The sequence below is a fragment of the Oryctolagus cuniculus genome, chromosome 2 (genome assembly GCF_964237555.1).
Source record: "Oryctolagus cuniculus chromosome 2, mOryCun1.1, whole genome shotgun sequence".
Lineage (NCBI taxonomy): Eukaryota > Metazoa > Chordata > Mammalia > Lagomorpha > Leporidae > Oryctolagus > Oryctolagus cuniculus.
This window is the reverse complement of record NC_091433.1, coordinates 111078221-111148957: the sequence shown is the minus strand read 5'-3', so window position 1 is coordinate 111148957 and position 70737 is coordinate 111078221. Positions and strand designations below refer to the sequence as shown.

The 70737-nt window shown below is 48.6% G+C and overlaps 1 protein-coding gene across 12 annotated transcripts; it reads right to left on the bottom strand.

Annotated features, from left to right (window-relative positions):
* Positions 1 to 21920: 21920 nt before the first annotated feature.
* Positions 21921 to 67825, bottom strand: KANSL3 (KAT8 regulatory NSL complex subunit 3). Of its 12 annotated transcripts, none has more exons than XM_070068779.1 (22): positions 67736 to 67825; positions 66443 to 66708; positions 62112 to 62282; positions 50377 to 50481; positions 50075 to 50260; positions 43796 to 43927; positions 43435 to 43551; positions 43119 to 43220; positions 42942 to 43013; positions 41767 to 41841; positions 41436 to 41593; positions 36428 to 36491; positions 35854 to 36054; positions 35484 to 35640; positions 33389 to 33466; positions 31942 to 32115; positions 31438 to 31522; positions 30953 to 31083; positions 29976 to 30085; positions 29330 to 29552; positions 28858 to 28991; positions 21921 to 24272 (listed from the first exon to the last, which is right to left on the bottom strand). In XM_070068779.1, exons 5-22 carry the CDS (start codon positions 50117 to 50119, stop codon positions 24252 to 24254), a joined length of 2079 nt encoding a protein of 692 aa, XP_069924880.1. In that variant the 5' UTR covers positions 50120 to 50260; positions 50377 to 50481; positions 62112 to 62282; positions 66443 to 66708; positions 67736 to 67825; the 3' UTR covers positions 21921 to 24251. The 12 variants fall into 12 exon arrangements, 9 of the variants coding, with proteins under 9 accessions (XP_069924880.1, XP_008251982.1, XP_008251967.1 ...); XM_008253760.4 differs by having other exon boundaries at positions 50377 to 50467; XM_008253745.4 differs by lacking the exon at positions 67736 to 67825 and adding an exon at positions 66805 to 67601 and having other exon boundaries at positions 50377 to 50467.
* Positions 67826 to 70737: the final 2912 nt, after the last annotated feature.

Here is a 70737-nt window from a genome sequence, read left to right as displayed (position 1 = left end):
GATCCCCTCTAAGGGGGCATGGGGGTGAGAGCTACCTGTTGTGTGCTAGATCTTGCCTCAGGTGGAGCAGGGTAGCTGGGGTCCCTGCATCTGCAAAGTAAAGGTGGCCCGATGGCAGGAGCTGGACACAGGTGGCTCAGCGCTGGTGGTGGCGCCCTCTGGAGGCCTGGCTTAGGAAACACCTCGCGTTGGGCTGCAAGTCCTGCACGCGGTTCCTGGAAAGCTGTTGGCGCTGGGGCCTGCAGCTCCAGTGCGCTGGTGACCCTACCCGATTCTTCCCACTCGCCCCTCACCTCCCCGGGGGACAGGTGCCCTGCCCAAGTACAAATGAGGACACAGGTGGGTGAGGTGCCATCGCTCCAAGATCATGACCAGGATGGCCTGGCTGTCCAGGTGCTAGTGCGCATCTTGCAGGCTTCCGGCTCCCTGCTTCCTCACACAGGCAGTCTTGCTTCTCATATCCTTCCTTTAGGGGCGCCTGCCCACCCCTGACACGCTGCACTGGGCACCTACGCTTGGGGCATGAGCTGTGATTCAGGGCCGTCTGTGGGACCCCTTGTGGCCTTGGAGCTGCTGGCGGCAGTGGGAAGGGGCGACCACGCTGCTCTGCGTGCTCCCGGTGCCTTGTCTTGGTGACAGCTTCAAGGAGGCCATGCCCCAGGCGGCCGCCAAGTGCGTGTCCAGCAAGGACTCATGGACAATGGAATGAAAAGAGGTTTTTTTTTGGCGCAAGGAATTTGGAAATCCCCACTTGGTTTTTGAGAAGACGCGTCTTCCAGGGAATTCTAAGCGCTCTCATATCCTATGCCCCGGGCGCCCCAGCTGCTGTTTTAGGAAGTGAGCTGGATACAGCTGTGAACAGAGGCTCGAGAGCTTGCCCTCCTGGAGCTGGTCCTTGGGCCCCTGTACCCATGTGGGAGAATGGATGAAGCTCCTGGCTCCAGATTGACCATTGTGGGCATTTGGGGGGTGAACCAGTGTTGGAGGTCAACATGTGTTTGCATTTTAAAATTTTATTTGCAAGACAGAGAGATCTCCCTCCTGTCTGCTGGTTTATTTCCCAAATGCCAGCAACAGCTGGGGCTGGGCCAGGCCAAAACTAAGAGTTGGGAGCTTTATCTGGGTCTTCCAGGTGGGTAGCAGGGACCCAACCACTTGAGCCATCCTGTGCTGCCTCCCAGGATGGACATCAGCAGCAGGCTGAGTCTGGACTTGAACCCAGCCATCCTGATACGGGACATGGGCGATCCAAGCAGCATCAGACTCCTGTTTAACCATCTCCAAGCATACAATTCAGTGGCATTCAATGCATATTCACAATGTTAGGCAACCTCCCCACGACCCTTTTCCAGGTGCACGGTTTATTTATTTATTTATTTATTTATTTTTTTTGACAGCCAGAGTGGACAATGAGAAAGACAGAGAGAAAGGTCTTCCTTTGCCGTTGGTTCACCCTCCAATGGCCGCCGTGGCTGGTGCACCGCACTGCCAATGGCAGGAGCCAGGTACTTATCCTGGTCTCCCATGGGGTGCAGGGCCCAAGCACTTGGGCCATCCTCCACTGCACTCCCTGGCCACAGCAGAGGGCTGGCCTGGAAGAGGGGCAACCGGGACAGAATCCGGCGCCCCGACCAGGACTAGAACCCGGTGTGCCGGCGCCGCAAGGCAGAGGATTAGCCTGGTGAGCCGTGGCGCCGGCCAAAGGTGCATGGTTTAAAACAGAGTGGTCGGCAAGGCCCCCTGGAAGGTGGCGTTGAGCCGTGGCTGGGGGGAAGGCAGAGAGAACAGTGAGGATGGAGACCCAAGGTGGCCACCAGCAACCAGGCCCAGGGAACTGAAAGACTGGGAGGATGGTGGACAGAGGCGGCTCGGGCACGGTGGAATGAGATGTTCCCGGGAACTGGGGCAGCAGGCAGCTCATAGGTGGAGACAGAGGGACGGCAGTGTAGTCCGGGCGCAGGTCTGGCATGGATGGGCTGTGGAAGTCTCTGGCCCATGCTGCTTTTTTTGGTGCTCAGAGAGGGAGGTGGGGACTGGGGGGGGGGGGCTTGAGGAGGGAGCAGGGGGGAGCAGTGATGTCAGTGGAATGTGGCCACACACAGACGGTGCCCTGGGGTGTGCCAGCAGGTGCCACTTGAGGTTGGTGGCACGTGTTTCGGCGAGACCAGACCACCAGCTGGTGCAGAGCTGGAATAGGGGACAGCTGGATTCAGCCGGGGGAGTCTGATGAGGCAGAGAGCAGGGGCTGGGGGGCCCCGAAGTCACCACAAACAAGGACAGCAGCGGTGTTGGGCAAGCACAGGGGGCCAGGGCTGGGGTCTGCAGCAGGGACCCCCTCGGGGAAGTGTAGCCTCCAAGTGGCCCACGCTGGAGGGGGCTGCAGGGGCCCGATGTGGCAGGAACAGCTGGCAGAGAAGGTACTAGAAGGGCAGCTGAGAGCCCAGGAGGTAAGTAAGACCGTTCCACCGTTTCAGCAAGGGCAGAGGCTACCAATGATGATAGGCTTAAATATTTTTAATTTAGCTTCCCGCGTTTAAGAATTGGGTTACATATTAAAATTGGGACAGGGGAATTTTCTTTAAAAACTGGAATTTCTGGTACAGGGATCACTTCCTGGAGCTGAGCAATGGCTGCTGCCCCTGGGACAAGGTGCTTGTCTATTCCCCAAGGTCCTACGTGCCCTCTGGGCCCCAGGCCTGAGGGACCCGCCCTCTGCCTTGCCCGGGGCGCCACGGCGTCGCCCGGGTCCTGCCGGTACTCGGACGCTAGGCGGCGCTGCGGCTCTTTGCTATCGCCAGCTCGGCCCAGGCCGTCGCCTAAAGCGAAGGGCTCCGTGAACGTGGCAGCTGCAACAGGATGCAGTAGGGTCACTGCGAGGTGGGCTGTGCGCGGCACTGGGGCAGGCCCCTCGACAGTGCACTTGCGAAACGAGCGCGGTCACTTCCAGCGTCCGCGACTCAGAGAGAGCCGCCAGGTGTGACGCTGGCGAAGGGCAGGTGTTCCCCGAACACACCCCCAGTCCCGCCAGGCCCTGGAAGGCCGACTTCACCTGCCCGCAGGAGAAAAGGAGTTGCGGTGCTGGAGGGACAGCAGGGAGAACTGAACAGCCAGGCAGGGCAGGGACACCGCCCCCCACTCCGGCCCTCTCCTCACTCGGGCTCTGCCAGCCAGGCATCCTCTCTTGCCTTCTCTGCTTCCAACTGACACCATCCTGGTGGCTTGCACCAGCCCACCCCCCAGAGTCAGCAAGTGGCACTCTCAGGACCCCTCCCTAGTCGCTGTCCCTAAGGCCAGCACAGACATCCTGCAGCAGGCCATGGCCAGAGGACTTGGCTCTGTGAGAGAGAGTGTGTGTGTCTGGGTGCAACCAGGCACATCCAGGCCCTCAGCTGTTCTCTGGAAGTGAGTCATTGCGACCTAAAGCCCTGTGGGCATTTAGTGAAAGTGCTTTGTAAACTGAAGTTCCACCGAAGGTGAGTCATCCCCTTCCTCCCGCCCGCCCGTGGCCCTCCCGTGCCCTGCCTGCTACCTCACCCCCTTTGGCATTCCTGCCTGCCTGTGCTGACCACCACCCTCCTGCCCGGCTTCTGACTCACAGGCTCCCTGACCTCCGCGCATCCTGTCTGTGTCTGGGTCAAGAATTCCCCCCCAGGTACCAGTTCTGACTGTGGTTGTCTGCAGCTTTTGGATGGCTCAGTGTTGAGAGTGATGCAAGCGATTAGTAATGTCTGCCACGGCCACAGGAAGGGGTGTGGAGGCTCACCTGCCACATGGGTGCCCCCTCCATCTGCAGGCAGCGATGAGCTAACCAGCGCGTGATGACAACGGGCTGTCAAGCGCAGGTCCTTGACCTCACAGCCACCCCACAGCCCTCGCCTGTGAACAGGCTGGGGCTGGGCACCACATCTCTCGCCCACGAGCTGCCCAGTGGGATGCCTGAGCAGTAGGCAGGGAAGCAGCCTCTTGGGAGAAGTCCAGTTGGGCTGCTTCCTCCTCTCTCCCTCCCAGCCCCTGGGAAAGAAAGGAAGAGGAGAGGAGCGGGGAGAGGAGAGGAGAGGAAAAGCAGCTTGTACAGAGGCTGGGTGAAGGGGGTCACCTGTGCACTACACCAACAGTGTTGCAGTGAGCGCGGTGCTGCAGAGGCGGGGCTGGGGGCCGAGGGTGAGGATGAGCAGAAGACAAACCGGAAGAATCATGCCAGGGTTGGCCCACCCCCTGCATAAACCTAGCCCACGGCTCCCCACTGTCCTCACCTTAACAGCCCAATGTCTCCGCCTGGAAGCTTCTCACAGATTCCTGGCTCACCACTGCCCCCTGCCTCCTGTGGCCTCTGTCTGAGCAGAGCCCCGAGGCATCCTGGAAAACATTCTCTCCACTCTTCCTTCCAGCCGCACCCAGAGGGCTCTTCCTCCAGGAAGCCTTCGTGGCCTGGGTGCCCACCCCACGTGCTCCCACAGCACCCAGCACCATCTGAGACTCGCTCCTCCCACTGAAAGAGTGACAGAAAGAGGGAGCGAGCGAGCGAGAGCTTCCATGTGCTGGTTCACTCACCCCATCCAGGTCTCCCATGTGCATACAGGGGCCCAACCACCCGCGGCCCCATCGGCTGCCTTCCCAGGCGCATTAGCAGGATGCTGGATTGGAAGCGGCATAGCCAAGACTCAAACCAGCACTTGGATGTGGAACGCGGGAGCCCCAAGCAGCAGTTTACCTGCTGTGTCACAGCTCCCGTCCTGGCCTTCCCATTTTTTTTTTTTTTTTAATCCAAATTATCATGGTGCACGTGCCCCTTAGCCAAGAGTCAGAACACTCCCATGCATCCCCTGCGCCTGAGCAGTCCCTGGGGACTCCTGTGTGCTCAGGAGGTGTCCTGGGCTCCCTCCCACCCCGTGGACCTGGGTGCAGGTGGCCTTGGAGAGGAGCAGCCCTTCCTGCAGCTTTACCCACCTGACTGTGAGAAGGGACGGTGCTCACCCACTCTGCATGCACAACACCGCCTGTGCCTCCTGCTGTTTTTTTTTTTTATTTATTTTATTTATTTTTATTATTTATTTATTTGAAAGGCAGAGTTACAGAGAGGAAGAGGCAGAGATCTTCCATCTGCTGGTTCACTCCCTCAAATGGCCACAACGGCCAGGGCTGGGCCAGGCTGAAGCCAGGAGCCAGGAGCTTCTTCCACGTCCCCCAAGTGGGTGCAGGGGTCCAAGGACTTGGGTCATCTTCTGCTGCGTTCCCAGATGCACTAGCAGGGAGCTGGACTGGAAGTAGAGCAGCAGGGACTCCAGCTGGTTGCCCACACGGGATGCCTGCATCACAGGCAGTTTTAGCCAATGTGCCACAATGCTGGCCAGCCCCCAGAGGCTACAACTTCTGAAGCTTACTTCTGCCCAGAGCCAGACACCCATCAAAGCGGTTTGACTGACTTGTGTCGCCCCAGGAAAGAGGTGTTGAGGTCCTACCTCTTGAACTTCAGAACGGAGACTTACTGGGACCAGGGTTGTTGCAGGTGTAATTAGCTTAGACGAGGTCATGGTGGAGTAGGGCATCCTTGTAGGACAACCACGTGAGGCCGCAGACCCAGGGGACTGGAGTGACACAGCTACAGGCAAGGGAGTGCTGCGGGTTGCCAGCAAAACACCAGGAGGTAGGACGCAGCCAGGACAGACCCCTGCCAGGAGCATGGGCCCGGTGACATCCCGGTCTGGGCCCAGCCTCCGGGAGCAGGAGAGGATGAGCTCCGTTGTTTGTCTGAAACCACGGAGCTGGAGGTAATGGCGGCTCTGGGAGATGAACACAATGGTGTTCAGGGGACAATGTGTCTGCACGCAAACTATCACTCCCAGCAAACACTGGTTTCCAGGACACAACGGAGTCTCAGCAGGCAGGGCCGTGAGGTCAGCACCCAGCAGTTGCCAGGCACTTTGTTCCAGGTTTGGTTCCATGCAGGCCCCACACTTCCTTTTGGGGAGAGTTCATTCACAAGATGAGGCTAAAGGACAGAATGACTCGCCCGAGGTTGTAGCTGGCAGCTCAGGGAGCAGCTGATCCCTGCCCAGAGCCTGAGGCCCAACCACAAGGCTGTGAGGCTGAGACTGGGGGTCAAGGGCAATGGAGTAAAACAGCAGCCAGGGGGCCGGTGCTGCGGCATAGAGGGTGAGGTCGCCGCCTGCAGTGCCGGCATCCTGTATGGGCACCGGTTCGAGTCCCGGCTGCTCCACTTCTGATCCAGCTCTCTGCTATGGCCTGGGAAAGCAGTAGAAGATGGCCCAAGTCCTTGGGCCCTACACCCACATGGGAGACCCAGAGGAAGCTCCTGGCTCCTAGCTTTGGATCGGCCCAGCTCCGGCTATTGTGGCCATCTGTGGAGTGAACCAGAGGATGGAAGACCTCTCTCTCTTCTCTGCCTCTCTGTAACTTTGCTTTCAAAGAAATAAAATAACTCTTAAAATATAAATAAATAAGCAAGCAGCAGCCAGACAGGGATTTTGAGGACAATGCTGCCTCAGCGGAAGCCTTTTGTTTTCCTTCATTTTATTATTACTTTTTTTTTTTTTTTTTTTTTTATTTTTGACAGGCAGAGTGGACAGTGAGAGAGAGAGACAGAGAGAGAAAGGTCTTCCTTTGCCGTTGGTTCACCCTCCAATGGCCGCCGCTGCAGCCGGCGCACCGTGCTGATCCGATGGCAGGAGCCAGGATCCAGGTGCTTTTTCCTGGTCTCCCATGGGGTGCAGGGCCCAAGCACCTGGGCCATCCTCCACTGCACTCCCTGGCCATAGCAGAGAGCTGGCCTGGAAGAGGGGCAACCGGGACAGAATCCGGCGCCCCAACCGGGACTAGAACCCGGTGTGCCGGCGCCGCAAGGTGGAGGATTAGCCTATTGAGCCACGGCGCCGGCCCATTTTATTATTACTTTTAAACATCAGAGTAACATGGGGCAGGCGCATAGGTTAATTCCCTGCTTGCGGCGCAGGCATCCTATATGGGCGCCAGTTCTAGTCCCGGCCACTCCACTCCAGTCCAGCTCTCTCCCTCTCACTGTCTGTAACTTGACCTCTCAAATAAAATAAATAAAATCTTTATATATAAAAAAGTCAGAGTTACAGAGGCAGAGATCTTCCATCTGCTGGTCCACTCCCCAGGTGGCTGCATAACCAGTGCTGAGCCAGGCTGAAGCCAGGAGCTTCTTGGGAGTCTCCCACCTGGGCGGCAGGGACCCAAATATCTAGGCTACTCTCCGCTGCTTTTCCTGGAAGGGAGTGGGACTGGAAGTGGAGCAGCTGGGACAAGAACCGGTGCCCACATGGGATGCCAGCACAGCAGACAGAGGCTTTACCCACTATGCCATGGTGCCAGTCTCTCTCTTCCACTTTAAATCTGCTGAAGGGACTGCTTGCCGTGGGGGGTGTCCAGCTTCCTTGATTCTACTCCTACAGGGGGAGTCCACAGTCCCCTGGGAAGGAAACTGCTGGTGTGTGCAAGGGCATGCACACACGTGTGTGTGAGCATGTGTAAAACATGCAGCTCTAACAGCAAATACAAGATAACTTACTTGCCCTCTTCCTTCTCACGACGTCCCTGTATTTCCACATCAGAACTTGGGGGATGTGACTTCAGGGGAATTTTTTTTTTTAAGATTTCTTTATTTATGGGAAGAGGCAGAGAGACACACAGACAGAGGCAGACAGAGAGAGATCTTCCACCTGCTGGTTTCCCCTCCAGATGGCCACCACTGGGACTAGGCCAGGCTGACGCCAGGAGCTGAGAACTCAATCCAGGTCTTGCACCTGGGGGGTAGGAATTCAAAAACTTGAGCCATCCCCTGCTGTCTCCCAGGGTGTGCAAATGCAAAAAAACTGGAAATAGGAGGTGGAGCCAGGCCTCAATCCCAGGCAGTTCAATTTGGGATGCAGGCATCCTTAGCAGCCAAAGGCCCGCCCTCCTGCCTGCTTTGCAGGGGAAGGAAGGAGCCACAAGCCAAGGCGTGCAGGTGGCCGTTAGAAGCAGGAAGAGGGAAGCAAGCAGCCTGGCTAGAACCTCCGGAAGGAACACAGTCTTGCTGACACAGGTTCTAGTCCCCACGAGACTCACTCCATACTGGCCTCCTGAAATGCAGCACAACAGTCTGTGTGTTTAAGCCACTGAATCGGGGGGTGACTTATCATAGTGGCAATAGACTGACAGCACCAGTACAGGGAGGAATGCAAAGAATTTGTGTCCAGCGGGCAGTTTTCAAATCGTGGAACCCAATTCCCCTCCCAGGAATGTAGGCTGGAATTAATGACTCACCTAATGAATAAAATAACAAAAAAGGGCAGAAGTGATGGTATGTGGCCTTGTGTTTTTTTTTTTTTTAATATCTTGTCTATGCCAAGTACCTTTTTTTTTTTTTTTTTTTTTTAATTTGACAGAGTTAGCAGTGAGAGAGAGACAGAGAGAAAGGTCTTCCTTCCGTTGGTTCACCCCCCAAAATGGCCACTATGGCTGGTGTGCTGCGCCAATCCGAAGCCAGGAGCCAGGTGCTTCCTCCTGGTCTCCCATGGGGTGCAGGGCCCAAGCACTTGGGCCATCCTCCACTGCCTTCCCGGGCCACAGCAGAGAGCTGGCCTGGAAGAGGAGCAACCAGGAGATGCTGGCACTGCACGTGGAGGATTAGCCAAGTGAGTCATGGCACCGGCCCCAAAGTACTTTTTTTCTTTTTAAAGATGTTATTGCTTTTTATTTTATTTTTTTTTAAGATTTATTTGTTTGAAAGGCAGAGTTATGGAGAGCAGAAGTAGAGAGAGAGAAAAAGAAAGAGAGAGAGAGAGAGAGAGGTCTCCCACCCCGGTTCACTCCCCAAATGGCCACAACGGCTGGAGCTGTGCCAATCTAAAGCCATGAGCCAGGAGATTCTTCCAAGTCTCCCACGTGGGTGCAGGGGCCCAAGGACTTGGGACATCATGCATTGCCTTCCCAGGCCATAGCAGAGAGCTGGAATGGAAGTGGAGCAGCTGGGACTTGAACAGGTGCCATATATGATGCTGGCACTGCAGGCAGTGGCTTTATCCGCTACACCACAGCGCTGGCCCCTGTGACCTTTTTGATATATAGAAAACTTCTGATTTTTGTTTTTTAAAAAAATTATTTTCGGGGCCACAGCCTGCAGTGCTGGCATTCCTATGGGTGCTGGTTTGAGTCCTGGCTGCTCTTCTTCTGATCCAGCTCTCTGCTATGACCTGGGAGCAGTAGAAGACGGCCCAAGTGCTTGGGCCCCTGCACCTGAGTGGCAGACCTAGAGGAAGCTCCTGGCTTCGGATCTGTCCAGCTCTGGCTGTTGTGGTCATTTGGGGAGTGAACCAGTGGATGGCAGACCTCTCTCTCTAACTTTGCCTTTCACTCCTCAAATGCTTACAAAAGGTAAGGTTGGGCCAGGCAAAAGTCAAGGACCAAAAACTCGAACCAGGTCTTCTATGTGGGTGGCAGGAACCCAAGCACTTGAGCTGCCTCCCAGGGTATACACAGCAGGAAGCTGGAATCAGAGCCGGGACTCAAACCCAGGGGTTCTGATAAGGGATGCGAGTCTCCCAAAAGGAGTCTGAAGCGCTGCACCAAACAGCGGCCCTGGTGTGTAGCTTCTGACACCAGGTCTGGCGCCGAAGGGGACACAGTGACAGAGAGCAAGCCACGTCAGACAGAGAGCACACCACAGATGATGTGGGAATGGTTAGAGTGAGCTGATGAACGGTTTGTTTCACAACCTATATCACTTAGTAAGCATTTATAACTTTATTTTCTAAAAAGATTTATTTATTTGAAAGACAGAGTTACAGAGAGGTAGAGACAGAGAAAGAGGTCCTCCATCCACTGGCCCACTCTCCAGATGGCTGCAATGGCCAGAGCTGTGCTGATCCAAAGCCAGGAGCCAGGAGCTTCTTCCAGGTCTCCCACGTGGGTGCAGGGGCCCAACGACTCGGGCCATCCTCCACCGCTATCCCAGGCTACAGCAGAGAGACGGATCGCAAGAGGAGCAGCGGGGACTAGAACCAGCACCCATATAGGATGCCGGTGCCTCAGGCCAGGGCTTTAATCTGCTGCGCCACAGCGCCGCCCCCCACCCCCCGTATTTATAACATTTTTCTTTTGAGTAAAAAAACAAAAACAAAACAAAAAACCTTTTATCTTCCTTAGATGATTGCACCAGTAATTAAGTTCTTGGCTGTCACTCCTGTGTCAGCATTTCCGCCTTCCCAAGCCCCTTGCTGCCTCCTCTCCCTCACCTTTTAATCCCTGGGTGTCTCTGCAGACAGCACCTGGCCCACATTGGGCAACGCCAGTTGCTTCTCGGTGCTCGCTGCGGAGACAGCACAGAGGCACCCCGAGAGCCCTGATTTCTGACAACTGGGGGTGCAGAATGGTGTCCCACTCCCTCTGATGCAGGCCCACACAGCCCCAGACCGTAAGCCTAGGACAGAGTTCCTGCCTGTGGTTCCCGGGGCACGGCTGCTGGCCTCAGCGTTCCGGGAGCTGAAGTCCTGAACCAGCCACGGGTGTTGTGTGAGTTGGCCTCAAGCTGGTTGCAGAGTGCTGGACGTGTTTCCTTCTCTGCAGATGTCTGAGCCTGTGACGTGGCCACCAAGTGCTCCTTTGACAGCTGATACAGCAACAGACGGCCCAAGGCCATCCTCAGCCTGGTCCAGCGCTACCCCCGGCCAGGGCAGGGCACTGCCTAACTGGACGTCATGGGGCGCCTGGCTATGCTCCAGGAAGGCCTTGTGTGTCTCGGAGTCTCCCAAATCTTCCTGGGAGACAGGAGCAATTCCCAGAATCCTCCAGATCCCTTTCTGGTCTAGGCCAGCCAGATGCAGTTTCTGCTACTGGCCAAAGACCAGCAGCTCTTTAGGGGTCCCTGGTGGCAAATGTTTAGGTGCAGGGCCAGCCGGGGGCACATCCATGGAGACAGGCTGAGCCCTGTCCCTCTGCCAAGTCAGCAGTGGCCAGAACCACTCCCTCATTCTGAGCTCATCCACCTGAGGCCAACAGAACAACACTGATCTTTGCTGGCCAGAATCTCCCCTCCACCACTTTTTTTGTTTTTAAGCATTTATTTATTTATTTATTTGAAAGGCAGAATTAGAGAGGCAGAGGCAGAGAGAGGGAAGTCTTCCATCCGGTGGTTCACTCCCCAAATGGCCACAACGGCCGGAGCTGCGCTGATTTGAAGCGAGGAGCCAGGAGCTTCTTCCTGCCTCCCACACGGGTGCAGAGGCCCAAGGATTTGGGCCATCCTCCAGTGCTTTCCCAGGCCAAGGAGAGAGCTGGATTGGAAGAGGAGCAGCCAGGACACAAACTGGCACCCATAAGGGATGCCGGCACCACAGGTGGAGGCTTAGCTCGCTATGCCACAGCGCCGGTCCCAGCTTCTGAGACTTTTAAGTAACTTAAAACCTTGTACTGATTCTAAATTGAGGGTACTCACACAGTTCATGGAAAAATGGAACTTCATTTTCAAATCAGTTCTAAGCAAATACTGAAACATTAATTATGGGCGTGATTTTATGTAGCTTTGCCATTTACATGATACTGAATGGCTAAAGAAAAAATGTAAAACAAGTTAAATTTAGTAATTTAATTGAATAAAGAATGATTCCAGAATTGGGCAGCCCTTAGAACCAGAACAGGAGGTGAGTGTTTGGTGTAGTGGTTAAGGTGCTGCCTGGGACATTGCACCCCATATGGGAGTGTCTGGTTCCAGGCCCAGATCCTCTGCTTCTGAATAAACTTCCTGCTATGCACATCTTGGGAGGCAGCAGCGGATGGCTCAAGCACTTGGGTCCCTGCCACCCACGTGGGATGCCTGGATGGAGTTCTAGGCTCCTCGCCCAGTCCTGGCTGTTGCAGGCACTTGGGGAGTGAAACCAGCATATAGGTGCTATGTTTGTTACCCTTTCAAATTAAATAAAGAAATAAAGAATCTCATTTAATGAGACCAGCTTTGTATTTGTTATCAAGAATAACTTCTCAGGGAAAAAGAAAAAGTATCGAAACAGACAACAGCCAGTATTGTGGTACAGCAGGTTAAGCCGCTGACTGTGACTCCAGCATCCCAGCTGCTCCACTTCCAATCCATCTCCCTGCTAATGTGCCTGGAAAAGTAGCAGAAGATGGTCTAAGTGTTTGGGCCCTACAACCATGTGGGAGACCTGGATGGTGTTCCGGGATTCTGGCTTTAGCCCAGTCTAGCCTAGCCTTTGTAGCCATTTTTTTTAAAGGTTTATTTATTTATTTGAAAGGCAGAGTGAGTGAGAGAGAGAGAGAGAGAGAGAGAGAGAGAGAGAGAGAGAGAGAATCATCTGCTGGTTCACTCCCCAAATGGTTGCAATGGCCAGGGCTGGCCCATACCAAAGCCAGGAGCCAGGAGCCTCTTCTGGGTCTCCCACGTGGATGCAGGGCCCAAGCACTTGGGCCATCCTCTGCTGCTTTCCCAAGACAGCAGCAGGGAGCTGGATGGGAAGTGGAGCAGCTGGGACTTGAACTGGCACACGGGATGCTGGTGCTGCAGGCGGAGGCTTAACCTGCTGTGCCACAGCACCAGCCCCAGTCATCCGTCTCTTAAGGCGGCTGATCCCAGGACTCCATCTTTGCAGGGCTCTCAACAGATTCAACAGATTTTCCTTGAGACACCATTTCCTAGACCCTGCAAGTTTGCCCCCGACAAGTTTCTGATCACCTCTGGGTGTTCAGTGATGAATGACACTCCCGTTAAACAAAAGCGGGACTGACAATGGCGAGCTCTGAGTCCCACACTCCCTGCCATGGTAATGGTTCAGAATTCCCCCCACCCTTTTGTGTTCCAGGAAACAGCTCACAGTCAAAGACTGCCCTGCCCTGGCACAGACCAAGATAAGACCAGTCTGTCTCCATCCTTTCACACAGCTCCGCAGCCTGAGCGCCTCCGTAAAACCTCGTGTCTCCTTCCTTTGCTTTGAGACATTCTCATTAATGAATATTTTCCCCACTAACCGAGGGCTTCTCCCTAATTATCCAGGGCATCGTCTTCCTGCCAGCCTTCTACATGTTCTGTGTTTTATACACTTTTCTTACACACTTTTCTAGGCTACGGGGAGACAAAAAACAAAAAACAAACAAACAAAAAAAGCCTAGACTTTTCTGGGCTATGGGGAGACAGGAAAGAGGCAAATGGTAGAGAAGCAGAGGTAAGAGGAGAAAATGGAATGATCTATGTATTCAACAAAACGCTGGACACACGCCAGCTACCCAGAAACATTTACAATTATTTATCTTCCTTAAGGGCCTACAGCCAAGGGAATCAGTGGGATATGGACATAAATAATTACAATACACATCATAGGACACGTTTGAGTGTTCTGTTAGCTACAGTATCATCTTCCAGCATGAAAGAGAACTGCTATGGAATTTCACTGTGGGTGAGGGAGGCCACACAGGGAACGGGAAAGGGAAATAGATAAAAGGCTGGTACAAGGGGCCGGCGCTGTGGCGTAGCGGGTAAAGCTGCCACCCACAATGCCGGCATCCCATATGGGCGCTGGTTCGAGTCCCAGCTGCTCCACTTCCGATCCAGCTTCCTGCTAATAGCCTGGAAAAAGGAGCGGAAGATGGCCCAAGTGTTTGGGACTCTGCCACCCACGTGGGAGACCTGGAAGAAGCTCTTGGCTCCTGGCTTCAGTCTAACTCAGCCCTGGCCATGATGGCCATCTGGGGAGTGAACCAGTGGATTTAAGATCTCTCTATCTCTCCCTCTCTCTGTAACTCTGCCTTTCCAATCATTCAATCTTTAAAAAAAGGCTGGTCCAGAAGAAAATTTCAGGAGGTAAGAAGTGGGCAAGGAGGCAGAAAGCCACGGGTTCCATAAAGGAAAGAATTAGCAGAAAAGCCTAGTGGGGAATTAGGGTAGCATTCAGGGTTCAGATCCAATTACAGAAGGCCAAGCCTACACCTGACCGAGTAAGCACTGGTGGAAAGGCGAAGGCCAGGAAAGCCTCTGGGGCAGATGACACACAACAGCACCACCCCACCAACTACAGGCGGAGGGGAGATTAGCGCAGGGCGTAGCAGTACTAAGGATGTGGGGAATGAGGCCCTGAATCAGGGAGACGCAGAGGGAGGGTGCTGCCTGGCAGAGATCTGTGCAGTGCTGAATGCAGCCGGGGTGGACTCGGTCTCCTCTTTAGGATCAGCGAGTCCAGGGACCAGAAAGGGAGGTGGTCACGGCCAGGGGGCAGTTCCAGGAAGACGATGGAAATAGCTCTGGAGAGCGCAACACGGTCAGGACAGGGACAGCCGCTTTATCTGTGGGGGTCTTTGAGGTCAGAAATCGTCTTTGGTGCCTTTGTTTCTGCCACGGGAGCTGGCACGGCGCCCAGCATTTGTTGAGGATGAAGTCCTGGAAGTGCAAGAGGCGGTCACGGAGGAGATAAAGGCCGGGGAGGAGGAGGAGGAGAACAAGTGCCCGCAGGCTGAAGGTGGCCACGGGGGAAGGGCTGAGCGGGGAACAGAAGTCCAGGAGTGTGCCAGTCACTGGCACTGAGGACAAGGAGAATCTCAACTCGGGGGAGCTCTCGGTGTCGCCCGTGCACGGGCCCAGAGGACCCCAGCGAGGGCAGAGCCAGGAAACCTTCTATTCTGGGCTCTTGCAGGCCAGCCATGCTGTCCAAAAGACATCTAGATTTCCTCCCATGCTTATCACTTGTTGGTCTAATGCAGCAGAGTTGACAAAACAAAAAAATAGTTTTTGATAGAGGAACAAGGAGAAAAGGTGCCAGTTATTCAGCTACTGTATTTCTCTCTCTCTCTCTCTCTCTCTCTCTCTCTCTCTCTCTCTCTCTCTTTCTCCTATATAGCTATCTCTGCTCCAAAGCTATCCCCCTATTCCTTTCATGATGCTGGGCCTGCAGCCCTGCAAATCTTTCGGCTCTGCCTGAGGCTTCCCCAGTAGGCTCTGCTAATAAGAGGGCACTGGAAGGTTCAAAGCTGGAGGAAAGGGACTTGCCTCTTCTACTCCACTTCTTGTTGGCTTCTGCTTCCTGCTGCCATGTTTCCTACGAACTGCAGCCCAATTTTGAATGACAGGGGGCCCAGGACAGCTATACTCCATCCCTGTGGTTGCAACCCTCATTTCTGAAGGCTTAACTAGAACAAACTTGGCAACTTCCTGAATCTGGAAGCTTCTGAGTAGCAATACTGCACCCAGAGGGAGATGGCAGAAAAGAGTACCCATGTACGAAGTGAAAGAGGTAGGGCTGGCAATGCCTGCCACGCCTCCGTTTAACTCACTGTCTAGGCTGTGAAGACTGTGCTGGATCATGGGCGATGCCTGGATTATCACAAACTCTGGCAGAGGGTGACTCCAACTCCAACTGCTGTTGCAGATGTGGAATTGGGGGCAGGCGTTATGGCCCTGTGGGTTAAAGCTGCTGCCTGCGATGCTGGCACATCATACTGGGGTGTTGCTTCAACTCCTGACTACTTCACTTATGATCCAGCTTCCTGCCAATGCATCGGGGAGGTGGCAGATGATGGCCCACTTATTTGGGTCCCAGCCACCCATGTGGGAGAACAAGATGGGAGTTTTGGCCCTCGGATTTGGCCTGGATGAGCCCTGGCTGTTGCAGGCATTTGGGGAGTGAAACAGTAAATAGATCTTTTTTGAATAAATCTTAAAAATAATAATAAGAAAAAGATGACTAACAAGGCACTCCCCATCCCACTCTACTCTTTCTAAGCAGGCTGGCTCCAGCAGAGGCCCAGTGGGAAACCAAAATTCACACTTCTATCCAGGGGTAAAGAGTTGTCCCTGTCCCCTGCCCGTACCAACGAGAGCCAAGTGGGGATCCAGACTTCCACCCTACCCGGCAACAAAGCAGTTCCCTTTCTACCCTGCAACATGTGTGAGACGAGGCCTGCTGAAACACAAGGCTTAAATAGGATACAAATTCTCACAGGAAACACCAAAAATGTTCAGTTTTCAGTCAAAAGCACTCAGAGAACATTTGTAGAACTAAGAAAATCTCAACTTGGAACTGTATAAATACGTGAAATTTGTTCCCTTTATATACATTTTAAAAAATTTTTAAAAAGAAAAGATTATTGACGGATACTAACACTGAGATGACCAATATTAGAGCTGTCTGAGAGGGGCCATCATCATGGCATAAAACAGGTAAAGCCGCCACCTGCAATGCTGGCATCCTGTGTGAGTTCTGGCTGCTCCACTTCCCATCCAGCTCCCTGCTAAGGTGCCTGGGAAAGCAGTGGAAGATGGCCCCAGGCCTTGGGCCCTTGCACCCTTGCGGGGAACCTGGATGAAGCTCCTGGCTCTGGCCTGGCTGTTGAAGCCATTTGGGGAGTGAACCAGTGGATAGAAGTGCTCTTTCTCCCCTCACTGAACTCTATAACTCTTTTAAATAAATCTTTTAAAAAATTATCTGACAAGGACTTTCAAATAGCCATAAAAAATGTTCCAATGAGTAATTACAAACACACCTGAGAGAAATGAAAAGAAACAAAAATCCTCAGGAAAGAAATAACAAGATAGAAAGAACAAATTTTAGAACTGAAAAATAGCTTAAATGAAAAACTCAATAGATGGGCTTACTAGAACAGAGGGGACGGATGGAAGGACTGGTGAACTTGAAGATGGAACAAAAGAATGGTGAACCCAGACTTTTGTATTTAACAAAAATATCCTTCAAGGGGCTAGCACTGAACAGATTAAGCTGCCACAACACTGGAATCCCATAAAAGCGCCAGCTGGTGTCTTGGCTGCTCCACTTCCGATCCAGTTCCCTGCTAATACACCTGGGAGAGCGGGGAAGATGGCCCGAGTACTTGCGATATGGTGTAACTAGGTAAAGTTCAGGTGAGCTGCAATTCTTGTACCCCTGCAAAGCAAGGCTGTCTTTAACTTGATACGCCCGCCTTCCCAAGATGCACCTGTGGCACCTGGGACCACGGCATCTGCTGAGAACCCGTCCTGCCTGCATGGCCAGCTGGGGAGCCACCCGCTTCCTTACAAAACGAGGTGGAAGGTGGAAGTGCGCTGCAGGCTGCACTTGGACTTAAATCACTCCCGTTTTTGCTTGGAGGTACCATACTTGCTTCCTCTCATTTGTGGGCAACCCTACAGTCCACTCATGATGGCTGTTTCTGTGTGTGGTGGTTCACACTCGCATGTGAATGTATGTTTACTCCCTCACTGTTAAATAAATTCTGCCCCAATTTGTGCACAATTCTAGTCTCTCCTTTGGTATTTATATTTCTGTGGAAAATTAGAAATCAATATATTTTCTGTAGCTCTGATTTTCAAATAAATAAGTAAATAAATTTTTTAATGGGGGCTACCACTGTGTCATAGCAGGTAAAGCCACCGTCTGCCAACGGGAGCATCTCATGTGGGCACTGGTTCATGTCCCAGTTGCTCTATTTCTGATCCTGCTCTCTGCTTAACAGCCTGAGAAAAGCAGTGGAAGATGGTACAGGTGTTTGGGCCCCTACCACCCAATGGGAGACCCAGATGAAGCTCCTGGCATCTGACCGGCCCAGCCCTAGCTATTGTGACTATCTGGGGGCATAAACCAATGGATGGAAGATATCTCTGCCTCTGTCTCCCGCCCCCCACCTCTGTAACTCTGCTTTAAAATAAATAAATCTTAAAAAAAAAAAAAAAGGAATTAAAGGAGGTGGGAGAAAGGGGAAAGAAAATATCATTATGTTCTTAGAAATGTATCTATAAGCCATATCTAATCTGTCAAAAATTAATTAAAAATTTAAAAATAAAACTTTTTTAAAAAAGAAATTAGTATGTTCATTGCCCACATCATCTGGCCCGGTCACTCATGTGGGAGACCTGGATGGAGTTCCTATCTCCTGACTGTGGCCATTTGGGGAGTGAACCAGTGGATAGAGATCTTTCTCTCTCCCCTCTCCTCTGTCACTCTGCCTTTCTAGTAATTAAATGCATTTACAAATGTCCTTCAGCAATGAAGTGGAAATTATGACATTCTCAGACAAAGAGAAATTAAGCGAATTTATTGCCAGCTGAACTTCACTGGAAGAAGGGCTAAAGGAAGTTCTCTGAACAGAAAGGAGATGACAGAAGGAATCTTGAAGCATAAGGAAGGAAGAATATGAGGGGCAAAAACGTGGGTAACTTCGACAGACGTTCTTTCTCATGAGTTTTCTAAGTCGTTTGAGGCAAAACTTGTGATGCCGTCAAACACGGTTCTTAGGGAACTTGGCCAATCATTTCCAAAGTGGGAGAGTCAAGGGGCACACAGGGAGGGAAGGCCTCCCCACTTCACTCAGGATACCAGGAGACCGTCTTGAGTTACGTACATACAATGCGGGGTGGGGCGGAGCGAGCCGGGGGACCTTTTTTCCCCCCAAGGGCCATCTAGATATTTAGAACATCACTTGTGAACCATACAAAATTATCAACTCAAAAATCAACCTGCTATAAATTTATTAAGCTTCAAGTCCTGCCTACAGTGGCCTTGGCAGGGCCAGATCACGCGATCTTGAGGGCATTATATGGCCCATGGGCTAGGTGTTTCCTTCCCCTGTAATGTAACAACCTAGAGCAACCACTCAAATAACCTATACAAAAGCCATTCAAGAACACTATGGAAAAATCAAAACGGTATTTTTAAAAACTGCTCAAGTAATCCACTTGAAGGCAGGAGACAGAAAATACAGAAACAGAAAACAAAAAATAAAATGGCAGACTTAAGCCCCAAAATATCTGTAATTATATGTAACGGAAACAGTCTAAAAACACTAATTAAAACACAAAGGTCAGCAGCGGGAAACCACACTACCTGCAACCTGTCTACAAGACACTTAGAATATAATGATATAGGAAGGCTGAAAGCAAGAGAAAAATATACAAATGTTAATCATAAGAAAGCAGGAGTGGCTATGTTAACATTAGATGAAATAGACAAAGACAATGAGCCGGAACACAGAGAGACATCATATAATGAAATCCACCTAGAAACACAGCAATCCTGAGTGCACACAAAGTAACAGAACAGTTATCCTGTGAGGCAAAAACTGACAGGAGACACAGACGATTCTACAATGACAGGGATTTCAACAGCACCTTCTCAACAACTGTGATAGAATGACTAGAGAGAAAATTAATAATACAGGAACTCAACTATACCATCGCCCAACAGATTTTTAACCATATTCACAGAACATGTCATCAAACAACAGCTGAATAGACTGTTTTTCAATCACTCATGAACACATGCCAAGACACATCATCATATTCTGACCATCAACCAATCTCAACAAATTTCAGAGACCATACATAATGAGATACCACTACAAACCTCCTAGGAGAGCCAAGATAAAAAATCAGAGACAACATCAAACCCTGCAAGGATGTGGAGAAACTAGATCTCCCTTACTGTTGTCGGTACAGTCACGGTTAGGCAGATTCTTAAAAATCAAAAATTTACCACGTGACTCACTCCTGGAGGTTTATCCCAGGGGGATGAAGACGAACATTGACACAGAAAGCTACACACAACTGCTCAGAGCAGCTTTACGTGTCACAGCCCCAAACTGTAAAAAACAAAATGTCCCTCGGCACCATCCAGGAACACACACACACACACACACACACACAAAATCTCTCGGTAGGTAAATGGTTACATAAGCTGCTGTATATCCATACCACAGAATCAACTTGGATGGGCACTAGGGGACTCAACACTGAATGGAGAAAAGATGTCTTAAAAACCTTACACACTGCAGGGCTCTACTTACATATCATTCACTTAGAGACAGAAGAGAACAGTGCTTTCTATGGGTTGGGAAAGCTGGCGGGGAATGAGGATGCTGGGACTCTCACAACAGAGGTCCCCGTGCTGATGGAAGTCCTGTATTTTGACTGTGCTTAGAGATACAATGACATAGAATTATACACACTCATTGTACCCATGCAGTTTCCTGGATTTGATATCATCCTAGTTATCTGAGACACACGCTGTGGGGGAAACTTGAAGGGTGCACAGACCTCTCTACAGCACCCCTGAGTTAAAAACACACACATACCTTAACAGTCCAACATGTGTTAACTTACCTTTTTACCCTACTCTTACTAGGAAGGCAGTAATATGACTAGTACTGCACTGGGTGGGAAGAGACAAAAGCAAACCCAGAAGTGGGCTGAGCCGGTCAAGCTTATATTGTCAGAATCTGAACTAGATACACAAACCAGCCACCCACGAAGGACTCCGTGGTTGAAAACTCCTGTGACCACAGTCAGAACTACAGAATCAGGAAGTCCAAGTCAGTTGAGGCCATGAAACAGCAGCAAACGCTGTGCGGCTATCTGTAAGAACACTCACTGGGAAGATCTGCTTTCACAGGGGCTGGCGCCGTGGCGCAGGTTAATCTTCCGCCTGTGGTGCCAGCATCCCAACGGGCGCCGGTTCTAGTCCCGATTGCTCCTTTTCCAATCCAGCTCTCTGCTATGGCCTGGGAAAGCAGTAGAAGATGGCCCGAGTGCTTGGGCCCCTGCACCCACGTGGGAAGACTGGGAAGAAGCTCCTGGCTCCTGGCTTCAGATCAGCACAGCTCCAGCTGTTGCGGTATTTTTGCTGAGTGTCCAATGGAGGGAAGACCTTTCTCTCTGCCTCTCCCTCTGTAACTCTCTCAAATAAATAAATAAAATCTTTTAAAAAAAAATCTGCTTTCACAGTTGTTGCTGCTTGCAACTGAACTAAACTAAACTAAACTAAAACTTACGTTTCGAAAAGATGAGGAGCCGGCGCTGTGGTGTAGTGGGTAAAGCCGCTGTCTGCAGTGCCGCCATCCCATATGGGCGCCAGTTCTAGTCCCAGCTGCTCCACTTCTGTCCCAGCTCTCTGCTATGGCTTGGGAAGGCCTGTAGAAGATGGCCCAAGTCCTTGAGCCCCTGCACGACCACATGGGAGACCTGGAAGTAGCTCCTCCTCCCAGCTTTGGATCGGCACAGCTCCAGCCATTGCGGCCATCTGGGAAGTGAACCAGTGGATTGAAGACCTCTCTCTCTCTCTCTCTCTGCCTCTCTGTAACTGCCTTTCAAATAAATAAATATATATTTTTAAAGGTAGCTGAAAACCTAACAAAAACTTCCTGCATCACCATGCGCTATGATCTTCTCCCTTCTAAGGTTTAAAGCAGCTGTCATTTAAACTCCAATCTTTCTTCATCTGACTCACAGGAATGACTAGAGAGCTGGAAAGAGCCTGTCAGGTCTCTACTAGGGATGGTTATGAAACAGTCCCGGCTGCACTGGATGCTCCCAGCCGTCCACCAGAACATGGGCTCCACCACAGGGCTCTCATGCCAAGTGTAGGGACCTGGAATTTAAGGACAGGATAGGTCCTCTGGATACAAGTTCACAAATAACCTGAATGTTGGAAGTCATTGCTCTCTTTATTTACTTATCGAGGGAGAGGGACTAGGGTGTGTAAAGGGACACTAAACTCTCAGGACCAAAGGCAAAGGACTGTACCCACGAACACAGGCCCAGCCAAGGGACCAACCAGAGCAGCCTCACTCACTCACTCTTAGCCTGGCAGAAAACAAGTTAAAAAGTCACATGTAGACCAAGTCAACATCTCATCTCCTGGGCTGATCTCCACTTCCTGTCTTCCAGCACAGTGCACAATAGAACAGACACTGGGTTCCAGCCCTGCTCTTCTACTTCCTGCTATGAGCTTTCTTATGTTTCAGTTTCCTAACGTGTATAAAAGGAATTACAGTACCCACCTCAAAGCCCCCGGCATCAGAGATGATCACCGCCATTACCACACCATTGCTGCATTTTCTGTGCCCATTTCATTGAGTGCGGGTTACCAGAATAAATGTGAGACGTCAATGGAAAATACATGGAAGCAATGCAAAGATTCAGTTTTCAAATTTTTATTTTTACTAACGTTAAGAACCACCATTACAGGAGCTCAGCTCTATAACCCATCCAGCCCAAGACCGTTCTAGTGGTGGGACCAAGAATGAACAGAAGGTCTTCCTCTCAAGAGATCTCAAGGACATCTTCCATGGGGCACCAACATGCTTTCTTGTCCAAAAATTTAAAGCCTGCTTGATCCTTCTACGTTTTCCACCAACAGCATTACCTTCTGAGGTTGGACTCCAGGTCTGCTATGATAGGTAAAGGCTCCTTTCACTGTCAAGTGTGTGGCTGAGAAGGGAACTGGGTAATGTGACTCTGACAACAGCTTGTGCCCCCATGGTAAAGAGTGGCCATTGCTCTTACAGCTCCCTTTCTCCAGTTTCAGAAGTCTCCAAGGTGTGCATCCCAAGTCACCCACGGGAAGCATGCTAGCATTTGCCACAAAGCAGCATAACATGTTTGTTTTCCTTTGGACCCAGCATTTCTCCAGAGCAGCCCCTCCAACACTGTCTGGGCTGCTCTCATAATCCCGACTGGGTTGTTCTGGGCCCTCTGTGATTTCTAAAAGCTTCAGCTAGCCTCACAGGCCTACTCTCACCTGCCTATAAAGCTATCAAACCCTTGAGCCCTGGATGTCTCTTTCAGATTTCATATCTTCCTCAAATTCACTAAATGCCTCCTGAATTTCAGAAAGCAGTTACTTACCAGCTAATTCAAAAATGCAGCCTAATTCTGTGTGAATCACTGCAGAGACCAGCTCTAAAGGTCAGGAAGGGAAGGTGTGGTGTACCAGTGCCCCTCCATCCCATCACACAGATCCCCAACCTGGCCCTCACACCCTGACCTGCCTGCGACTCCTCTGCTCATTCCTTCTTCCTAGCTGCCACTCAGACCACAGGTGAGGCCCCTGGGCTGCACACAGGTAGCCTGAAGTAGATACATACTGCACTGTGGGTCAGAACCCTGGACTGCAATTTGAGCCATACTGTGGGCCTGCATCATGTAGAAAACAGAGCCACACCGGGGCTGCTTTACCTATCACCTTGACTGGAAACACTCTGAGTATGGAAGGAAAGAGGCTGTGCTCAAGGGGACAGGCTCAAAGCAAACCTAAAACTACCTTTGTGTACAGTGTTGTGAATAGGTAAGGGGGCGGGGCCAGGGTTCCTCAGTGACCCCTCTTCCAGGCACCGTAACTTACAGGGCTTAGGCTGGTACCAAGAGCCCTACACAGTAGAGTCATTGCCAACAATCTTCCCACTTTGAAAGAGGAAGAGAAAAAGTTACACAGAATACAAACAGAAACATCCAAGTGTAGCCTCTGTCCGGATGCCCTCAGCTTCCTGAGCCAGCCAGGACGTTAGCTCAGCCGTCTGTCCCTGCTCTACCTCCAGGCCCTGGAGACGGGACTTGAGGGTTGGAGTTTCTTCCCTTTGACTTGGAAAACTCTACTTCTCATTTCCAGCTTCACCAGTTCCTCAGGTGCAACAATCAAAGTCCCACGCCCCAGCTGTTCCCAGCAAGGGCTCCCTGGCACAATCTGCCAGCAACTGCCTCTGCTCTCGCACTCCTCCTCTTCAGCCCTTCCGGACCTGCAGGCTCTCTGGGCACAGGCACTGCCCACAGCATGGTGAAAAACAGAAAAGGGTTCACTTTCACCTCCTGGTGACCACTGCTTGCCACATCTACAGTGCCCAAAGGGCTGAAGGATGACAGTCCAGTTCTCCTTGCCTTCGTTACAAAACTGCCAGAGACAGAGAGCTCCCAGGGCGCAGCAGGCCACTCAGCATCTGACGTGGTTTCTAAGAGGGAGTTTCCCATGGCTGCCAGTGAAGGGGACGATGATGTTCAAAACCCAGCAGCTGCTGGGCCCGGACGATCCCGGTTCTCAATTGTAACTACTCCTGTGGCCCAGACCACGTGGCTCTCTCCTCCCAACAGGGTGCAGCAGCAGGACAGCATTCCAAAAGGACACTCCATTATCAGGTGCAGCCCAACAGTGACACTTGGGTCAAATCACAGCTGATGGAGGGAAGATGTGCATGTGACCCACACACAGCCAGATCTACTGAGGACGCTGGAGACTGAAGGAACCAGACTTGCAGATCCTGGAGGGTGGCGTTCCCCTGACTGGCGCGACATCTCTCAGCCCGACGTTCCACAAGACCCAGAGGCCCAGCCTGAAGACAGTTGGCAGAAAGCAAAAATGACTGTCTTAAAGAGGTCTTCAGACACCTGGACAGCTCAGCAGGACCACATATGTGTCCAGGGCCCACCATGAGGCCGCCATCACCAACCGGTAAGGAGGACATATCACACAGCATCTTCAGGGTGCTGGAGGCAGGCGCTGTGGCGGAAGAGGCAGTGAACAAGGTCAAAGCTTTGCCAGGTCACATCCAGCCCCTCTGACCCATCATCCCACTACTAAGAATTTATTCCAAAGAAGTCACTCGTAACAGGAAAGAAGCTGGATGCACAAGGACACGTGTGTCCTTGCAGTCAAGTGGTTAACAGAACGTGGACTGTGGGCTCAGACACCTAACCACTTCTTAGAGCAAGTAGCTCAGACTCTCAGCCTTCTCCCTCACCTGTGTGATGCAGACACATCTGCTTCCCAGGGCCGTTGTGAAGATTAAATGACATGTCCCAGACAGAGCACCTGGAGTGCAGAGTGCACTCAACCACAAGGTCGGCACGCACGAGACGGGAAGGAGATGCAGAGAACAAGGAACAGATGAGCTGAAAGGGTGACAGACTGAGAAGGATGTTCTGACAACTTAAGCTCTAAGGTCCTGGATGTTTTGTAGGTGTGTGGAGGATGCCAAGAGCTGCTGACTACTGCAGCTTAGGAAGAAAGATGCAAGTCAGAGAGGGGTGGCATCTTCCCAGCAGTGCTCTCCCCAGCTGTCTAGGTTTCATCCTCTGCGAATGCAGACGGAGCAATGAAGAAGGGCTGTGCACAGACGGCCCTCGAGCCTCAGTCCACTGTCCTAGGGCAGCTGCAGGGCTGCAGCCAGACCCCTGCCTGCCTGCCTGCCAGTCTGACAAGGTCACAGTGTGGCCAGCAGGACAGGAAGGCCAGAGAGCTGTGACACGGGCAGGGAGTCCACTCTTAGGACTCTTGTGCAGGGCAGAACATGGGCTGTGTCACTCCCCTTCCTGCGGCAGTTTTTCTCTTGTAGGAAAACACAAAGTACTAATCGGTGCCAGAAACAACACAGACAGACACTTCTGTGCTTTCATAGGCTTTAGGAAGTCTGGTTGATGTTTATAACAATTTTTTTAAAAAATTCACCTCATTCATAAATATTATACCATGTACTCCAAAATAAAAAAGGAGTATTTTTTAAACGTAAATACTATTATCACACACAAAAAGTGAACAATTCCTTAATACTAAAAACTATGTAGTCAGTGTTCAAATTTCCAACTGTCTCACAAATATCAAAAATGGTGGTTTCTCCACATTTAAAAATTCATGTTCCTAAAGCCTGCTGATATGGATCCTTTGCCACCACAAACACCAACTCACAACTTCCTCAACAGACTTGAGGGAACCAAAGCCCAGAGGCGCCAGGTGCTTTGGCCAGGACTGCACAGCTCGCTGAAGAGAGCCCAGTCCAGTCACCGTTCTTTCCTCAGCCGCACACTGTCTGAACCCTGAGGTAACCATCAGCAGCTTTCGAGCTAGCAAGCCTCACCTAGTAACACCTGTCAGCAGCAGTCACTCCTCGATCCCTCCTTGTAACCACAGACCCACTTTTCCAAGATGAAAACAAGTCTCTGGTGTGAACGCCATCAGGCAGAAGGCTAGGCCTCTCTATTCTGTGCTTCGATTTTGTCATGGAAAAGGAGGATTCTGGATGGCCTCTGTCCTCCTCTCAGCTCCCTCCCACCCTGGCACCCCTTCGCCACAGCGAGCTGAGGAGGACCACCCACTTCAGGGGCCAGGCTGGTCTGAGTTCTGGTCGTCACAGCACGGCCCAGCAAAGGTGAGGATTACCTAAAACAGGCCCATCAACCCACCAATGAAGCCATCATTTCTGCACTACAGAGCATGAGGAAAAATAAACTCCTTCCCATCCCATTCTGCAAGGACTGAACTACCATTTTACACAACTGAACAAGGAAGGTGCAAGCACGTGTGCATACACACACACACACACACACAAGGAATGGAGGGGAGGAAAACCAGACCAACGTTCCTAATAAAACACAAAGGCCAAAACCATGAATAAAATTAAAGCAAATTTTAAAAAGGCATGTTTCTCCTCCAAAACACTTAGTTTCCTTCTTTTTCAAACTAAAAATAAATCAATAATTTATTTACTAGAGAAGCAGAGACACAGAGCATGCTCCTGTTTGCTGGGTCATTCCCCAAATGCCTGCGACAGCAGGGGGCTGTGCTTAGGCCAGAGCCAGGAACTGGGGACTGAATCCAGGTCTCCCACGTGGGTGGCAGGGACCTAACTACTCTCTGCTCCCTTCCAGGGTGTACATTAGCAGAAAGACAGAGCCAGGAGCAGATCCAGGACTAGAACCCAGACACTCCAATAAAGTCTGTGACTGTCTCACCTGGTATCTTTACTCCTGGGCCAAACACCTGCCCCTTGCTCTCTTTTGAAAGCTCTTGCTTCCTTTGCTTGCAAAATACAAATAAATCAGGTAATGTACAAAAAGAAAACAGAAAATACTGAACAAGTCCCTTCACCTAGAATTCAGTTTGATATCAGAAAATCTACAAAGCAATTCACCTTTGTAACTGAACCAAAGGAAACATTAATGCTTACTCAATTCATTTGATTATAAAACGTCAATGGACCAAACTCAAAAAACATTATTTATCGAGAGAAAGGAAAATAACAAAGATGATCTTGGCAAGCCAGAAACAGAATTGACATTTCCTTAACATGAGCATTATCAAACAACAGAAAGCTAGTGTGGGAAGAGACAGTTCAATTTTACTGGAATTTCAGTGGAGGAAGGACTCACCCTTACCTCACTTAGCACACAAAAATAAACTCCAAGAGGACTAAGGAACTAAAGGAAACAAACAAAAGCTTTCTAAGAAAACATAAAGAGCAGTCTCAGTGTGAGACGACGGGGAAGCTCTGGAGACGGATGGTGACGATGGCTGCACTGTGATGTGAACGCACTTAATGCTACTGAGCTGTTTGCCCGAGCATCAGCAAAACAGTGTATTCTATGCTAATGTTCTACCACAACGAAAATCAGAAAAAGAAAAAAACCGGTTTATATTCTTGTGATAGGACCAGCTTTCTTAGGACACAAAACCTTGGAGCCATAAAGAGAAGTAGTTGAAGATTTCATTATATAAAATATTTAAATTTTCTGATGACAAAAAGATTCAAAAGTAAAAGTTAAAAGACAAACACTAAATACTTCAACAGAAAAAAAAAGAAAGAAAAAAGATAACCTACTGACCGGAACAGAGTATATGTAACTTGTATAACACATAAAGGATTAACATCTAAATATATAAAGCAGCTACAAATCAAATAAACAAACAACATGACAGGCAACTCTGTAAGACATACAGCTTCCTAAGTAATCAGGAAAATATACATTGAAACACTATTTCATTTTTTACCCATCAAATTAACAAAATTAAAAATACTGATGTTTCACAATTGACAAAGGTATAGGAAAACAGGCATTCTCATCACTGTGGCAAGAACTGTACATAACAACTTTTTTTGAAGAGCAATCAGCAGGCACATTCACCTTCCACTGCTTAGTCTCTGGCCCAGAGGGACACAGAATCATAAACGAGGTGTTCACCACAGCATCACATATAGTATCAAAACCACAACATGTCCCAGCTCTGCAGGCTTCCACACACCCACAGCAGCTTCTGAGAGGAGAGACAGGTCCCTATGCAACCAACAGGGAAACACATCATGGCGTGATTTATAAAAAAGTCTAGCTACGAAAGAGTCTGTGATCCTACTTTTGTCCAAAATAAAAAATATACTCTTATAGGAAGAAGAATCTGGGAGAATTCATAGCAAGCTACTAACCAAATCATTTCAAGGAGTAGCATCACTTTCTATCTAAAGTCTGTTATTTCTGTAATGTGAGAATAATTTAAAATAAGCAAATAGTCTTCCTGCCCTCTGCAAAACGGGGTATTTACGATCCTAATGAATGTCTGTGCAGTATTTTCCCCTAAAGGGGAAGAGAACATCTGGAAGGGCTCAGGAACTGTCACCTGGCAGGAGAGCCAATCCCACCCCAGGAGAGGTGGGACAGCAAGGTCTTCAGTCATACAGGCTGCACGGCACTTGCCACACATGACAAGGCTTGGCTGAAACAGTGGGTACTGAAGAAGTAAACAACGTTGGACTCAAAGTACTTGTTTTATTTAATCTCCATCTCTGGGTGGCTTCTCAGATCACTGTTTTAAGATTACATTTTAACCAAAAGGTCACAATGGAAACCAGAGAAGCTAAGAGGACCTGATGGTGACTTTCTGGGTGGTGATGAGTATAAAAAAACCAAGTTGTGCTATAAAGACAGCAAAGACCTGGGAAGGCACGGTGCTGGCGAACCGTTAAGTAACAGAAAGAGTATTAGCCACGAGCTTCACTTATGACTTATGAGTGATGAAACAGAGAAAGGAAAGAGAAAGGAATGGAGAGGGAAAAACTATCACATACCAGGTGCCGCTCCACACGGGAACGTATTCACACATGCACTTACAACTTTAATCCTCACAACATCCAGGGAGTGTTACACAAGAGGAGACTCAAAGAGGCCCAGGGCTTGTTCAGGGTCACAAAGCTACAAACCCCAGAGTCTGGATTTGAACCAAGTCCAGTGCAGCAGCAGCTCCTTCTGTCAGCTGGCTGGCTGGCCCCAAACTTCCCAATCCTGGAGCCCATGTCCTCAGTCTTTCCAGGCAGACTCACCTGGGAGCTGCAGGGCGGCACCTGGGAGGTGGGCTCCTCAGACAGGGCTGCTCCTGAGCCCATAGGGCTCAGCGTGGTGATTCTACTCGGCTGGCCACGCAGGGTCAGAGTGATGGTGGTGGGGACCTTCAAGCCTGAGGGAGACAGACAAGCAAGGTTCTCTGGTCTCAGCCTCTCCTCTCTGCTGAGGCTTTCCTTTCCTGGAGACTTTCTTCCCCCACGTAACACACCCGCCTTGGCCTCCTCCCCAGCTGGGTCATCTATACCCTATCAGTTAATCTGAAAGGCAACAGGAAACAGCCTGTGTCCTCTCGACCTCTCTGGGGGACGGGTCTGCACAACTGAATCCAAAAGTCAACGCCAGAACCCTGTGGGGTTGGGTTCAACATCAGACCTTGCCCACATGAGATGGGAAGGTCCTCGGGGAAGATCCCAGATCTGGGAGTCCCCACAGTTCTCATGAGAGACTCACCTGAAGCTTGGTTAGAGATCTGAGCCAGGCCAGGGAGGCTGCTTGCCAACTTAGCGAGGCCCCCATTGGTCAGCAGCTGGTGGATGGCTGTGGGCTTCCCACCAGGAGTGGCACCCAAGGAGGAGAGAGTGGTGGCCACAGGAATGGTACGGACAATGGTGCTGGTGCCCGTGGTGATGGCACCCAGGCTCTGCATGGGGGTGGGCAACTTCACACTGGTGGCCTGTGGGACACACAAGCCCAGGTGATCAGAAGCTGTCTGTCACCCAACAGCAACGTTTGAGTTTGGAGGGCCCAATAGCATATTATTATAATAAGACTAACATGTGTTGACTGCTTATTACATGCAAAGTACTCTTCCAGGCATTTTGCATATATTACCTTAGTAAATGCTCACAATTCTATCAGGGAAATACTATTATCACCTTACTTTACAGACAAGGAAACAAAGAGAGGTCAAGAAACTTGCCCAAGGTCACACAGTAAGTGATGGACCTTATCCTTTGACGGCTCCCTAGCTGTGCAGTTAAGAAGGCTGTTTGCCATGGACCCAATGACTCCAGACCCAGTCTCCCAGCAAAAATCAGCTAAGCTGAGGAGGCCGCCTCCCTACACCTGCCCAGCCCAGTGGAAGGCAGATGTGCACCTGTGGAGCTGGCCCTGGGGAAGGATTTGCAGGGAGACCAGATGTCTTGCTGCTGATATCCTGCAAGCTGAAGCTGAGGCCTTGGAGGAGGCTGCTGGCTGATGTGGCCCCTAGGAGAGGATATAACAAGCTCAATCACTAGCATGTATCCCAAGAGCAGCCATGCTTGTTCATCCTTACCAACTAAAACCCCAATGCTCCTACACACTCGCCTGCTCAGATACCAAGAAGGTCTCCTAGGCACACACACACACTGGTTGCCCTATGAGGAAAGGCACTATGCCAGATACTGCCTTGGGATTGACTCTGCACATCCCAACCTGCTCCAAAGCACCCAGACTACATTTTAGACAGTGTTAGGAAAACCAAAGAGAGCCCAAATCACACTTTTCAAAAACCTAAATTCTCACCTAATTTCTAGGGAAGAGGAAGGACTTTTTAAACGAGAAGAATTCCAATATCTGCTTTCTACTTCACCTTACACACAGTCCAGTGGCCTCAAAGCCAAGAGGAAGGGCCTCTTGCAGAAGGGTATCATCTGTGATGCCAGGCCCAGCTGGGCTCAGGCAATGAGCCTTTCAATGGGGCGTGCTGGGGTGGTGGTGTAGAAAGCAAGACACAAGCACAGGAAGGACAAGGTCTTGCTTTGCTGTCAGTACATCACCATTCTAGTTTTCTTCAGTCAGATGTATTTAAAACACCAAATGGAACACAGCACATACATTCCCCACCAGCTACTGCTTCCCCTCCTTAGAGTACAATATAGAGACCCTGCAGACTGGGGGCATCCACTCACTGCAGTCATCAAGGCCAATGAATCCCCAGCTCAAGCTAATTCCAGATCCAGGTCAGCCTCTATGCTGTCTTGAGGCCCAGAGTTGCATCGTCCAGCTCCAGGGATGTTTGCCCAGGACTATCCCCCAGCAGCAGACTAAAAGAATTTGCTGGGAGAGGGGAGATGCTGGGTTACAAGATACCTGGGAGGGAGCTGCCTGGAGAAGTGGCCACCAAACGGCTCTGGAGTGTGTGCAAGGTGCTGGGTGTGGTACTGTTGGAGACCACCGAAGGGGCTGGGCCGGCTGTGACTCCACCTTCAGAAGCACTGGACCTGAAGACAAAGAAAGGAGCTCCCTCATCCAAAGGCCAGGGGGCCACAGATCCTAGCAACACAGGGAAGGTCCACAGTGGGGCCTGACAAAGCTTTAACTAGATCCAAGCTTTGTCCCACCTCCTGAACCCAGCCTCTAGTCGTCCTCAAAGTCAGGCCTAGAGTAAAGACTTTAGGACGAGAGCCAAGAGAACTCAGAGCTGATCCAAAAGAAAGACAAAAACCACAAAAAGAAAGAAGGTACATTTCCACAAATGACACAATCCAGGAGCTATCATCTTTCCACAGTACCATATAATACAGAGGAGTGAAGCTAAGAAGGGAACAGAGACAGCAACCGAGAAACAAACTCACCTGGTTGTGGTGAGGAGTCCGGTGAGCTCCTTGGTCCCTGCTGAAGACTGCCCCAGTGTCATGGTGATGGGTTTCCCTCCTGAAGCTGCAAAGCAGAAAGCCCTGAGACACTACTCAGACCTATTTGGCCCCTACATTTCCAGGTTCCACAGCCCAGGCTAAATACAAGATATTGTGGACAAAGACTTGAAGATGAAAAAAGAGTAACTTTGTTAGAGGAAGAATTAGGGTAACTTCTCCTATTTTCTAACTTTTTTGGAATATTTTATCTCTATTCAAAACAAATATACATATTTACATGCCATGCTCAGAACGACCCCTCGGCACCCTCGGTCCCTGGAAGTCAATGCCCCCTTGCCATTAATGTGCCATTTTTGCTCCAGGTCTCTCTCACACTGAAGCAGAGGCTGAGCTGCCTGCTCCAAGAAGAGCCACCAGGAAGCAACACTTTGTGTCCTGGGAGAGCCAGGTCCACTCGGGTTTAAACAGGCTCGAGAAACTCACCTTCAGCACCTCCTCCTTGGGAAGGAGTGTCCCCTTGGGAAATAAGGGACACCTTGATCTTTGGTCGCTTGGAGGCCTTACTGCCAGGCAGAGGACTGGAGGGGTGGTGTCGCTTCAGCTGGACTCGGAGATCTTCTTTTTCTGCCTCCTCTGTTGGTTCTGATGAAATAGGAACTAAGAGATGGAGCTCAGGTGAGATTCTGCACAGTCCAAGAAAGCCTGGTGGACACTGTTTGTCAAGGTCAGTACGGGAACACACAGGAAGATCAACCCACCCTTAGGCCACATTTCACAAGAGACGACCCGCGTTTCAGTCCACTTCAATGAGGTCTGCCTGAGCTGAAGCCCACCTTGCCCTTCTCAAAGAATGGCCCCATCCCCATCTCTCACTCTGCCTTTGAAGAAAGGAAGGGAAGAGGCCCAGAGTTGGTAGGAACAAGACAGAAGACATCTGTCTAGCAAAAGCCACAGCAAGAATAAAAATGGAGGACTCACTAAAGTATATCTACACAGTGTGATCACTCTCCTGTCCCAAGCCATCCCCCATGTCATCACTCAGCCAGGAGACAATAAACATTCCATGAAGAACCCACAGAGGAGCACCCAGTCCTTTCTAACAGGGAGTTTTCACAAGACTGTGAGGAGTCCCATTCTGTCCTTAGAGCCCGGGCTGAGGGGTGCTTGCCAAAGGGGGCAAGGAGGACAACCTCCAGGACTTCAGGCTGGGGGAGGGAGGCTCAAAGCCCTGGCAGCCTCACAGCTCCTAAAGGTGGTCCTGGGTCATCTGTACAAGTACAGAGAAAGGCTATCTGTTCACACATCATAATGCCCACAGCCCAGCTTCTTGGACTTGCAAGTTATCCTTCAGGAGTCCTCACAAATGTCCTTGGCTTTCAACCCAGAAGTCGCCCAGCCCTTTTTCGCACAGGCAGCCAGGGGTGGAGGTGGGGAGAAAGGCAGCCACACAAGCATGAGGGGGATCCAGGCATGGGGCCATGACCAGGGCACAGGCAGCTACTGTGGAATGGCACTGTGGAGAGGACAAATGTACTCGCTGAATCAGAGCAGAAAGGAACGGGGAGGGCGAAGGAGCCGCAGGTTTCTTCTGCTGAGTGGTTAGTGTGCCTGCAGCTGGCAGGGTGGAAGCATGGAAACAAGCAGGGAGCGAGCACACAGGGAAACTCAGGCTCTCAGGCAATGGGCCACAGGCACACAAAGGTGAAGGAGCTACAGTGAAGGCAAACAAGGAAAACACACAGAAGCAAACAGAGAGAATGGAGATACAAGACAAAGCATCTGTAGACGGGGAAAAGCTCAGAGAAGCAAACAGGAGGAAATCAAACAGATGAGAGAGGCAGATGAGAAGCAGAGACAGGACAGAATCAAGAGGGGTGGGAATAAAGCAGAGAGCAGACGGCGGAAAGGTGAGAGAGAGAGTAATACTCACCAAAGAGACAGGAGGAGGTGCCAGGAGGAAGAGCTTTCCTCACCAGCATATTTTGTTTCAGAAAAGCAGCAAACTGTGCTGGAATGAATCAGAAAGAATTACAGAATCACAGCCGGCCAGAAAAAGGAGAAAGAGAGACAGAATAAGAAAAAGATGAAAAAGTTCCAGAAACTGGTCGCAGGGGCTCTTTCTGTCCCTGCCCGGGTCTGAAACCTGACTCGCTGAGTAGCTCCAAGGAACCATCCATAAACGGAGGTAGCAACATGTGGCTGCTGTCCAGACTCGACAAGCCATGGCAAGCAAGTCCCAAGAAGAGGGCACAGTGAGTTAAGGGCTCCAGTAAGTTAGCTGCTACTAGCCCTTGCTTGCTGCTTTTCACTGGGACGCTGGGGTCCTGCTTCCAATCCAGCTCATCAGTCAGCCTTTCAGAACTCCTTAGATTCCTGACTGATCCTCCCCCAAGATACACAGCAGGCTCTACCTTTACCAAAAGTCTAAGGGGACACTGCCCACTAAACACTCAAGAAAATCCAGTTCACGGAGCATCCATACAGATGTAGGGCACTGGTCTCCTGTTAGCCTTCATTTGTCTACTTACACTTCTGTTCTTTGTTAGCACCACTGTAATGAGCAGCCTCACAAGAGACCTGGGTTTCAGTTGAACTTGAACTCTAAAAGCAGAAGCTGGCAGATCCGCCTCCTACACCACCTCCATATCTGTTCTACAGCCAGCTCCACCTACTTCCTCCTCCCAGGCACTCCTAAGAACTCCAGCAATACATGTTCTTGAATGTACCATCAGAAACTGATGCCCAGGGCAGGTGCTGTGGCATAGTGGGTAAAGCTGCCACTTGCAGGGCCGGCATTGCATATGGGTGCTGATTCGAGTCCAGGCTGCTCCACTTTCAATCTAGCTCCCTGTTAATGCACCTGGGAAAGCAGCAGAAGATGGCCCAAGTCTTTGGGTCCCTGCACCCTCATGGGAAACCAAGAAGCTCCTGGCTTCGGATAGGCCCAGCTCTGGCTGTTGTGGCCATCTGGGGAGTAAACCAGTGGATGGAGGACCAACCTCTCTCTGTCTCTGGCTCTCTGTAACTCTGCCTTTCAAATAAATAAAAAATAAATATTAAAAAAAAAATGATGTTCAAGAGGCCTTGCCGGAAGGCCATTCAACTGGATGAAAGAAGGGGCAGGCAGAAGTCACTGTTTCTTCATTTTCTTACCTACTGAATTCTACCTTTATTTAGTATGTGCAGCTCTTCAAATGAATTCCAACTATACAGATATTATTGCCCCCTCTAAAACCTATCTGCAGAGAACCACTATAAACTTTGCTGACAGTCCCAGCCCAGGAACCTACTTTCTTTTTTTTTTTTTTTGACAGGCAGAGTTAGACAGTGGGAGAGAGAGACAGAGAGAAAGGTCTTCCTTGCGTTGGTTCACCCCACAAATGGCCACCACGGCCGGTGCACCGATCCAAAGCCAAGAGCCAGGTGCTTCCTCCTGGTCTCCCATGCGGGTGCAGGGCCCAAGCACTTGGGCCATCCTCCACTGCACTCCCGGGCCATAGCAGAGAGCTGGACTGGAAGAGGAGCAACTGGGACATAATCTGGCACCCCAACTGGGACTAGAACCCACGGTGCTGGCGCCGCAGGCAGAGGATTAGCCAAGTGAGCCGCGGCACCAGCCGGGAATCTACTTTCTAAGAGCAAGACAAAGAAAGGGCATGACACCAGTTGAGTTGCCTTGGAATTTGATGGATAAAATCAATCATCCTGTTTCGGAGAGCTCCCTGACTGCAAGAGTGATTGGGAGAAAAAAAGAACATCCCCAATTAGTAGTCAGGCCAATATCCATGTAGGCAGCTCACAAAGCTCAACTTCTCCAGAACAACAAGACAGAAAAGCTATGAACTAGCAAGCACAAAGCACTACTAATGCATTAATTCAACCTAACTTTGTCTGGACAGAAACATGGGGGAAAAGTACTTCTTATCCCCCTGAAAAAGCTGCAGATGCCAATGTATTCCAACTGCTACGTGGCATCAACTGCAGAAGACTGAACCCAAGAGCACCACTGAACCAGGAGCCTTTACCTTGGGCTTGTTTGTGGGTCAGCACAGCTTCTGTCCGCTGGACGTGTCTCTTGAGCAGCTGAGAGCTGCCAATCTGACTGGACTTCTGGACAGAGGTGACTGTGGCCACTTTGGTCTTGGGACTGGAGGTGGGGCTGCTGGACACACTGGAGAGATCCTAAGTAGAGAAAAAAGGTCAAGATACAAGCAGATAGTCATTTGGAGTCACACATCAGTCAGCACGTTCCCCTGGAACTCCCCCGACAGGGACGCACAGGCCTACAGCACTGACACGGTAGACAGGCATCTGCAGAAACTAAGGAACCAAGTCCGCAGCTCAGATTCCCCAGCCAAAGTACTCCCTCCCAGCCTCCTCCCTTGCCCACACTACCTCTGAGCCCGAGGGTGAAGCGGGCAGCTTGGCGGCAGGGGAAGCAGGTCGACTGCCCCGCTCGGAGACTTCAAAGGCCAGGTCTCGACGTGTGGCATCACGAGGCTTCTTCTTCTTCTCAGCGTCCTGATCCCGAGGCTCAGAGCCCACGTGCCCCTCAGCGCGAGTGAGCACTCCAGTCAGGAAGTCCACAATTTCATCCTAGTGTAAACCCAGCCTATTACACCTCGTCTGGAGTACAGGAGCCTCCCTGTTTATTTCAAACTAAAATCAACTCCATTTTGGCTTCGGCACCCAGATGTGCTAGTCCTCACTCACGTGAAGCCAGGCCTGTGCTGGCTTTGGGGCAGCCATGGCACTGGGAGGCACTGGGGCACGGTGCACTCTACCACTCCTCCAACACTCCCTTTCTCCCCAGCGCCTCACTCACACCTCAGCTCACCACTCTTCTCCTTCTCTTCTTTCTGCTTTGCGTAGGATTTCTACCTACCAGAGGGCCCAGTTACCCCTCAGCAAAGCTGCTGCCAACAAGGCTAAATCTAAAACACAAGCCTAGCGGAGAAAAGGTGTTTACCTGAATACATCTGTCCACCATGCTCTGAGTCAAACCTTCTGATTTCTTCTTTGCTTTGCTTATTCTAAGAGACAAAAAGGAGTAAACGGGTTCTGTTTTAAACGATCCATGGTAATCCATGGGATTAAGAATGGACTTCCTTTTTGGGTTGGTTATTTCCTAGGCCCAGGAAGAAATGCTAAGGGGGCCCTCAGGCTAAGCTCTGGATCTGTTTGCACATTTGCAAAATGGGGACGGATTAGTCTCTTCATGGCATGATGAACGACCAGTAACAAATATGAAAATCAAGCATGGCACCCTCAACTATCCACCCCAGAAGGCCCATACCTATGGCTTCACTGACAAACAGTACCTGTATCACTGAGGTCCCCAACACAGCCCCCAAACCCCCCGAATACTGCGAATTGCTGAACTGGATTAACAGAGAGGAGGAAAGGTGGCCACAAACTAAAGGGGTAAGAGAAAACGATCCCGGCCGCTGCATTCCCCCTTCGCCAGCTAGTCATAAAATCCCTAGCTTCCCATGAGGGCAGGAAGTTGCTGAGCCTCCTAACTCACATCTGATTTGATTGGCTGTTGGCCTCTGATCTTGTTAACAACTTCATTTTTTTTTTTTTTTTTTTAATTTGACAGGTAGAGCTATAGACAGTGAGAGAGAGAGAGAGAGAGAGAGGTCTTCCTTCTGTTGGCTAACTCCCCAAATGGCTGCCACAGCCGGTACTGTGCCAATCCGAAGCCAGGAGCCAGGTGCTTCTTCCTGGTCTCCCATGCGGGTGCGGGGACCAAAGCACCTAGGCCATCCTCCACTGCCCTCCTAGGCCACAGCAGAGAGCTGGACTGGAAGAGGGGCAGCCGGGACTAGAACCTGGCGCCCATATGGGATGCTGGCACCACAGGCAGAGGATTAACCAAGTGAGCATGGGGCCAGCCCCAACAACCTCATTTTACAGATGAGCACCGTGAGTGGCAGAAGCCAAGCTTCTAAATAAGAGGTCAAGAATAACGAGGCCTCTCAGTCCTCAGCTGTGTTCCCATCACACTGACTCCCTCACAGCAACTCAACACAGTCTACTAAGGGACAGTGTTACATTTTACCTGGGTTCTCACCGCATGGATTACGGTTCCACAGTAGGAACACTATTAAATAGTTTTCAATGGTGTCACATTCCACAGTTAGATAAGAAGGCTTAAATGGCCATGAAAAACAAGGTATTTAAATGAAAACATTTCCTTGAGCTTCAAAAGCCTTGATACTAAATTCTTAAGAAGCTGGCAAATGACAAAAGCTGAACGACTTCTCCAAAACATCCCTAAAAAGACTGACACCTGGGAGCCTGGACTTGCTTTAAGCTCTGTAGTTAGAACATAAACCTAAAACTAATCTAACTGAGTGATAAAAAAGGAGGCTGGAGGTGCCAACCCCAAAGACAGCCCATATTATAGTGCCAGTTCAAGTCTTAGCTACTCTGCTTCCTATCCAGCTCCCTGCTAATGTGCCTGGGAAGGCAGCAGAAGATGGCCCAAGTACTTGGGCCCCTGCCACTCACATGAGAATCCTGGATAAAGTTCCTGGCTCCTGGCTTTGGTCTGGCCTAGACTTGGCTGTTATGGCCATTTGGGGAGTGAATCAGTGTATTTAAGACCTCTCTGTCACTCTGCTTTTCAAAGAAAATAAATAAATGTATTAAATCTTTAAAAACAGAAAGTAAAAAAAGGAAGCCAGAGAAGATTGGTACAGCAGTTTAGCCTGTTTGGGACACTGCACCCCAAATCCTGGCTCCACTTCCGATTCCAGCTTCCTGTTAATGTATACCCTGGGAGGTAGCAGGTAATGGCTCAAGTACTTGGGTTCCTGCCATCCATACAGCAAACCTATGCTGAGTTCTTGGTTCCTGGTTTCTGCCTGGCCCAGTCCCAGATGTTGCAGGCATTTGGGAAATGAGCCAGTAAATGGAGGATTTCTGTCTTTCTGTGCCTTTCATATAAATAAATGAAATCCTTAAAAACTATATATATATATATATAATTTTTTTTAAAGGAGGCCAAATAAATGATCTCTATTTTAGTACATTTTATGAAAATCCAACAACTAGGGGCTGGCACTGTGGGTGCCAGTTCAAGAAACTCCTGGTTCCTGCCTCTGGATCAGCCCAGCTCCAGCTGTTGCAGCCATGTGGGGAGTGAATCAGCGGATGGAAGACACCCCCCACCCCCTCCAACTCCACAAATCCGTCCAGCTCCCTGTTAATGGCCTGGGAAAAGCAGCAGCAGATGGCCCAGGTCCCAGGTCCTCGGCTTCAGCCTGGCCCAGCCCAAATGGTTGCTGTGGCCCATTGGGGAAGTGAACCAGATCTCTCTCTCTTTCAAATCTTAAAAAAAAAAAAAGAAAGAAAGACAAGGGGCCAGTATTGTGGCATAGCAGCTAAAGTCGCTGCCCATGACGCAAGCATCCCATGGGGTGCCAGTTCAAGACCCGGCTGCTCCACTTCCAATCCGGCTCCCTGCTAATGCACCTGGGAAAGCAGAGGAAGATGGCCCAAATTCTTGGGCCCCTGACACCCATGAGGGAGACTTGGAAGAAGTTTCTGGTTCTTGGCTTTGGACCAGCCCAGACCTGGCCACTGTGGCCATTTGGAGAGTGATCCAGCAGATGGAAGACCTCTCTCTCGTTCTAACGCTGCTTTTCAAATAAATAAACCTTAAAAAACAAAAAAACAACTAAAGGCCCTACATGTCTAGCCTTGTAAAGGAATAACAGGCATCTCAATGATCAAAGCTACTCTCCTAAAATCCCTTCTAAATGCTGTGTTTATACTCCAAATAACATCAAAAGATGCTTAATACAAATAATATGTTAATATTCATTTTCAGCAAGAAATAAAACTTTTTAAAAAGGGGAGAGATCTGTGACATTTGGCCTAATGGTTAAGAATGCCATCTGGCATGCCTGCATCCCATCCTGGAGTGCCTGGGAAGCAGCAGGTGATGGGTCAAGTAGTGGGGTCCCTGCCACCCACACAGGAGACCCAGATTACATCCCCAGCTCCTGGCTTTGATCTGGCTCAGTCTCAGGTATTGCAGGCATCTGGAGGGGGAATGAGTGGAAGGGTGCTGTCTCTCTCCCTCTCAAATGAATAAAAACATGAAGTTTTTTTTAATTGTAAATGTGTACTCCAGTGAAAGTATGATCACAAAAATGTTTATAATCTCAAAATATCTTCTCACCTCAAGATAACTACTAGTTACAGAAAGAGTAGTAGTAATTTCACTGTGGAGAACTTGGCATAAGTTACCATAACCATGTAACCCAGGTTATAATCAACAGTGATAATAGCAACAACAGGTATCCTCTGATGGGATGTACTGGGGCATAATATCTGTGGCATTCTGCCCAAAAATCCATATCCTCAATGTAATCATAAGAAAATGTCAAAAACCTAAAGTGAGGGGCAGTCTACAAAATTATCGACCAGTAGTCTTCAAAAATATCACGGTTGTGGGTCCAGTGCTGTAGCACAGCAGGTAAAGCTGCTGCCTGCAGCACTGGCATCCCATACGGGCGCTGGTTTGCATCCCAGCTATTACACTTGTGATCTAGCTCCCTGCTAATGCACTTGGAAAAGCAGCGGAAGATGGCCCAAGCACTTGGGCTCCTGCACCCACGTGGAAGACCCAGACGAAGGGGCCGCCAGCACTGTGGCGTAGCGGGTAAAGCTGCCGCCTGCAGTGCCAGCATCCCATATGGGCACCGGTTCGAGTCCTGACTTTTCTACTTCCAATCCAGCTCTCTGCTATGGCCTGGGAAAGCAGCAGAAGATGGCCAAGTGCTTGGGCCCCTGCACCCATGTGGGAGACCCAGAAGAAGCTCCTGGTTCTGGTGCAGCTCTGGCCATTGCAGACAACCTCTCTCTCTCTCTCTAACTCTGAATTTCAAATAAATAAATAAATCTTTAAGAGAAAAAAAAATAAAGACCTAGAGGAAGCTACTGGCTTCAGCTGGATGTTGCAGCCATTTGGGAAGTGAACCAAAGGATGGAAGATCTGTTTCTCCCTCTCTGTAACTCTACCTTTCAAATAAATAAATAAATCTGGGCCAGGCTGAAGCCAGGAGCCGGAGCCAGGAGCTTCTGGATCTCCCATGTGGGTGCAGTGCCTAAGGACTTGGGCCATCTTCCATGGCTTTCCCAGGCACATTAGCAGGGAGCTGGATCAGAAATGGATCAGCTGACTTACATTGGTGTCCATACAGGTTGCTGGTGTCATAGGCAGCTTTACCTGCTACACCACAATGTCAGCCTCAATAAATAAATCTTAAAAAAAGTCATAGTTATAAAAGACAAAAAAAGATGAATAAACAATCAAATTAAACAAGATTGAGGAAACATGGCACTAAATGCAACATGTGACCCTGGATTGGGTCCTGGACTAGAAAAAGGTCATTAGGGAGATAACTGATAAAATTTGAATCTGTAAATTATAGCACCATATCCATGTTAATTTCTTGATTATGAGAATTATCCTTTGTTACATAAGATGTTAACATTTGGAAAATTCAAATAAAAGGTACTGTGGACATTTTCTGTACTACCACCACAACTTTTTACAAATCTAAAATTAATTAACAATGTAAAAACTAAAACATTTCCACTCATAAACGAACCAAACTAATCTAGGAAAGTCAGAGCAACACACAGAGAGAAGAAGTAGCAGAGAGAGACAGAGGTCTTCCATCCCCTGGTTCACTCCCCAGATGGCTGCAACAGCCAGAGCTGGACCAAACCAAAGCCAGGAGCCTTGCCCAGGTCTGCCACACAAGTGGAAAGGACTGCTTTCCCAGGCTACAGCAGAGCTGGATCGGAAGTAGAGCAGCTAGGAATTGAACCGGCGCCCACATGGGATGCCAGCACTGCAGGTGGTGCCTTTACCTGCTACGCCACAGTGCCGGCCCCCAGGCATTTCTTTAACCCTGTAACGTGGTGCTCTCATGCCTCTGGTGGAAACTACCCACCTGAGATTATCATCAGCGCCCCCAACCACCACCAAGCTGTTCTCAGCCCGAATCTTCTCCCGGAAGTCCTCCATGGCTTCAGGGTGACACTGCAGGGAATTCTGACCAATGACAAAGAGGACTGGAGTCTTCATATCCAAGAGTGGATCATCCACATCCTAAAACAAGTACAGGTTTTAGATGCAGCAGGCTCAGACTCACCAAGCACTGACCTGGAAGAAACTCTGCTCAGGAGTCCGCCGTGCAATTGCAGGTGGTCTGCACTGGCTTGGGTGAGGTGCCCCCACTCCCGCTGCCAAGGACCCAGCCATCATCTTCACCACATTCTTACCCCTCTGGGGCCATCCACGGTGAGCAGAGGAAACCCAAGGCAGACAACTGCAGTGACATACTCCATCACTGACACCTGCAAATAATGGCATGGTTTGTCTAAAGGGCACCCGAGTTCACTGCCCTTAGCCTACTCAGAATCCAGGAGGGGTCCAGACCTCGTCCCCCCGCCCCATCCTACCTCTTCCTCTCCTGCTCTAATCCTCAGAGGCAGCAGGAAGAGAAGAGAACACAAGCAGCCCCCACCTTGCCAAGTGAGGCCCTGAGCGGACCCCGGCACACGGCTACACCTCCGTTTGGGAGGCTTAATACTTGTACCCTGTCGACCCCCCAAGCTAGAGCATCTGTTCCATTCTTCTCCACTAGTAGTAAATACAACCAAGACCACACAAATGCCACCACTCTCCGTTACGTGAAGAAAGTCTCCTCTACTGAACTTAAGTGGTAGCTCTCAGATATTTCAGATTTCCACGGAGCAGTCCCTGGCTGAGTCCCACCAACCCTGGGAGCAAGGAGAGTGGGGAGAAGGCCTTTATCCTCTCACGGTCCTACCTTTCACACTAGGCTAGACCAGATGAATCAGAAAAACTGGGGCTTTGGGATGTGTCTAGGACATTTATGCAAAATGGAAGATGTGTAAATGAAAAATAATAAAGAAAAGGTTCTTTGACATTTTGGAAAGGGATTGGACAGGAGTATAACATCAAATTCCAGAGCTATTAATTTTCACTTGTGAGAATTATTGTTAATTTTTACATAGAAAATAGCATGGCACTTACACCAAGAGAAAAAGGAATTTTTTTTTTAATAATACATGATGAAACATACATAAATGAAATTATACAATATTTGGAATTTTCTTCAAAATAACCTGAGGGAGACAGAAAACCAGCAAGGGTGAGATGCACTAAGCCTGACAGTGCAGGTCCAAGGGGTTTACTACACCAGTATATTCTCCCTGCTTTTGTTTCTGCTTACAATTTTCCACAATAAAGTTAAAAAGCTAAAATCCGTCTTCTACAATCAACAATGCAATCATAAAGGTAATGCATCTAGCACACAGTGCCTGCCACACAGCAAAGGCCTCAATGGAGCAATCCCTGCAGTAGCAGTAGTATTCATCCTATGACAATCTCCAGGTTCTCAGTGACCCTCAAATAAGGTGGAATTACTTACGTGACAAGCCACCAAAGCTCCTGTGTTCCAACCAATCAAGATAACGGGTTTGTGTGGAAAATGGCTGTGGATCTTTGTGGGAAAGAAGGAAGACAGTCAGGTCAGAGGCCCAGGAGCGTGCAGAACAAGCCCAGAATGATGGTGTGCTACCAGCAACTAAAGCAGGGACATTCTCACCTCCAGCACTTTGCTTCTCACTGCCCCAATCATATGCTCAAGACACTGTAGAACGCCTACCCCACTGCCATTGTTCAGTAAATGGGTGGCTACAGGGATGACCTGAGGAGAGAAGCAGTGTCCAGGCCAGCATGGTTAAGTTTCAAATCTCTCAATCCTGCTTAACATGCTAAAATCCCTTCAACCCTGGACAAGCAGTCAAAGGATGCTCCACACTTTAGTTCTTCCACTCTGACTCCCTCCAGCACTTCCTTCTCCCAGTCTTCCAAAGCTATACCCCAATCCAGGAGAAAGCTCATCCTGCCTCCACACATACCTTGCCTAAGCAGGAGAGCTGAGACTGCCAGAAGCGGTGGCGGCGTGAGGTGGGAAACACGGAGCTGGAGGGGCCAGAGGAGGCGATGAGAATGAGAGGAGAGCCCGGGAGTTTGCTCTAAGGAGAAAGATTCCCACCCAAGAACAAGTGAGTGAGAAGTGTTCTTCCACGAGATCCAAGGACTGTCTTTCTCATCCCAAACAATGATCCTTTGCTTATGAAACTAAGGTTAAACATTATACAAAACAAGTTATAAATTTAAAAAAGGTAAAATAAGCCATCTGTCATCCTCTTGCCAAGGTGTTAAGGCTTCAGTATAAGATGTCAAGTGCCACGTTAAGTCCTGAGCTGTCCAACTTACTGGCTTGTTATGAGAAAGCACCCCTACAGCAGGGTCCCAGGGCCTCTTCAGGAGGAGGGACAAGGCCTCGGCTCCCGCAGCCCCAGTCTTCGTGTTGGAGGACACAAGCATTCGGTCAATCAAGGTCGGGATCTAGAATGAAGGAAGAGCAAAGATGCTTCCAGTGTGCACTGAGATACCTTCCCACCACCAGCAACCAGGCAGGACAGGGCCCCGTGATGAGCCATAAACAGACTTTTACTAAGTCTTGCAAACCTTCCTCAGAACCAAAAGTACAAATAAATGCACATCTGAAAAGCATGTTCCTGGGGCTGGCACTGTGGCACAGCGGATAAAGCTGCTGCTTGCAGTACCGGCTGCTCCACTTATTTTTTAAAAAGATTTATTTATTTGAAAGACAGAGTTACAGAGAGAGGCAGAGCCAGAGAGAGAAAGAGAGGGAGGTCTTCCATTCTGCTGGTTCACTCCCCAAATGACGGCAACAGCCAGAGCTGAGTTGATCCAAAGCCAGGAGCTTATTCCAGGTCTCCCACATGGAAGCAGGGGCCCAATGAGTTGGGTCTTTTTCTACTGATTTCCCAGGCCATAGCGGAGAGCTGGATAGGAAGAGGAGCAGCTGGGACTCAAACTAGTGCCCATTTGAGATGCTGGCTCTGCAGGCTGCGGCTTTAACCTGCTGCACCACAGTGCCAGCCCCTGCTCCACTTCTGATCCAGCTCCCTGCTAATGTGCCTGGGAAAGCAGCGAAGGATGGCCCAAGTGCTTGGGACCCTGTACCTGGAAGAAGCTCTTGGCTCCAGTCTGGCCCAGCTCCAGCCACTGCAACCATTTGGGGAGTGAACAAACTGATGGAAGATCTGTCTCTCCCTCTCTCTAATTCAGCCTTTCTAATAAATAAATCTTTAAAAAATAAAAATTAAAAAAAGTTGAAGCAACCTAAATGTGTATGTAAAAGAGTTGTTAAGCAAATTATCCATCTAACTGTATATTGAGGGTTATTTCCTTTTTTTTTTTTTTAAGATTGTTTTTATTTGAAAGGCAGAGTTAGAGATTGAGGGAAAGACAAAGTGGTCTTCCATCCATTGGTTCACTTAACAAATGGCTGCAACGGCCAGAGCTTGGCTTGTCTGAAGCCAGAAGCTTCTTCCAGATCTCCTACATGGGTGCACTTGTGCCATCTTCCATTGCTTTCCCAGGCACATCAGCAGGGAGCTGTATCATAAGCGGAACAGCCAGGACGTGAATCATCACCTGTTTGGATGCCCGTATCACAGGCAACAGCTTTACCCACTACACCATGGTACAGGCCCCAAGGATTACTTTCAAATACTATTAAGAATCTGTTAAGGGGCTAGTGCTGTGGTGTAGTGGATAATGCCACTGCCTGCAGTGCCAGCATCCTATATGGGCACTGGTTCAAGTCCCAGATGCTCCAATTCCGATCCAGCTCTCTGCTATGGCCTGGGAAAGCAGTGGAAGGTGGCGCAAATCCTTGGGCCCCTGCATCCTCCTGGGAGACCCAGAAGAAGCTCCTGGCTCCTGGCTTTGGATCGGCACAGCCCTAGCCATTGCAGTCACTTGGGGAGTGAACCAGCAGATGGAAGACCTCTCTCTCTCTCTGCCTCTCTGTAACATGCCTTTCTTTTTTCTTTTCTTTTTTTTTTAAGATTTATTTTATTTATTTGAAAGACAGAAGTACAGAGAGAGGTAGAGATAGTTTTTCCATCCGCTGGTTCATTCCCCAGATGGCCACAATGGCTGGAGCTACACCAATCTGAAGCCAGGAGCCAGGAGCTTCTTCCGGGTCTCCCACATGGGTGCAGGGGCCCAAGGACTTGGGCCATCGTCTACTGCCATCTCAGCCATAGCAGAGAGTGGGATAGGAAGAGGAGCAGCTAGGACTAGAACCGGCGCCCATATGGGATGCTAGTGCCGCAGGCAGAGGATTAACCCACTGCGCCACAGCGCCAGCCCCAACAATGCCTTTCAAATCAATCAATAAATCAATCTTTTTTTTTTTTTAAAGAATCTGTTAATAACATACAGAAAAACAGAAACAATTTTGCTAAAATGTTACAGGTAAAACAAAACAGGAAAATGATCTCTACTCAGAAGAAACACTGTAAGAAAGGATGCCAAAATGCTAATAGATTTCTGTATCTTCTAAATTTCCTCGATGAACATCACTAACTTTATAACTAGAGAAAAAACAAACAAACAAAAAACTCCCAAAATTTTCACCCAGTGTACTGCTTTCAAGCTGTGGCATGTTAAAGAAATCTGTGATTGTATCCAAAAGTATATCCTACTGTATTGTGATTTATGCCACATCCTGTTATTTACTATCCACCAAAAATGTGATCTCATAGGTATATAAATATAGGTTTCATACATGCTGATGTTTACATTGAAAGAAATATCTGCATGAATTCCATTCTACCTGTCGCTCCCCCTCTTCGTGGAGGAACGACACAGGACCCTGCGCTGTTCTTTCGTCTGCTCGGCCCTCCCGGGGTTTGCTGCTGGTTCTTCCCGGGTTGGCTACTATCCCTTCCACCTCCGTGGAAGGGCAGTTCCCCCTGGCCACATTCCCCACTTCCGCAGGGGAGCGGCACACCGCCGGCCGGCTCTTCTCGGGGGCTGCACAGGTGTTCCCTCAGCTAGATGTTCCCCTTAGATGTTCCCCATAGATGTTCCTGGTGCATGCCGTCTCTCTCTTCCTTTATAGTCCTCCTCCGCCAATCCCAACTCGGCTGCCCACACGCCGAGTACGCTGCTCTCCAATCAGGAGCAAGTCCTACAGTTTATTAGCTGAACTGGAGGCAGCTGTGCAGAAGCTGTTTACTTCTCTCCCAGCGCCATATTGTGGGAGAGCAGATGCATAGAATAAGTCTTAATTCCAGTAACTCAGTCCAGTCCGGATTGCTCCCCACACTACCCACAAAGGTCACAATGACAGAGGGGAAAGGAAAAAATTTTAATTAGAAGTAGTTTTCAAAAAAGCAAAAGAACATTTTTGAGAAATTGGAGAATAAAGACTACCATAGTTTGATGCAAGTTGTAAGAGCTCAGACAGAAGATAAGTTGCTCCTAATTTAAGAAGAGAGACTAGAAAGATTTCTTCAGAAGAAATCAAGAGATTGTACCAATGTTCTCAGTTTAATTCATGAAACAAATGTTTATGAAAGAGCTGTTGAGGACAGCTTTGTGACCATGAGCCCCGTGTGAGTTCTGGCTGCTCTACTTCTGAACCAGCTTCCTGATAATGCACCTGGAAAAGCAGTGGACAAATGTGCACTTGGGCCCCTGCCACCTACATGGAAGACTTGGATGCAGTTCCAGGCTTCTTGTTTTGGCCTGGCTTAGTGCTGGCTAGTGAGGCCATCTGAGGAGTGAACCAGTTGATGGAAGATTTATCCATCTTTCTATGTCTCTCTGTCTCTAAAAATCTTAAAAAAAAAAAAAAAAAAAAAAAAAAAAAAAAAAAAAACCCTGCTCATACAGACACTAAGCTAGTACTTTGAGGAATTTAATCTAAAAGTGGCAATGAAGACAAACACACACAATGGGGGAGGGGTGGCTGATAACTGTCACAAAATGAACTGAAGGCCCACACTGCTGACACTAACTGTCCAGAGGAGAGGGAAATTCACAGGCAATTTCCATCTGAAATACAGCATATAAAGTGAAACAGGCAAGGCACTAACAGAGGATGAGAGAGCAGCTTTCCAGCCACAGATACCAGCAAGTGGCAATAAAGTGTGGGGCTTACTGTAGGCCTAGGTAGACTGAAACGGGGATTAGAGTAGGAATGAAGATACAGAGCTACTTAAAAAGGCTCAGGCCAAACTGTACAGGATGTTCACCCTAAATGGTCATTCTTTGTTACTCACTCTGTAATTGTGGGCCACTCAACACTTTGAGGCAAAGGATCTGATCTAATTTAAAAGCTTTATCTGAGGGTGGGCACTGTAGCACAGCAGTTAAGCCATCACTTGGGACAGTCACATCCCATTATCGGAGTGTCTGGACTCAGTCCTAGCTCCATTTACAATCCATCTTCCTGATAACGTGCACCTTTGGAAGCAGTGGGTAATGGCTTGAGTACTTGAGTCCTTGCTACCCACATGGGAAATCTGGACTGAGTTCTCAGCTCCTGGCTTCAGTCTGGCTCAGCTCTGGCTGTTGCAGGCATTTGGGGAGTGAACCAGCAAATAGAAGATAGCTCTCTCTCTTGCTCTTTGAACTATATGAAAACAAATAAATCATTTAAACATAGTTGTGGGAAAATAACCACTGTGGAAAATATTGCAAGACTCTGATTGTGCACCAGGCAAGTCTTCCACTGTTCGGCTCACCCACACTGTGCCCCAGCAGCACAGCCAGGCAGCACCAACCTGAGGATCACTCAGTGGTCTGCTGAGTTTGCTTTATCTTGTACAAGGGACACAACCAACCAGTAACTAAAGTGGGAAAACAGTCCAAACTCTTTCTTAAAAGGAAAATTATACCCAAATTACGCTTGCCATAGGTGAGGCAGAATTACCAGAGAACTGGTCCACTACCCACACTCACTCTCTCCAGTATATTCACCAACACTGTACTTTTTCGAATGGTAGAACACTGTGGAGAATGTATTTTGAAAATGCTTACTGCCTTCATGGGCCAAACTCTCTGCCAGGGTCTTGTCTAGACCCCATATCCCACCTATGCCCATGTCTGCCCACCATTCCCCTCCTGGCCCAGGGTTTATAATGCAAGGGAGCAAGACAAAGGGAAACCTGGGACTCTCTCTGTCCGCTAAAAAACAAGCTCCACCACGGCAGGGGGCAGTTCTGTTTTATTCACCCCAGTGCTTGGCACACTACAGGCACACAAAATCATATTAGTTGAATGAATAAACTAGGATCAAATTTCCTACTATGCATATAAAATTAATGCATCAAGTCCTGAGTTTTGTTTTGTTTTAGCACTAAATCAGTCTTTGTCTTTAGCTTTTTTTTTTTTTTTTTGGACAGGCAGAGTGGACAGTGAGAGAGAGAGACAGAGAGAAAGGTCTTCCTTTGCCGTTGGTTCACCCTCCAATGGCCGCCGCGGCCGGCGCGCTGTGGCCGGCGCATCGCGCTGATCCGATGGCAGGAGCCAGGAGCCAGGTGCTTTTCCTGGTCTCCCATGGGGTGCAGGGCCCAAGCACCTGGGCCATCCTCCACTGCACTCCCGGGCCACAGCAGAGAGCTGGCCTGGAAGAGGGGCAACCGGGACAGCATCCGGCGCCCCGACCGGGACTAGAACCCGGTGTGCCGGCGCCGCTAGGTGGAGAATTAGCCTAGTGAGCCGCGGCGCCGGCCAGTCTTTAGCTTTCTAACAAACTGAGCATCCTTCAACTTAAAAATAAGAAAAAATGAGCCTGAAAATTTTGAGATATAGTCGGTAGAAGCAGTTGGCCAGAAAATTTACAGCATCAAGACAAGCCAGCTTCCCGCAAAGAATTAAAAACTACTGAGAAAAAAAGCCAGGAACTGAATTAATCCAAGTTGTCCATGCTATTTTGTAGTGGAACAAAACATCCCAAATAGTCAAGAATCTAGGAGGATGCTATTTAAAGAATCATTAACAGTTCCTATAGGCTTACTATATGCCCAGTGTAATATCAAGCTATCTACCTGGATCAACTAACTAAATTTTCACAATATTCCTAAATGGGTGTTATCCTTAGCCACATTTTAGAGAGAGGAGAACCAAGGACAACTTGGGCTGAGCTCACACAGCTGATCAGCGACAGAGCTGAGATCAGCCAGGCAATCAGCCTCCAGCACCTACACTCTGTCTCAATGAGGACAGCCCAGCATGGTCATCAACATCACAGCAAATCCTAACCCAACTGTTGCACAATACTGTCTAAGAAAGCAGGGAAACATAATGAGATATTTGTAACAAATTACAGACCAAGTGTTGCTACTGAAGACTCATCCAATGATGAAGAGAGAGGAGAAACTCACTGCCCTGTTCTGGAATCCATTCATATACCCCTCCCTAAGAAATCCTTCATCACCCCATCACAATTTGATTCACCACTCAAACCACAAGCTGTAAGGCTAGAGTGACTCTAGTTTTTAGACCCCACACCTCATCCTGGAGATGGCAGGGCTGAAGACATTCACATGAAATGACGCCCTGTCTCCTCTAGGCCGCATAGGCAATGACCCTGTCCAACCCCACATCTTGAATCCACAGAAGACGGTTATCCCCAGCAAGGGCAGGTACCAATTACAGCCTTACCTTCCCTTTCAGCGTCTGCAAAGCATCCAGGTAGGCTGCCAGCATGGGCAGACTCAAGGTCTCCACGAGGGTGGTGTGTAGCCACTGGATCAGCTTGGTGTCCCAGCTTACACTTGCCAGTGCCTGTCGCACTCTCCTCGCACACTTGTCCACGGCAACACGGCGCAGCACTGGCTCATTACAAGCCTGAAAGATAAGTGGAAGTGATAAAACACAAGAAGCATTTGGTTATGGGAAGGACAAGTGAGTCAGCAGTGAGGCCTGAGTCAGGAAGAGCCCGCCGTGGGCAGATTCTGTCTTACCCCTTCATTGGCCAGGCGGGCAAGCCGATCACACTGCAGGGCTTTGAGGGTCTTGTTGAATAGCTTGTTCTGGGCCACTGTCCAGCCAGTCCTATAATGGAAACTCTGAGGAATTAAAGTCAAACCCTAGGGACACGCCCCGAGAAGGTACACCATATACAGAAGATTATCCTGTGTTTTTCGTTCCCACTATGAAAGACTATAACTCAAATATAATTCAAATCTCAGACGACTGAGCTAAAACACAAGACCTAGATTTTGGTCCCAATCCAGCCATTGCAGCTATGTGGGGAGTGAAGCAGTGGATAGAAGAACTCTCTGGCTCACTCACTCACTCTCTGTAACTTTGCCTTTCAAATAAATAATTAAATCTCAAGACCCCAAAATACCAATATATTTATGGCCCTTCTAAGGATGACTCAAAACCCAGAAGACATAAAAGGAATAGAGGGGAGGCCTCTGGCCTAGCAGTTAAGGTGCTGGCATCCCATAAGAGAGTGACGGAATCTGCTATCCAGTTCCTGCTAACGAGGACCCTGGGAGATAGCAGTAATAGCTTTGGTAGCTGGGTCCCGGATGCCCACTTGGGAGACCCAGATTCAGGTCTGGCTCCAGGTTTAGCTCCTGACCCAGGGCCACTGCAGGCATTTGGGGAATAAACCAGAGGACTGGAGTTCTCTGTCTCTGTCTTCTCAAATAAGTAAATAAATAAGAGAGAGAGATAAAAGTAATTACATAAAAGTTTTTGAAAGGGAATAAAAAGTATCAGAAATACAGTCAAAATGGTGGGAAAACAACTGCCATTTCATTAAAAAAGAGGTGCTAGAAAATTTTTAAAAGATGAAATAATCAACAGGGAAAGAATATGGAAAGGCAGGCCACAAAAAGTGAAGTCAACTTTGCTTCAAAATTAAACAATACAAATTAAAATAATAAAATATTACTTTTCACCCCTCACATGGGTAAAAATTAAGTTTAATATGGTATTGTAAGGGTGTAAGAAAACGTATTTCTCCATATTCTGTTGCGGGAGATATAAAACTAACTTGTAAAAAGTCAATATGAAAAATCCATTTTTCCATTTTGGAAAATCAATCGAAAAACCCAAGTCAGACCCTATCATACCTCTGCTCAAAGTCCTTCAGTGGTCCCAGGAAAATCAGTTTAAAGCCAAAGTCCTCACAACAGGCTGTGGGGCCCTCACTGCCTCTCCAACCTCACCATCATGACTGCCCCTCACTTACTTTGCTTCAGCCACCTTGCATGCCCTGCCCCAGACCTTGCCATGTACACCAGGCACACCCTGCATGACAGACTGGGCACTTGCCACTCGTTCCCAATCTCAAACAATGGCTCCCTCTCTGTTCCTTCAGGTCACTGTTCAAATGTCACTTTCTCCATGGCTCTGTCTGACTCATCTTTATTTACACACCAAATCTACCCTGGGATTCCCCAGCCCTCTCTACTAGCCATATTACCACCTGACACTCTACTTTATTTGTTTGCTTTGTCTCCCTCTGCAGAATGCAAAGGCCAGGATGGTTGGGATTTTTGTCAGTTTTGTTTAAGTACTGTATCAGCTCATGAAATAGAGCATGACACACTCTGCAGAGTTAGACACCTACAACAAATGGAGGAACTGTGTGCATGCTGCATTCCAAGTTCTGTAAATAACAGGGTCCAGATTCAAACGCTCACCCTCTGCATCGTACTGAGCACCTGAGCACTGAGTAGCAGAGAGGACCACAGAAACATGTTCCTGCTCACTGGCAAATGGAGCCCTTCACTGCACCAAGCTGGTGAAGCTGCAGGGAAGCCCTTGAAAGGACAGCGAGTTTCCCTTCTTGCTTCCTATCACATTAGCATCATTCCCATCACAGCCCACCACATGAGACACTCTAATCTCTACAGCCACCACTCTAGGAACTAGTCTGGGGCTGGTGCTATGGCTCAGCAGGTTAACACCATGGCCTGAAGTACAGGCATCCCATATGGGTACGCCGGTTTGAGACCCGGCTGCTCCACTTCCAATACAGCGCTTTGCTATGGCCTGGGAAAGCAGAAGATGGCCCAAGTCCTTGGGCCCCTACCCCCATGTGGGAGACCCGGAAGAAGCTCCTGGCTTCAGATCAGTGCAGCTCTGGCCGTAGTAACCATCTGGGGAGTGAACCAGCAGATGAAAGACCTCTCTCTGCATAAATCTGACTTTCAGATAAATAAATAAATCTTAAAAAAAAAAAAAAAAAAAAAAAAAAAAAACACCACTTCTGTGCGCTGGCATTGTGGCTTAGCAGGTAAAGCCGCCATGTGTAGTGCCGGCATCCCATGTGGAAACCAGTTTAAGTCCTGGCTGCTCCACTTCCGATCCAGCTCTCTGCTATGGCCTGCGAAAGCAGTGGAAGATGTCCCAAGCGCCTGGGCCCCTGCACCCTATGTGGGAGACCCGGAAGATGCTCCTGGCACCTGGCTTCGGATTGGCCCAGCTACGGCTGTTACGGCCATCTGGGGAGTGAACCAGCAGATGGAAGACCTCTCTTTCCGCCTCTGCCTCTCTGTAACTCTGTAACTCAAATAATAAATCTTTTTTTTAAAAAAAAAACCTTCTGAATTTCCAGTTCTATAAAACTAATGGGTATAATGAACCTGTAACAATTGCATCGCAGTCTTACTGCCAGTACTGATGCTCGTTTATAGTCAACCGGGTTAAGAGATGAGAACTTCACTTCAAAGTCTGGAGCTTTCTCAAAGTCTATTAATCACATTGTAAACTTTAATTCCAAGAACAGAGAATGAGGTATAATTGATTTATGAGACATCAACAGCATTTGCAAAATTATTCCATTCTTTAGCATTTAACAGGATGTTTCCCTATTTGTTCGTCTTACTCTGTATTTATTCTGAAACCCAAAATGAGGGGAGCAAGGAAGATGATGTGAACAAAGTGGGGAAGGGTTCCAAAGCAATTGAGAAATGACTTCCATTTTGCAATGACAACTGAAATTAAATTTAAAAACCACAATGATGAAAAGTCCAAAGTCCTAGAAAAAGTTCTTAGAATTGTTGCTGAATACATAACAAAATGATCCCAAGAATTGAAACACATTCTCTATTTTGTCAGCTTCGTGGGAGGCTGGAGAATTAAGAGGGGAAAAAAATGATGTAACCCAGGATTAAGATAAAGAGCATGCAAGAGATATAATTAAGGAAAAATGTAAAAGCAAGAGACAGAATTTTAAATACAAGTCTAAACACTCAAATAGCCGATGGGAACTGTGGTGAGTCAACTGGCTCCCCACTACCTAAACCTATTCAGTTTTCATGAGTGCAAAAATGCCTTGTCTTCATTTCGTAATGAGATCAGATAATCTTTTGTTTGCCATTCTCTGATTGAAGCTGAACGATATGCTGACCTCTCATTTATCCTATTCAAAGCAGCCAAAAAGACCACACTGGTCCTGTAACAATCTGGCATTTTCAAAAGTAATCATTATTTCCCTGGCACTGTTTCAAGGAGACTAATTTAACATTAATACGACAAAAGGATTTTTTTAGAAAAAAAAAAAAAAAAAACTAGAACAGGGAATGACAAGGAATACCAGAGAATCCCAGTAAGTCATACTTCTGGGACAGGAAGGAACAAAGGAAAGAGAAAGTGAGTAGAGGGAGAGAGGAAAGAGAAAGTAACTCAGAGGTCGAGAACTGACTTCCAAGATAACCAACCCAGGATTTTTACAAAGACACACCTGAGTATAAAATTATAGAAAGTTCACGAAGGGAAAAGGTTTTTTTTTCTAGGTGAAATTCAGGAAATTCAGGCTGGGCTTCTTCCTTTTTTTTTTTTTTTTTTTTTTTATTTATTTGAAAGGCAGAGTTACAGAAAGGCAGAGGCAGAGGCAGAGAGAGAGAGATCTTCCACCCGCTGGTTCACTCCCCAGATGGCCGCAACGGCTGGAGCTGGGCTGATCCAAAGCCAGGATCTTCTTCTAGGTCTTCCACAAGGGTGCAGGGGCCCAAGGACTTGGGCCATCTTCCACTACTTTCCCAGACCATAGCAGAGAGTCGACTGGAAGTGGAGCAGCTGGGACTCAAACCGGTGCCCATATGGGATGCTGGCACCGCAGGCGGCAGCTTTACCCACTACACCACAACACCAGCCCCCAGATTGTGTTTCAAGATAAGACAGCCTGCTTCCTGACACTAATTCTCTTACTCACATGTTGGAAATGTCCTGAAATCCATTTAGGCAATGCTAAGAAAAGTGTCCAAATTTATTTTGTGGGGCCAGTGCTGTATCTATATGGTGAGTGACCCAGCGGGTAAAGATCTCTCCTTCTCTCTGTAACTTTCAAATAAATAAATAGGGCCTGGGCCTCCGCCTGCAGCACCAACATGCCATGTGGGCGCCAGCTCATGTCCCGGGTGCTCCTCTTCTATTGCTCCTGATCGGCCCAGCTCTGGCTATAACAGGTATTTGAGGATTGAACCAGCACATGGAAGACCTTTCTGTTTCTCCCATTCTCTGTGACTCTATCTCTCAAATAAAGAAATAAATCTTAAAAAAATTAAAATTTAAAAAAATCTTAAAAAATAGAATTTTGTTAGGAGCCAGCATTGTGGCGAAGCCAGTAAAGCTGCTACCTGCAACACCAGTATCCCACATGGGTGCATGTTCCTGTCCCAGCTGCTCTACTTATAATTCAGCTCCCTGCCAATGGCTTGGGAGAAGCAGTGAAGATGGCCTAAGTGTTTGGGACCCTGATAGCCACATGGGAGACCCAAAAAAATCTGGTTCCTGGCTCCGGCCTCGCCCAGCCCTGGCCATTGTGGCCATCTGGGGAATGAACCAGTGGATGGAAGATTTCTCTCTCTGTAACTCTGACTTTCAAAATAGATAAATAAATCTATTTTTTTCTCAGAAGTAATATTTTGTTAAATGTCTTTCAAAACTGTGCATACAATGAAACTCACCCATTTGACAAACATCTAGAGGAAAAAAAAGGTTGACCAACATCTTCAAGACTGTATCACCATGCCAGTAAATGCCAATCATTTTCAAAGTCCCTTCAAGTTGCATGACTGTGTCAGACAGACATAAAAACATTTTCTAAACCCAGTCATCCAATTTCCTCTATAAGAAGATGAACCATAACTATTTAAGGGTTTGGGGCCATACAGTCTCTGCCACAATGTTTGACTTTGTAGATATGGTGCAAAAGCAGCCTTGGATAATACCTAATGAATAGACATGACTATATTCCAATAAAACTTTATGGACACCCACATTTTTATTTCATACATCAGGAAATTTTTTTTTTTTTTTTTTTTTTTTTTGACAGGCAGAGTGGACAGTGAGAAAGGTCTTCCTTTTGCTGTTGGTTCACCCTCCAATGGTCGCCACAGCTGGTGCGCTGCAGCCGGCGCACCGCGCTGATCCGAAGGCAGGAGCCAGGTGCTTCTCCTGGTCTCCCATGGGGTGCAGGGCCCAAGCACTTGGGACATCCTCCACTGCACTCCCGGGCCACAGCAGAGAGCTGGCCTGGAAGAGGGGCAACCGGGACAGAATCTGGCGCCCCAACCGGGACTAGAACCCGGTGTGCCAGTGCCGCAAGGCAGAGGATTAGCCTAGTGAGCCGCGGTGCCGGCCAGGAAATCTTTTTTTTTAAAGGTTTATTTTATTTATTTGGAAGACAGAGTTACAGAAAGAAGCAGAGACAGAGAGAGAAAGAGAGAAAGAGATCTTCCATCTGTTGGTTTACTCCCCAAATGGCCACAATGGCTGGAACTGAGCATATCAAAAGACAGGAGTAGGAGTTTCTTCCAGGCCTCCCACAACGGTGCAGGTGCCCAAGGACTTGGGCTGTCCTCCACTGCTTTCCCAGGCCACAGCAGAAAGCTGGATCAGAAGTGGAGCAGCTGGGGTACTAGAACTGGCACCCATATTGGATGCCGGCACTGCAGGCCAGGGCTTTCACTTGCTGTGCCATGGTGCCAGACGCAGGAAAAATTTTTTGCAAACACTTAAAAATGTAAAAACCACTCTTGGCACATGGACCAAGATTTGGCCCACAGGTCAATTGGACAATTCCTGATCTATACAATTACTTCAAGCAGAGAGGGATACTTAAACTACTTTACAAAATATCAGCCATTACTAGAGAAAGCCAGAATCAGGTTGGGTAGGGGCTTAATTTTCTATAGAGTTATCTGGAGGCAGTTTTGTTTGTCCATTTGTTTGAAGATTTATTTATTTACTTGAAAGTCAGAGTTATAGAGAGGGGGAGACAGAGAAAGAGAGAAAGAGATATCTTCCATTCCTGGCTCATTTCCCAGATGGCTGCAACAGCCAGGGCTGGGAGCTTCATCCAATTCTCCCACATGGGTGTCAAGAGCACAAACACTTGGGCCATCTTCTGCTGCCTTTCCCAGGCCATTAGCAGGAAGTTGGATCAAAAGTGGAACAGCTGGGACTTGAACCTGTGCCCATATGGGATTGCAGGAGGAGGCTTTACCTGCTAGGACACAACAGTGGCCTCTGGAGGCAGTTTCCATTGAAATAATTCAAGAGGGGGAAAAAGAACCCAAAGGGAAATTACATTTGTGACTCCACAGATGAAGGACAATCAGTAAGTTCTCAAGGGAGAAAAAAACTCAAGAGTTCTCCAGACCTATCCTATAGTCAGTCAGTAGAGTTCGTGATGTGGGAAACTGTAATTTTACATGACTTTATACAACAAGAAAGGAAGCAGCAATTTAACAATCAAGTCAAAAGGAAAGAATGGCAACAAGATGATTATAATCAGAGCAAAGGGAACTCCAAACCCCAAATAGGGACAGGGTCATCAAATGGTGACCTCTGTGAAGCTGAAGCTAGTCAATACCATCAAATAATGAAATGGGTCATGTGTAAAAATGACCCACCTGAAGTAATGGTTTCTAAGTCTGTTGCTAATGAGAAAACATACTCAAAATCTCATCAAACACTAAAAAAAAAAAAAAAAAAAAAAAAAAAATCTGAAATAAACTGAGCTCTGTTAAATCTTACCAATCTAGGGAAACATCACAATGAAAGGATGGAGGTCCACATGGAGACTACAGAAAAATAGGCCAAAGATAAGAATTTGTCTGTTGAGGCAGACATTTGATGCAGCGTTTTAAGATGCGGTTTGCGAATGCACCCAAGTGGGAGATCTAGATATAGTTCCTGGCTCCTGGCTTTGGCTTGGCCTACCCTTGGCTGCTGTGGGCATTTAGGAAGTAAACCAGTAGGTGGAAGATCTCATACCAGGGTGCCTGGGTTCAAGTCCTGGCTCTATTTCTGATTCCAGCTTCCTGTAATATACACGCAGGGAGGCAGTAGATAATGGCCAGGCTACCCAAGGACCTCTTCTGTTTCATAAACATCTTTCTCCTTATAAATTTAAAAATGGTTTTTATATGTATTAAGTCTCTATTGACTTTGACAAGCATGAATAGTCTCCAAAACCCTCTTAATCATAATCATGGGTAAACTGATAAAAAATATCACAGAGTTCTACACATTTTCTGAAATTTCAAACTGAGGACAAGGCAATGGACAATACCACAAAGGGATACATAACCACCTGAAGAGCACTTAGCTGAGCCACCATTAACTGCTCTTACTCTTTTTACTGCCCTTAACACAAAGGATCCAGTAGTTGGAAATACTGGGCCCTGGAGTTAGATTGATCAGTTTGAACAAATTCCTGCTCAATCACTTCCTAAGGTTTGTTCAACTTCTTAAGCTTAGTTTCTTCATCTTATTAAAAAAAAAAAAGATGGGGCCGGCACCGTGGCTCACTCGGCTAATCCTCCACCTGTGGCGCCGGCACCCCAGGTTCTATTCCCAGTCGGGGCACTGGGTACTAGGCCTGGTTGCTCCTCTTCCAGTCAAGCTCTCTGCTGTGGCCCGGGAGGGTAGCGGAGAATGGCCAAGTGCTTGGGTCCCTGCACCCGCATGGGAGACCGGGAGGAAGTACCCAGCTCCTGGGTTCGGATCGGCGCAATGCCAGCCGTAGTAACCATTAGGGGAGTGAACCAACAGAAGGAAGACCTTTCTCTATGTCTCTCTCTCACTGTCTATAACTCTCTCTGTCTCTCTCATTGTCTAACTCTACCTGGCATAAAAAAAAAAAAAAGGTGGGATAGCTGTCATGACATAGTATGCTAAGACAGAGCTTAGGATGTCCAAATCACACACAGAAAACCCCTGGCTACAGTCCAGGCTACTCCATGCTTCCTACCCAGCTTCTTGCTGGTGTGCAGGGAAGCGGTGGATAGCCCAAGTACTTAGGTACCTGCACCCAAGTGGAGATCTGGATATAGTTCCTGGCTCCTGGCTTTGGCCTGCCCTACCTTTGGCTGTTGTGGGCATTTAGGAAGTAAATCAGTAGATGGGAGATCTTTTCACTCTCTCTCTGCTTCAAATAAATAAATAATTTTTAAAAAATAAGAGTTGAAAGAGGAATGTATCTTCTACTGTAAGAGTTGCTAGAGAATTAAAAGGAAGAATATCTGTGAAGTACTTAGTACCTACTTGGTACCTAGAAAGCACTCAACAAATGGTAATTCATTTATTACTATCCTTGTTATTAATTTTTTATTAACTGTAATAAACCCTTTTGCTAAATTCAGTGACTCCAGCAATATTCCAGTAGCTGATCTTCACCCACAACAGTTTTCCTCTTGATCCTCTGAAGAACATGTCCCCTTTTTAGGGTACAGCATTAATTCCAATTCAAGACCCAACCAACTTCTCCACAAGCTCTTCTTCACAGAACTACTCCTCCTGCAACAGCTCCCATCCTCATCACATACGCATCCATTTAATCTCAGTCCTTCCAACCAGCCTCGTCAATCAGACTAATCACCTCAAGCTTCCCTACCCTCTCCCTACTCCTTTCTCTTGTTATTATGAAATAACAGGTCTCCAACATTATGACCAACTCCTGATGTAAGGAGTAACATTCTTTTACATATGGTACAGATGTATAAACAGATTTAGATAGCCATCAAGAAAATGAGATGTCACTTTATACCCAGAATAGTTATAATATTTTGGGAGAGAGAGATAAATAGTAACTGTTGGCAAGGATGGAGAGAAATCAGATCATCAAAATGGAGGGCTGGTGTTGTGGCTCAGAGTGTTAAGCCACCACCCACAATGCCAGCATCCTATACAGGTGCCAGTTCAAGTCCCAGCTACTTCACTTCAATCCACTTCCCTGCTAATGTGCCCAGAAAAGCAGTGAAAGATGGCCAAAGTGCTTGGGTCTCTGCACCCACCTGGGTGACCCAGATGATGTGCTCCTGGCTCTTGGCTTTGGCCTGGCACAACCCTAGCCACTGCAGCCATTTGAGGAGTAAACAAGAGAATGGAAGATTTCTGTCTGCAACTCTGCCTTTCAAATAAATAAAACAAATCTTTAAAAAGAATTTAAATAGTAAAGCCATTTTGGAAAACAGTCTGGTAGGTCCTCAAAAGTTAAATACAGGGGCTAGCACTCTGGCATTGCAACGCCAGCCCCAAAGTGATGCAGTGCCAGCATCCCATATGGGTGCTGGTTTAAGACCCGGCTGCTCCACTTCTGATCCAGCTCTCTGCTATAGCCTGGGAAAGCAGCAGAAGATGGCCCAAGTCCTTGGGCCCCTGCAACCTTGTGGGAGATCCAGGGGAGGCTCCTGGCTTGTGCCTTCAGATCAGTCCAGCTCCTACCACTGCAGCCATTTGGGGAGTGAACCAGCAGATGGAAGACCTCTCTCTCTGCCTCTGCCTCTCTGTAATTTTGCCTTTTAAATACAATAAATAAATCTTTAAAACAAAAAAAAATTAATACAGGGTTATTACACAATCCAGTAATTCCACTCCTAGTTATATATCCAAGAGAATTCTAAACAGACATCTATAAAAAACTTGCACATGAATGCTCATTAACAGCCTTGTAGCAGCCAAAAAGTAGAAGCAATCCATTTCTAGCAACTGATCAACAGGTAAATAAAATGTGGGGAATACATGCAATGGACAATCTCTCAACAACAAAACAGAATTCAGCAATAATCAGGAAGTACTGATATATGCTATAGCATAGATGAACCTTGAAAATACTACATGAGGGGCCAGCACTGTGGCGCGGTGGGTTAATCCTCAGCCTGCAGAGCCAGCATCCTACATGGGTGCCGGTTCTAGTCCCAGCTGCTCCTCTTCCAATCCAGCTCTCTGCTATAACCTGGGAAAGCAGTAGAAGATGGCTCAAGTCCTTGGGCCCCTGCACCTGTGTGGGAGACTGGAGGAAGCTCCTGGCTCCTGGCTTCAGATAGGCACAGTTTTGGCCATTGCGGCCATTTGGGAAGTAAACCAGCGGATGGAAGACCTTTCTGTCTCTCCTTTTCACTGTCTAACTCTAACTCTCAAATAAATAAATAAAATCTTTAAAAAAAAAAAGAACATTATAACAAAAAAGAAGAAAACACTGTATGAAAGAAACCAGACACATAGCTTCTTGGCCTTTTGGGTAAGATCAAGCAAAAGAAACCAGACACAAAAGAACACATTATTGAATGATTCCATTTACATGAAATGTCCAGTATAGGCAAATCTAGAGACAGAAAGGACACTGATGGTTCCCGGGCCTGGAGGAACTGGGAGGAAATGGGGAGTTAATAAGTACAGTCTCTTTCTCAGGGAGATGGCAATATTCATCAAATTGTGGTGACAGGTGCAATACTCTGAATATACTAAAAACTACTAACTGTACACATCAGATGAGTAAAGTGCATGGCACGTAAATATCTCTATAAAGCTGTTATGTAATGATAAATAAATGTTGTCAAGTGAGTATGGACAAACAACACGGAGAGAGAAGTTGAATCTCCTGGGAGAACAAGGAAATGTGGGAACAAAACTAGCCAGAAAACACATGAAAATGGGCTTAGGTATGTCCTCAAACCATAGATTGGGAGAAGGCATTTGGCCTTGGGGTTAAGATGCCCACATGCCATACTGCATTATCTGGGTTTGATTTCTGGCTTCAGCTCCTGATTCTAACTTCCTGCCAATGCAGACCCTGGGAAGAAGCAAAACCCAAGGAGTTGGGTTTCTACCACCCACACAGAAACGTGGTTTGAATTCTTGGTCCCTGTGCCAGTCCCAACCACTGAATGCATCTGGGGAGTGAATCAATGAATGGGAGTTCTCTCTCTGTCTCTTAAGGTAAGTAAGTGAAAACTAAAAACAAAAAACAAGGAAAAGAAACAACATTGCACATCTACTTTAAAAGCCACTCAAACATCTGTTAGTTTTTCCTATAACTCCAAAACCTTTTTTACTTTCCTCGTTATTGACCATATAAACACGTATCTTATATTTAATGTACATTTAATTTTTTTGTAGTCTGGGTGGCCCTATATGATGACTGTTCTATATAAGTAACTGAGCTTATCATACCTATCAAATTCAATTCATTTGTTTGTTCAACAAACATTTATTACATATGTACTGTATGCCAGGCAGAGTCCTAGGGGCAGAGATGACTGACAGGCAAGTCCTGCTCTCAAAGAGTTCACAGAACAGTGCACTGAGAGTTATAATGCAGAGACTGTGTGACTACAAATGAAATCAGCTCCCAGTAAATGTGTGTCAATGAAGATGACAATACAAAATAATTGTAGGAAGGTAACCATCAACCTTGAGCGAGCCACCTTCCTGAAGAAGGGCCTACCTGTTGACATGCTCCTCCCAGTCCTCAGGAGGGGGAGGGGCATCCGCGTCCGTCCTGGCGAAGATGACATGCCGCTCACACTCGTTCATCACGCTGCGAGCCTTCTGGTTGTCATAGAGTGGAACAGGGGTGGACGTGATGGTCTCCACATCTATTGGGACGTCTGATTCACTGTAAACAGGTGAGGAAATAGAAGCAGGCCACGTGTACTTCACACAACACAAATGTTTAATAATCATCAGGTTGTCAAAAAATAACTCTTTAATACAGTCAGCTTTAAATTATGTTTAAGAACATTATCTGTAAGAAAATTTGGAGTCAAAGACATTTCCCCCACATTGGTCTACACCTCTGCCTTCTCTGACATGTTGGTATGTGCTGGAGGAACACAAAGTTGTTTTAAAATGAATCTGTGCAAAAAGTAACCAACAGATAGTAAAAAGACAAATATATTCCATAAGCAAACAGCTGATGAGCTAAACATGCTGTCCAATAAAGTAGCTATAAGCCATCCACTTAAAGAAATTTAATAAAAACAAATAGAATTGAAAACTCAGTCCCTCCATCACACTAGCCACATGTCATATTCTCAATAGATCCTTCTGATTACTTGCCACAGTGCTGGCTATCACAGGTACAGAACACTTCCGTTACTGCCAAAATTTCTGTTAGACAGTGCTGGTTTAGAGTTTCAAATTATTCATATAAACCTTCCCTTTCATTAACAAGTTAACCAATATTTAACAATATGCTTGTAAAAGCCTGTGATTGCCTAAGATAAAACACCTAAAATGAAGACATCTTAGCTGTTTAATTCAGCTTGTACAGAGCCTAGAAGAGAAATATAAATGGGCATGTGAAGGACCTTTCATATTTTAAAATGACTTCAATGAAATCCTAGCAGCACAATGGTCCTTTCCCAGTTCACGGTACATGGCACCAACTTTGTCAACTGATAATAAGCCAATCAAATTGGCCTACTGGCTGTCTATCAAACATTATGTTCACTTTCTGACCTCAATGATCTTCCTGCATCCATACCCAATGACTAGAATAATTACATCATTATGAAACAAAGTAAAATAATATGCAGCTAGATTTGGTGGTGGACAGAAGAGCTGATTATCTTCTCTGGGCAGACTTTGGGCCAGGCAGCTGAACATGTCTGCCTAAAAGAGAACTCTTGATTCTACCACCCCAAACCTCGCTTCCCTGAGTCTTTCCCAGCTCATGGCACCACAAAGCTACTCAAGTCAGAAATCTAAGAATCATCCTAAGTTTACCCTCCTCCTTAGCTCTGACCCATCTTTCCAATTCACCACAGTAGGTCCACTTGGTTCTATCAAATTTACCTCAAGGCTATCCACTTTTCTCCATTTGTATTGTTTCCACCTTGATCCAAGCCACCATGATTTTTGACCCATTCTCAGACCACTCCAATGGCCTCCTCACTAGTCTTCTAAATTCCACTCTTGCACTATAAGCAATTCAATGAAAATTCAGAGTGATCATTCTTCTTTTCAAGATTTATTTTATTTTATTTGAAAGAGGTAGAGAGGGGGCGGGAGGGGGGAAGGGGAGGTGTGTCTTTCATTGCTGGTTCACTCCCTAAATGGCCACAACAGCTGCAGCTGAACAAATCTGAAGTCAGGAGCCAGGAGCTCCTTCCAAGTCTCCATGTAGGTGCAAGGGCTCAAGGACTTAGGCCATCTTCAACTGCTTTTCCAGGCCACAGCAGAGAGCTGGATCAGAAGGAGAGCAGCCCACATGGGATGCCTGCACTGCAGGCTGGGGCTTTAACCCGCTGCACCACAACGCCAGCCCCAAAGTGATCATTCTAAAACAGAAACTAGATCTCATTCTTAGAATCAAATTCCTGTATGAGGTAGTCTTGTCAATTTCTCCCTATCTTCTACTCTCATCCTTAATGCCAAAATACTACAAACCGCAGTGGCCTAAGTTTCTAGAACATGCCAAATTCTCATTGTTAGGGCCTATATATGGAGAAAGGATTTGTAAGAGAAAATGATTTTCTAAGTACCAAAACAATCAATTCCACAGAATATCATTTTAAAAAAAAAGGTCATGGGGGGAGCCAACATTTCAGCACTCCACCTGAGATGCCAGCCCCCCATATGAGCACCCGTTTGAGTCCTGGCTGCTCCACTTCCAACCCAGCTCCCTGGAAGTACTTGGGCACCCAAAATCCATGTGAGAGACCCGGATAGGCTTGATGGGAGTTCCTTGGCTCTTGTCTTTGGCATGGCACAGAAACACCTAGTGCAGCCACAGGACTTTCAAGATCAACAAGAAATACTACACAATACAGAGAAAAAGATTTCAAATTCTATTTAAAGGAACTTTTCAGTTATGCCCCAGGCCAGTCTATTACTGTATATTATTGCCTACAGTAACAGCTCCCGAGCCTAGTACAACCAAAAAAGCCAACAAAATACTAAGGTTGTTGGGAAATTAAATACAAAACATTATTCTACATGTGTTTAGAACAAACATCAAGGCACCTCTGGTTCATTAAGGCTCGACGACAGGATCTAAAGAGGCAAAATACAGGTACTGGCACAGGGGGTTAAGCAACTGCTTGAAACTGGCATCCCATTTGGGAGCGCTAGTTCAAGTCCTAGCTGCTCTGCTTCTGATCTAGCTCCTTGCTTGTGGGAAAGCCACAGAAAATGGCCCAAGTACTTGGGCCCCTGCCATTCACATGAGAAACTGGAGTTCTCAACTCCTGGCTTTACCCTGGCCAAGCCCCAGCTATTGTAGCCATTTGGGGGAGTGAACCAGCTCTCTGTTTCTCTGCCTTTCAAAGGAAGGACAGAAGGCAGGGAGGAAAAGTAAGAAATGAAAAATACAAGCCATCTCTCAACGAAACTAAAATCCATGTTTGAGGAAAAGGTTAAACATTAGGTAAGATTAAAAACACCAATGGGGCGGGGGTGGGGGGAGTTCCAGGCTCCCGACTTCGGCATGACCTAGTCCCGCCTGTTGTAGCCGTTTGAGAAGTGAACCAGCATATGGAAGACCTCTCTAACTCTGCCTTCCAAATAAATAAAAATAAATATATTTTAAAAAGAGCATGGTGGGGCTAGTGCTGTGGCATAGCAGGTAAAGCCGACACCTTCAGTGCCGGCATCCCATATGGGCATCTGCCTGCTATACTTCCGATATAGCTCTCTACTATAGCCTGGGAAAACAGTGGAAGATGGCTCAAGTCCTTGGGCTCCTGCACCCATGTGGGAGACTCAGAAGAAGCTCCTGGCTCCTGGCTTTCAATTGGCACAGCTCCAGCCATTGCTGGCCATCTGGGGAGTGAACCAGCAATGGAAGATCCCCCCGCCCTGGCCTCTGCCTCTCTGTAACTCTGCCTTTCAAGTAAATAAATAAATCTTAAAAAAAAAAAAAAAAAAAAAAGAGCATGGTTTGATTATCGGAATAAAGCATATCAATAAATCTTGAAATGTGAGGAATTCCTTAAAGCTCAAAAGAACTATCAAACAGATCTCATCTAATGTAACTGTGTCACTTATCACCTGGTAAGTTTATGAAACTTCCTAACTCTAAGATAGGCAAGCTGAAAATATAATTAGACCTAGGAGGGGTTTAGACGATTAACTCATGAATGACAGACAGGTCTGTAACACACTGAGAGAGAAAGCAACATCCTGGGTATGTGCTCCTAATCTGTGTGTGTGAAGCCAGGGAAAGCAAAATTCACTACCATAAAAAAGCTACTGTTGCTACTGTCCAAGAAGCCACCGGACTAAAGTGAAAGGGATCTTATCCCGGATGGCAGTTTTTTAAAAATCAACTTCTCAGTCTTTCTTCACCAGTATAATCCTCTTCAGTTTCCATTTGACCCAAGTTCTATTATCTAAGACTCGGGTGGGGAACGTCTAGCCTGCAGGCGGTAAAGGCCTGGGAAATCCTTTGGTCTGGTTCTGCCTAGGTAACCCGCAGGCAAGACTCAGAATTCAACAAGTCTGTGGAAGGCTAATTTTTAAGCTGATAATTTTATATGGCCCATGATCGATGATATAAGTATGCAAACAGCCCTTGGCAGAAAAGAGCTTCCCCACCCAAGGCTGTTTGCTTTCCCTGGGATATTTTGCTTTCCTAACTCTTGTCAGGCACCATGAATGCACACGTCCATATCCTTGTGTTGCTTTACAGAGACGGTTGAGTTAAACATCCACACTCTCCAGACAATGCCCCCCAATCAGCCCTAAGAAAAAATCACCTCTCATCCCCCAACCAGCTGATCACTGCCCACTTAGGGCAGTGTCAGCCCCTAAGAGAAAAGAGCCCAAACTCACATGGTGGTTTCGTGTTGTCGCCGGGGAGTAACAAAGAGCATGCGTGTGGGGCGGGCACTACTCGCGTCGGGGTGGGCACTCCACGGCTTAGCATAGCTATGATCCAGAAAAACCAGGTCCAGCTCCCGTTCATGCACTGAAAGCTGGAAGAGCAGCGAGGTGCCCATGCGCCGAGCTGAAGTCTGGAAGTCTCTCTCCCCACCCCGGTGGGCCATGTCCATAGACGGGCAGCAAGGTCAAGGCATGGGCAACTGCATGCTCGCCACCTGTGGTGCAAAGTTTCCGTTTAGGTCAATTTATTTTAAATTCCTCCCAGCCTACACCCGCGAATATGCTCACTTTTGTGACCTGCTCATACCCACCATAGGGAGGGTTCCTGAGATCCCACACCACTGCCCAAAATGGCTATGACGCCACGACTTGCTCCATATCCAAGCTCGAACAAAACTGGACCACTGCAGAGCTGACTGATTCCACGGTTCGCGGGGACCTCACAGAGACAGGCACTGAACTTGCGTGGTCAGCACCAAATTCTTCTATGTGGGTGGGAGGGGTCTTAGCAAACAACAGGATATACAAATACGAATTCTTTAAAAGCTGAGGGCCTCTTTCTGCCCACCACGGAGGGTGAACCCGAGTGCGGGCACCAATGGAAAAGCAGGCCAGTGGTGGAGGGCAGGGGGTGGGGGGGACCTCCAAGACGCTCATCTCAGCCAGGGCCCCCTTCCTCAAGTCTCCACTGTCCCGCGTTAAACCAAAGTTTTGCAAACTACTTCGTAACAGCCTGGGTTTTCTTCAACAGAAAAACGAGGGTCTCCCCGCCCCCCACCCGCGCCAGGCCTGGGACAACATGACAGCCTGGAAGCCCTTTCTCTCCCCCGAGGTAGCAAACCGCCCGGTACTCCAGGCACCTGGAGGGGTTCCCGCCACTGAACCGCAAAGCGGCCCACGTTGGACGCAGGGCTTAGGAGTCCCATTTTACAGACCAAGCCGCCGGCTAAGAGAATTAAAGCGACCTGGCCAAGGTCACCGAGAGTTCGCGACGAGGAGGAGCCGCCTGGCACCCGCCCCCCACTCCCGCGGGCCGGGCCAGGCGCCCGCGTCACGGCGGCCCAAACGCGGTCCCCGCCCGCCCCCGGCCCAACCCGCCCGCTCGTCCCTGCCCCGGCCTCCAGCGCCAACTACCCGCATGCCCCGGCAGCCCCGAGGCCCTGGCCGCGGCCCCCACCCGCCCCGGCCGCGGCCGCGACCCCCACGGCCCGCCACCCCCACAGGGGCCGACCCTTCTCTCACCCGCGGTCGCCCGGCCGCGCGCTCGGCCCGGGCCTGCCGCTTGCGCGCGTGCGCGGTGCCGCCTCCACGCCCCGGCGCTCCCGGCTCCGGGGAAAACACGGAAGCAGATCGCTGCCGGGGAAGGGAGGGGCGGCGAGCGGCAAGGCCCGGAGAGGCGCGGGGCGGGGCGGGGAATGCGCGCTCGTCTCGAGGCTGGAGATGGCGGGAAAGTGAGGCCGAAGGACGAAGCTGGCTGCTACAGCCGCTCCCAGCCCAAGGGGTCCCTCGGCCTGTGATGGCCGCCCCGAGGGGAAGGGGGGAGGGCGCCAGACCTCCCACTCCCTGAATTTACTTGTTAGGGGTTTGCTCTTAGCCACAGAAACCACCACAATAAAGATAGATTATAAGGAATAAAAAGGTGCATTGGTTCAAAAACTGCTCTTTAAAAAAAAAAAAAAAACCCTTATCAAAAACAGATGAGGAAAATTTAAAGAAAAACGTCTGTTCGGAGCTTCGCTGAGTGGTGTTGGTTCTTATAATAGGGAACCTGCCCTAAAGGAAGCGGGCTTTGGAGCCACAGTTAGGACAATGTTAGGACAATGCAATACCAGCATCCCCTCTGGAGTGCCTGGCTTTGAACTCTTGACTCTGGATTCCAGCTTCCTGCTGATGCGCACCCTGGGAGGTACCAGGTGATGGCTCACGCACCTGGGTGTCTGCTGCCCCCGTGGAAGACCCTGAGTGAGTCCCCAGCTCCCACCTCTGTCCTGCTCATGGCATGGATCATGTCTCCTTGTCCAGCGAATCCACGCTGTATACGCCACTCGCCATTTCTTCCTGTTCGCATGTGTCTCAATTACTAGAGCAGTCGTGGAGAACTGGAAAGCTTGTGTGCAAGTCACTTCTCTTTGACTTAACAATGGTTCCAAAAGAGTTCCGCGCTGGCAATTTGGATATGCCACACAGCAGGCACCTTAAGTGCATCTTTTTTAAGTGAAAAAGTGAAAGTTCTCTACTCAATAAGTAAAGAAAAAATTGTATGCTGAGATTGCTAAGATCTATGGTAAGACAGAATCTTGTGAAATTGTGGAGAAGGAATATAAATATATATATATATATATATTTGACAGACAGAGTTAGACGGTGAGAGAGAGATAGTGAGAAAGGCCTTCCTTCAGTTGGTTCATCCCCAAAATGGCCGCCACGGCCAGAGCTACGCCAATCCAAAGCCAGGAGTCAGGTGCTTCTTCCTGGTCTCCCATGCGGGTGCAGGGCCCAACCTCTTGGGCCATCCTCCACTGCCCTCCTGGGCCACAGCAGAGAGCTGGACTGGAAGAGGAGCAACCGGGACTAGAACCCGGCACCCATATGGGATGCTGGCACCACAAGTGGAGGTTTAACCAAATGAGCCACAGTGCCAGCCAAAGGTATATTGTTTTAATTGTTCTATTTTGTTCTTATTGTTGTTAATTTCTTACTATGCCCAATTTATAAATTAAACTTTATCATAGAAAAAAAACATAGTTTATATAGGGTTGGTACCATCCTGCGATTCAGCCCTTCAGAGGGAGCCTCGGGGTGCATCCGAGGACAAGGGATGACTGCTGTCCTGGTACAGGTAGAAACAGAGGAGGTCTTGCTTGCTGGGCTCGTGTTGGAGCTGAGATTACAACCCTCCAGACCCGACCTCTACCCTGAACTGCCTCCCCTTCATTGTTTTTTTCTTTTCTTTCTTGAAAGACGAGAGAGAGATTTTTCCATTTGCTGGAATTCTGCAGAAAGTTAAAACACAGAATTACTGTAGGACCTAGCAAGCCCATGCCCAAGTTTATACCCAAGAGACCTGGAATATATGTCCACACAAAAACAACGTATGCATGCTCAGTGTAGCATTATTCACAATAGCTAAAATATGAAACAATCAGAACAGATGTTGTACAGTGGGTTAACTCACTGCTTGGGACGCCCACATCCCATTCCGAGCACCTGGGATGCAGTCCTGTCTCTGCTTCCCATTCACTGTCTGCTACGGCCTAGCCTGGGAGCAGCAGATGCTGGCTCCCTGTCACCCACATGGGAGACCCAAATGGAGTTCCAGGCTCCTTAGAACTGCCCATGCTCTGGCTATTGCAGGCATTTGAAAAGGGAACCAGCAGATGGAAGATATCTCTCTCTCTCTCTCTCTCTCCCGCCCCCCCCCCCATTGCTCTGCCTTTCAAACAAATAGATATTTATCTATTTTTAAAAAACATATGGAAACTGCGGCCGGCGCCGCGGCTCAATAGGCTAATCCTCCGCCTTGTGGCGCCAGCACGCCGGATTCTGTCCCGGTTGCCCCTCTTCCAGGCCAGCTCTCTGCTGTGGCCAGGGAGTGCTGTGGGGAGCAACTCGGACTAGACTGTTACTGGAATTAAGACTTATTCTATGCATCTGCTCTCCCACAATATGGCGCTGAGAAGGAAGTAAACAACTTCTACGCAGCTGCCTCTCGCCAACTTGAGTGATGACCTGCAGGAGCTGATCCTGCTCCTGATTGGAGGAGAGCAGCGTACTCGGCGTGTGGGTAGCAGAGTTGGGGTTGGTGGAAGAGGACTATAAAGGAGGAGAGAGACAACATGCACCAGGAACATCTATCTGAAGGAACACCTGTGCAGCCCCGGAGAGAGCCGGCCGGTGGTGTGCCGCTCCCCCGCGGAAGTGGGGAAAGTGGCCAGGGGGAACCGCCCTTCCACGGAGGTGGGAGGGACGGCAGCCAACCTGGGAAGAACCAGCAGCAAACCCGGGGAGGGCCGAGCAGACGAAAGAACAATGCAGGGTCCTGTGTCGTTCCTCCACGAAGAGGGGGAGCGACATAATGGTGCCGTGACTCGGATATGAAGCCTAGGCAGGGTTTAGTGTCGTTCCTCCATGAAGAGGGGGAGCGACAGAGTGCAGTGGAGGATGCCACCCCATGGGAGACCAGGAAAAGCACATGGCTCCTGGCTCCTGCCATCGGATCAGCGCGGTGTGCTGGCCGCGGCGGC

What these genes read in the sequence shown, in the direction of transcription:
- KANSL3 (XM_008253760.4), bottom strand. Translation starts at nt 66,663, where the DNA reads ATGGACATGGCCCACCGGGGTGGGGAGAGAGACTTCCAGACTTCAGCT. An exon ending in TGGGAGGAGCATGTCAACAG is followed by an intron (nt 50,468 to 62,111) that starts GTAGGCCCTTCT and finishes TTTCCATTATAG; the next exon opens with GACTGGCTGGACAGTGGCCC. An exon ending in CTTCACCCTCGGGCTCAGAG is followed by an intron (nt 35,641 to 35,853) that starts GTAGTGTGGGCA and finishes TTCTCTACTTAG; the next exon opens with GATCTCTCCAGTGTGTCCAG.